Source organism: Choloepus didactylus, chromosome 5, assembly GCF_015220235.1.
Source record: "Choloepus didactylus isolate mChoDid1 chromosome 5, mChoDid1.pri, whole genome shotgun sequence".
In the NCBI taxonomy this organism is placed as follows: Eukaryota; Metazoa; Chordata; class Mammalia; order Pilosa; family Megalonychidae; genus Choloepus; species Choloepus didactylus.
Genome location: NC_051311.1, coordinates 39,009,175 through 39,081,263, shown reverse-complemented (window position 1 = coordinate 39,081,263; position 72,089 = coordinate 39,009,175). Strand labels below are relative to the sequence as shown.

Genomic DNA, 72,089 nt, shown 5'->3' with positions numbered 1-72,089 from the left:
TCATAACAGTTTTTGGCTTAAAGTCTATTTTATCTGCTATTAATTTAGCTACCCAGTTCTCTTTTGGTTCCTATTTACATGGTATGTTTTCTCCCATCCTTTCACATTCAACTTCCTTGTATCTTTGAATTTTAGGTGAGTCTCTTGTTAACAGCATATAGTTGGATCATGCTTTTTTATCCATTCTGCCAGTGTTTGCATTTGACTGCAGAGTTTATTCCATTTACATTTAAAGTAACTACTGATAATACAGGATTTTCTTCTGCCATTTTGCTATTTTGTCTTTGTAAGTCTTGTACCTTTTAGTCCTTCAATTCTTCTGTTAATGACCACTGTCATATTTATTTGGTTTTATGTAGTGTACCATTTTGAGTCCCTTATCATGTGTTTCTATATATATTTTTCATATATTTTTTATGGTTACCATGGGACTTAAATTTAACATCCTAAAACTTTAACAATCACGTTTGATTTAATATCAACTTAGCTTCAATAGAACACCCACATGCTCCTCCTATACCCCTCAGTTACTCTACCTTTTTGTTGTACTTGGTACAACTTGTATCTTTATACAATGTATGTCCAAAACCATAGATTTAGCATTACTATAATTTTATGCATTTGCATTTTAGAAACTGTGATAAGTAAAAAGTGGAATTATATAAAAAAAAATACATTACAATAGTACTGACACGTATAATTACCCATATTGTTACTTTTACTGGAAATATTTCTTTATGACACTTTGATCTATTGTCTAGTGTCCTTTCTTTCAGTTTGAAGAACTCCCTTTAACACTGCTTGTAGGGCATTATAGTGGTGATGAACTCCCTGAGCTTTTGCTTTTCTGGGAATATCTTAATGTCTCCCTCATTTCTGAAAGAAAGTCTTGCTAGATATAAAATTCTTGATTGGTGATTGTTTTCTTACAGCACTTTAAATATTTCAAGGGCAGTGAAGGCAGTTGTATTAGTGGATTTTAGAGGTTCAAACTGTTGAAAAATACTCTGGTTAATTGAAGAAAAGAAGAACTTATTAGAAATATGTCAGAGTTGCTAGGAGGCAAAAGAACAAGACTTGGATATCTCAAAGATTCTGAAGCACGCACCAAAACAGTAATCTCACAACAAAGCCAGAGTTGATCAAGGCATTGCATTCTCATGGTGCATGTGCTGGTTTGGAGCTGTTATGTACCCCAGAAAAGGCCATGCGTTTTTAATCCATCCATGTGGGTGCAAACCTATTGTGGGTGGGACCCTTTGGTTAGGTTATTTCAATTGAGATGTGACCAACCCCATTCAAGGTGGGTCTTAATCCATTTATTGGAGTCCTTTATGAGAGGATAAAGGACAGAAAAAGCCAAGAGGACACAGAGAGAAACACCTAGAGAAGTTTGGAGAGAGTTTAGAGAAAAAGCCCCTGGAGGAGCTGAGCGAGAAAAGCCCTGGAGATGTTAAGAGAGTACCCACAGAAGCTCAGAGAGGTGGCCACTGGAACCAGAAGCAGAAAGAAACACAACCTGGGGGCAAAGGACCAGCAAATGCCAGCCATGTGCCTTCCCATGTGTCAGAGGTGTCCCAGATGCCAGCACCCTTTCTTCAGACCCTAGGTATCATCCTGATGATGCCTTAATTTCAACATTTTCATGGCCTAAAAACTGTAATTTGTAAGTTAATAAATTCCCATTGTAAAAGCCAACCCATTTCTAGTATATTGCATTCTGGCAGCTTTAGCAAACCAAAACAGTGCAGAACCAGCCATTCTGGAGCTTTGTCCCTTTTCTAAGGCTCAAACTCCAGGAATAGAACATCTGCATGATCGAGCTTGTGTCAGGGCCTGCACACACCAGACTGTATTCAAGGAAAATGGTAGTTTTTCAAGGAAGCACTGGGATGCTATTAGGAAGAGGAAATGGATATTGGGCAGTCAACAAACAAACAAAAAAACAAAAAAGCAAAAAAATCCCATATGGTTTACTGCATCAACTATTATTGAGACATTTGCATTACGAAATTAATAGTAATGGTTACTATATTTGTAATATAAAAATAGTCATTGCAAATAGACATAGGAGAGAATGGGGATTTAAGAGTATGATATTTTCCTGTTTTATTATCTTCCACTGAGGCATCCGCCAAATATCTCTTTGAACTAAGTACTGAGGTTGTTTCTCTTATAACAAAGCTCAACTTATTTTGGGATAGAAACAAAAGGTATGGGCCACCACAAGCATTCAAAATAAGAGATGTCAAAGTTGTATGTATGCATGCTTGTGTGTGTGTGCACGTGTGTGTGCATGCATGCACATGCATGAGAGGTAAATATCAGAAAAAGGCATTGGAGATTACTACAAATATAAAACCATATATACACATGTAGGTAGAATTTGGCAACTAGTAACCATCCCCTACAGCTCTACCGCACATAGCAAAGAGATCCTTTGAATCTAAATATTTTATCATCCCTGCCACTATTCCTTGGGTATTGGGGGAAAAACTCTCAATAGGCTAAAATGAGGGCAAGAGGTAGCAACTTGTCTTTCAAATTTGAGGTGTGGCATCACTTTGATGGCATTTCATACAAGAGATGGGGAAATTGTGAACCTAACCAGAACGTTAATTTGATAATTAAGCCGTCTCAATCATTCAGCAGCCAGAGATGAGTCTCTTAGAGCAGTCATAGGGAAGTCTGCAATTTCCATCTGTGTCTGGAGAAGAGAAAATAGACATTTGAGCTTTCTGTTGTATGTCTTTAAGCTGTCCAGGGATGTTAGATTCAGCTACTCCACTAAGCTTAGTCCTTCATGCTGCTCGATGACAACTAGTCCCTAGAAGTTTTGACCTTTAATGGGAACCTTATTCCAGGAAGAAGTGATACTCAAAATATTTAACCACTCTTACAGTAGACACTGACCAATCAGAATGGATGCCAACCATAAACAATAAACAACCATTAAATGCCTACCAGATGAATAATCAGCCTGAATCCAATGACCACAAGTGATCAATTAGTCAGTTTGCCACTGAAACCTTCGGGCTGCCAGATTATCAGACTTGAATAACCAACTAGATTTCCACTCTCTTCAATCCCCCTACACCAGTCCCATTTTCTTTAGGATCTTTTGCCTGCAACCCACTTCTAATTGGTGTACAGTCAAGGTACATTGTTACAGAAACAGCAATTGGATCTGTCTAACACATAAGACAATCGTTGTCCTAGTGTCAGGAAACTCCCAGCACTGAAGGAAAAGGTTTAAGATGCAGGCTCATAAAATAGGCAGGAACCAAGGGAACCCAGACAGCCAGAATGTCAGGCAAGGAGAGAGGGCACTGCTGCTGTCCTCACTGGACAATGCTAGTGCTCTACCACCCCTGGAATGAATTATAAACTGTTCCTGCTTCTGCATGTCACTCAGTATATATGCACAGATTGATAGTTTGAGTCAGGGGAATCTGGTTGACCAAAAAATCCCAGGGGACAGCAGGGAAATGACCTTTGATTTTGGCTTCTGAGACTGTGAGCAGAGCCATATCTTCCAAGTCTCATAAAATTGGGGATCCTGAAAACATGGAAAGAGGGTTCAAAGGCTGGGAGTGGGGAGGGAGGTAAAAGAAAAAGGAAAGGGAACTAAACACACACACACACACAAAAGCAATGTCCACCAAAGAAAAGTGAGATGTGAGTAGGACTGAATCAGAATGGGAAAGCTGGTCTGGGGAGGTCCTGTAGGGCTGCAGGAGACTAGGGAAGAGTTCTAGAGAAAACCTGACCCATTCATCCTCTCTTCTCTCCTTGCAGAATGGTTCAGCATTATGGAACCCAGGAAGGGAAAGGAAACTATCATTCCAACACCGTGTTCAATGAGCAAAAATATGTATAGACCGGAAGAACCTGAATTTGAACCAGAAACCTCCTGATACTCTATCAAATGCTATACCCCCAAACATTGAGCACTGTCTAATAAGAATGTCTCAGTTCTGAACTTTTAATACAGTGGGTTGAGTAATTACATATGGCCTGCCACGACACACAGCAAGACTGCACCACTGCAAGCTGTCAGCCCACTACCATGCCCACACCTTCATTCCCTACCTTCTCCCACCTTCCCCACATTCTCCCATCTTTACATCCAGCATCCTACATTCCCTCAGTCTTGGACTGAAGGCACTAGCTTGAAAATCATTTATGTTTACCACCAGAATGTTGTTGAGAATTATCCAGTGATGTCAGAACCAAAATAATTTCCCTGCCACTTAGAATCATTGGCTATTAGGACAAGGAAATTGTATTCCCCCAAAATAAAAATTCCCAGACCCGTCCTCAGTCCTACTAATTCAAATGTCTAGGGTAATCTGTACTTTTAGCAAGGTCCCTAAGTAATTCTGATGCAAAGTCAGGCTGAATAACAACTGATTTTAATGTGTCCTTCCATAATAAGAACCTTAAAGGGCAATTATGGGAACTTCTGAAATACACACACAACCCTTTAATGACAAGACAATGACCTGTGCCTGGTCAAAGAAACCACCTGAGAAAAGGGCATGTAAGGAGGAAGGGTGACTATTAGTGTGCCAAGCCAGATAACTATAGTGCACAGAGTGCTTGGTCAGGAAAGCCACTCTACATTTGGAAGTAAAATAAGATATTAGCAGGATACACACAGATTTGAACCAAGGACCTCCTGATCTGCAGTCAAATGCTCTTCTCCCAAACTATACCTTCTTGCCTGGTGATAGTTCCTCCTTAGCATATTTCACCTGTGTTGCCACATCCACACATTCTATATGTAATGTACGTTCTGTTTATTCCTGTTCAGCCTATGAAAACTGGCAGAACAAGAAACTGACATACTCACCACAAACTGACACTCTTCTGGCCATGTTCACCCATTCATTCCTCAGAGACCCCTCACTTGTCTAATAAGCACTTTTCTATTCTGTAGCCACAATATGAATTCCTTCAATAAACTGAAGTCTCCTCTCCACTCACTTGGTAGCTGGTGAGAGATTAGAGAGCATGGTAGATGTAAGAATCATGGTTATATTGGTCAGATATTTCCACACTAATGCTTCATAACAAAACATCCCAAAATTCAGTTGCTAGAAGGAAATACCTGAAACTGTTGAACCGCAACCCAGTAGCCTTGATTCTTGAAGACAATTGTATAACTATGTAGCTTACATGGTGTGACTGTGTGACTGTGAAAACCTTGTGGATCACACTCCTTTATTCAGTGTATGGATGGATAGGTAGGAAAATGGGGACAAAATTAAATGAATAATGGGGGGATGGGATGTTTCTGATGTTCCTTTTTACTTTTACTTTTTTTTTCTGGAGCAATGAAAATGTTCAAAAACTGATTGTGGTGATGAATGCACAACTATATGATGGTACTGCGAACAACTGATTGTACACTGTGGATGTTTGTATGGTATGTGACTATATCTGAAATTTTTAAAACAAAGCAGCCTGTAACAAATAGCTCATGCATTTAACATTTTGCCTTGAAATATCCTTCCCCAACTCTAAAACCTCAAGTATATTTTCTTCCTTCCAGATTATCATGGGCCACTGTTTTTCCTCACCATCTTCTCAGCTGACAATAACAGATTCTTTCCCACCCACCACTTTATCACGAAGCCACTGCCATGTATCTTCAGGCTTTTGTTTCAGCATGAGCCCCCTTCTAGGTATCCATTTTTGTATTTGCTAGGTTTTCTCACAATAATGTTGCATATCAAACCACTCCAAAAATCAGTGCACACAACAATAAGCATTTATTCTCATGCCCATGGGTCTGCAAATTGAATGAGAATCAGCTACTCTATGCTGGGCTTGGTTATGTGGCTCTGCTTCAAGATGCAGGTCTAGCTGGTTTTGGCAACTCATGCAAGTTGGGCCCACAGTTGGACCATGTGTGTTCATTCTGAGGCCCAGGCTGAAAGGGCAGCCTCTTACAGGGAGAGGGCTTCTCATGGTAATGACGGAAGTGCCAGAGGACAAGTACAATCTTGCAGGCCTCTGTTTGCATCACATCTAACATCCCATTAGCCAAAGCAAGTCACATAATTTGCCAGTTATCAGTTTACGAACTCTCAGCTCCAAATACACCCTTCTGTACTTGTACTGTGAAAATGGACTGAATTCCTTAAGGATTTCTCCTTTACAGTGAGCACACTATTAATGTATTAACTTTTTTCAGTAGATAGAGCTGGAGAGATACTGCAGGAGGAAGGGGGCTTCTCTTCCTAATGCCCACTGCGTATTTCTGCTTTTTCACCTGGCTCCTGTTGCATTGTTGGCCAGTGCTATGGGTGTGTGTGTCCCAGGCACGAACCCAGAAAACTGAAGACCCTCGGCAATCTCAAAGCCCTGGCCAGGCTGATGACCACTTTTCTGTCCCCATCCCCATCCCCACCCCCAGTTTGGACCCTGTGCTCCAAACCTCGCACCTATAGCAGTGCCCCAACTCCTGTTATGTGCTGCCTACCAGCGCTGGCTTGCCTCTGGCCCATAAGTTTTTTTTTTTTCCCCATGTCCCAGTCCCCACATGAGGGCACTGCATGCTCCAGGCATCACACTTACAAGGGTTCATCTCCACCTCAGAAGGTTGCTTCTGCTTCCTTGGTGACTGTGACCAGCTCTGGCCGGGGCTACTCAGGGAGTGGGCTGCAATCACATCTTCTACAACGAGATCTGAACCCTAACTTTGGGGAGGGGTCCCTTGTCCAAATTTGTCTTTGCTTGGGTACTCTCCCTCACTAGGATATCCTTTAGAATTTTCTTTACATCTTTATAGTTACTCTCCTTTTATAACTTGATAATTCTTTATATTAAACTTCTCCTGTTTAAATTGCCATGTGGTATTTGTTTCCTGATTGGTCCAGACTGATAGATATGGCCAAGCCCAGAGTAAACTGGTGGAGAGTACACACATCTCTGGAGGAGAAACTGAAAAGACACATAGCAAAAGGTGTGGACACAGTGTAGGGTGAAGAATTGAGGCCAATAATTCAATCCACCATATATCAATGTGCTAGGAGAGAGAATTCAGTTGAAAAAATCAACACAATCTGAGGAAGAGAGTTAAGGTGATTGAGGTGAATTCTAGTATGTGAAATACTAGGTCAAGATAAAAGCTTGACAGGGGGCACCCGGATTTGAACCGGGGACCTCTTGATCTGCAGTCAAATGCTCTACCCCTGAGCTACACCCCCACCATGCAATAAGGTTCCTTCTTAGCCTGTTTTACCTTTCTGGCCACACCCAAGTCTTCTAGCGTATGCAGTAAATTCTATTCATTGTTACACAGCCTACAGAAGTTGGCAGACCCAGAAACAGGCAAACCCACCATAAACTGTCAGTCTTTTGATCTTGAGTTCATTCTTCCATTCCCCAGAGAACCCTCACCTGTCTAATAGGCACTTTCCCATTATGTAGCTGTCAAACATGAACATCCGTACCTGGGGGCAGGGAAGCACCAGGTTTGAGAATAATGGCTTACAGCCAGACCCCTTCCTGCAAACTTTCTTCCTTCTCTCCTCCTTTAGCACCATCTCCTCTGACCCATAATCAGCACTCTCACACCTCCCCACTCACCACCTGGCTTCCTCTCACATCTTACACTCTTTGCTCCTCTTCCCTCTTTCCCTGGTCTAATCTGTGGCTTAGGCAGTCTCTTAGGGGTTTGCCTGAACCAGGGGAGACAGAGCACTGGAGAAGCTGCAGCCCCTAATCCCTTCAGGCAGCAGAACTGAGGACACTAAGGCTAGGCATACAGCAGGCTTGTTTGGGGGCCCACAGCCAAAGAACCAAATGGCCCATGATGGATGGTTAGAGATCTCTCCTTCCCTCTGCCCCACAGCAGGAAATGGACTCTCCTGGATTTGCCCATTTTCCTTGGCAGGCATCTATTCACATAGTGAGGACATACACCAGTCCTTCCTAAAAGCCAACAGGCCCTAAGGTGCCAAGGATTTAGAGAAAGGACCATAACCTAAAGGTATGCTACCTGGCATCAAAGACGGGCGAGAGTCTCATTAGGGAGACGGCAGAATGCATTGTGCTACGCAATGGAAGATAAGGGCATTCCTATGCAGTTTACTTATATAACTACTTTTTTACAAGGTAATATATTCCACTTTAAAAGTATATTCCAAATTCAAAAATAAGTATTCCAGTGAGAACAAATCATTGCCTCCTTCATGTTTCCAACATCATCAACCTGCTACTTGATTTGATGGTTGATGGTTGCTTTCTCCAGGATATAAAACACCATCTTTTTATTAGGTGATGCAATTGGAAGGTTGGGCACCCTTCACTGGTGGTAGCCAAGTTTGCTTTGGTACTACTAACTTAATTTGGTGGAGCCCATTCTTAATCTTTATGCCTGCCCTTATAGCTCCTTGTTCCTAAGTCCATTCAATCAGCACTGGGTGGTTGTGAAGAGTGTTAATTGGCTTCCACAGTGTAGATAATCTCAGACATCTGCTCCTAAATTACTTTTTAGGGTGGGAACCTCATGCTGAGCACATGCACAAGTATACATTTTTCATCATATGTTGAGAGATCACTCAACATATTTAATCCCCCTTGAAACCAAGCTTCCAGTCTTCTGTCTTCCAAGTCCCTGCAGATAGTGTCAAACCTAGTGTCTATGAGTCTGTATAGACTTTCACCTTAAAGCATCTCTACTTCAAAGCAGAGTTGTCAAGGAGACACTTTAAATTCTGCCCACCAGCAAATCTTGCAGAGCTCTCTATAAACCAGGCTCAAATTATTTCCATCTTAGTCAACTGATTAGAGGAAATTTGTTCTGAGGCTAGAGTTGTGGGTTAAGGGACAAGAGGCAGTTTAGGTAGAGCAGGTATCCTGAGAATGCTTGTAACTACTTACATGACCTATTTGTACCTTAATAACCTGTTTGGTTGGGAAGAGTATGCATCACATCCTCCTGATTATGGTGTGTTATTGGCCATGACTAAATTTCTAGGTATATAATTTAGATCAGTAGTTCTCAAAGTGTGGTCCCCAGACTAGCAGCATCAGCATCACAAGGACTTGTTAGAAATGCAAATTCATGGCCTCTCATTAGACCGTCTGAATCAAAAACTCTTGAGTGGATCCCAGCAATCTGTGTTTAACAAGCCCTCCAAGTGAGCTGATGCCTGCTAAAGTATGAGAACCAGTGGTTCAGATTGACAAATTATAGCCTGCAGGCAAAATCTGGCCACTGCCTGTTTCTATAAAAAAAGTTTTATTGTAACACAGTCATGTATTTTCTCTGGCTGCTTTCACGATACAATAGCAGTATTCTTAGGTGTTCAAGATCTACCTTGCTCAATTTCAAGACAAGAGCTCCTTCTCAAAAGTAGACAGTCACTTGCTGAATAAGACATACCTTGAACCAAGACTGTAATACCACCCTCAGTGGTTATCCTGTCCTGGCTTGTCACAGGCTCCATTCAGCACACATACTTTGAACACCTGGTTTCTATTGGGTCATTAGAGTCAAGTGGCAGAACTGGACCAGCTGCAAAGTCTTCCGTTCTTGGCCCCACTCAATCCTGGCAGCCTTTGGGCTGAAAGAGCACAAACAAATGTAGTATAAGGCTATCCCTTCAAACACAAAGAGGCCTACCAAATGTAATGCCTCTTTCTTAGTGTTAGTGATGGTTACAGAGAGTGGTGGGGCAAGATTTACTAATTCATCATCATGTTACAGGGGTATCCTAATGTTCCCCAAACCACTGGACACCCAATAACTTCACTGAGGAAGCAGGCACCTGTTTTTTCTATCCCTGGCACACTTGTCTTACCAAGGTACCTGGAGTACTTCCTATTTCCTGCTTTCCAGGTCCTAGCAGCCTGCTATCAATATGTAGGCCCACTGTTAGGTCTTGTGGGATGGAAAGATGGTCAAGGTCCCTGTTGGCTACATTGTGACTCTAAGCAGAGTTGATGTAACTCAGAGGCAAGACAATGAAGCTGTCCCTGACAAGTAAAAGTAAATTGTTCTTAATATCTTCATGCTTTTTGGTATTGAGACAAAAACATCCATTAAATCAATATATGTAGAGCTACATACATTTATTTGCCCAAGTAAAGACACAGCTGGAGTAGCATCTGTAACTGGAATCACATGATTATTAACTAAAATCCATTGTCATTCCTTAAGACCCATCTGCCTTTATCACTAAGTCAGTGGAGACTTAAATTAACATGCATTTGGAATACCCACCTTTGCAACTTTTAAGTCTTTAATGATGGCTCTCATTTCTGAGGTTTCTCCAGGAATGTGGTAGTTTTAATTTACTCATTTGATAAGGAGGGAGTATCCATTCTACCCTAAGAGCCCTTACTCTAGCGGACAGGGTGCTAACCTGAAGATTGAGCCATGTTCTAAGTATATCCATTCCTAACAGGCATTCAAAATATGTGAAATAGCTACCAGATGAGTTCTGAGAGGTTCCCCATTGAGCTAATGAAGCAGAAAATACTATCTATCACCTTTTCCACCAGCTCTCTATTCTCAGAAGTGGACCTGTGTTGCATTCTGGGTGACCAGAAATTATTTTAAATTCAGACCCACCCAATATCTAAAATAACTCTAAAAAAACATGAGCATTACCATGTCCACATCAAATAGTTTTCCAGATAAATGGCTTCACATGCTTTGGGGGAAGCTAAAGGGAAATTTCACATCACAAATAAGGCAATTCTTGGCAGGATACCAAGAAGCTCCTAACACGAAAGGGAAACAGAGATCTACACTCAGCAAATGGGCAGGCTGGTGATCAGAATCGTTCACCCCAAAGCAGCACCCTGGTTAGGGAGCTGATAATGGCTGCAGCCACCAGCTCTGCTGCCAGGGCCAGAGCTCTGTCTCCCTGGAATAAATTCCTAACTCCTCCTGCTTCTGTGTACCTCATCCCACACTCCAAGTCCAAATCTTACACATATGAATGACCAAGCTTAAGGCACTGCTAGGGCTTGTGGGAGGAAAAGAATATCATACTTTCAGCTTCTGTTGTGGAGTCAGGTCCTAGTTTCCACCCAGACTCACATGTAGCTATGGATTCTCCAAAAGTAAGAAAGAATTTTAAATTTGGGGTTGTAAGAAAGACGGTTGCAAACACTGACCACAAGCAACATAAGTGAGATAGAATCAGTATCAGAGTAATGAATTGTAGGAATCATCTGGGCAACAGGAGCCTGGGGAGGTTTTCTGGCAAAGGTATGATCTGCTCCTTCTCTATTCCCTCCTTGCAGGAATATTCAATATAGTGGGACTCAAATAGCGAGGGGAAGCTGGAATCTAACACCAAAGTCTATGTGTATAAGTAACTACCTGGATTATGAACCAGAGACCACCTGATCTGTGCTCACATGATCTACCTGTGAGTCACTGTTGTTATCTAAAAAGCACCTTTCCACCTGGGAGCCATACCAAGAATTCTAACAATCATCTCCATGGTTTTCCAGGAAACCTGGAAGGTCTGCCCTCTGCAAGTCTTCCTACCAAGTCCTTCCCACAGTCTCACTCCTCTGCCCATTAGGAGCCGTCTCTGTCCGTAGCCTCGTGTCCTTCCTGCAATCCATCCTTTCCAGGGAGCACCAACTGTGATATGCATAGATGTTTACATGAAATGCCCTTTAGAATCATCTCATATAGTCTTCTCCAAAATATGTCCAGCTGTCAGAATCACCCAGCATGTGGTGGGTTAGAGGAGTAAGAGTAATAGGAGAGAACGATTTGTTTTTAAAATAAAATGTATGCAGCCCCCTCCTCAGACCTATGACATCAGAATCGCTGGGGCTGAGGCAGTACATAGGTGATTCTAATGCTCAATAATGTTTCACAGCCACTGATTTATTCTGCTTCCCCAACTTCTTGCCTATGTTACTTACTTTAAAAAAAAATAGTAAATGAGAGCACTGACCCAATATACACATTAATCATATGGTCATGTCTAAAACCTGCATTTCTAGTGGGGGAATTTTTTCCAAGAAACCCTTGTCTGAGTCAGGAGATGACTGTTCCTCCTTTTTAGCCCCTCTCCTTTCCTCCTCCTCTTCCTCTCCAGTCAGCTGAGCCCCTCCAGACCAAATGCACCATATTAAAAAGCTACTTCATACGCTGGTTGGAGGCTGAGGAGAGCTATGCTGAGTTACATGGAGAGGAAAAGCTAACACATTGTGTAAAGTCACTAAGCAGTAACTCGATAGGAAGAACCTAGATTTGAACCAAGGATTGCTCGACCTGCAGTCAAATATTCTACCCCCCACTCCTGAGCTATATGCCCATAACCAGCACAAGTTTCTAACTAGCATAATTTGATTATGTTGCAATACACAATTAGCCTACAGCAAATTTTGAAATCATCATTCATTCTTGGGGAACCCTGGGAGCCTGCAGAACGGCACCCCTTCAGTCTGGTGTCCTGTGGCCAGCAACCTACGCTTTACTTCCCACAGAACTGTTTGCTTCTTGTTGGGTAGTTCCTCTACAAACTGTTTCAGCTGCTACTGCTGTTTTTGGTCTATTCAAAATTAGTCACTATCTGTCCGCTGACTTTCCATTTTCCAAAATTTAGTTGATATCTCTTGCCTGGTACTGTCTTCTCTCCTAGTCTTCTAGCATATTTAAGTGAATATAGTTCTCTTTGTATATTTAAGTGAAAACATGCACATAAATTTAAAAATAAGATAAATCTAGCAGACAGATCTATATTTTAGTGGGGGAAACATATTTTTTTTCTCAGAACTTAAAATCTCTAACTGTATTTCAAATCTCCAGAGCCTCAAATCTACTATGTGCTCTGTTAAATTTATGATTTTTAAAAAACATAAATACTCATGTATTAAATAAAGGATTACCATAATCAGATTTCAAAATTAAGGACTATTCAAAACATATATTTTCTCATTGTTATTAAATTATGTAATTCCTTCCTTTACTATTTGAGTGCTATATAAAAAAATAAGTTGTAGCTGAGAAGTAGAATCTAAAGTAAACATAAAATCCATAGTAAACATGGTAAACATAACCTTTTACCTGTAATGACCCTTGAATCATGTCATTAAAATTTGTCACCATTAGATAAAATGAGAACTTGAATAAAGTTGCTTACTAATATTTTATACCATTATAAAATAAATATTTTTTAAGTGCTGAAGAAAAATAACTTCTAACCTAGCACTTCAAACCCTGGTATAGTAATATTTAAGAGTGCAAGCAAAATAAAGATAATTTCAGTTGTACAAAACCTAAGAGCATTTATTACAACAGAACCACACTAAACTAACAACCTAAAGGAGAAAAAAGGAAAATGGATACTAGAGAGAAACTAGGATGTGTGAAGTTGATGACTCCCAAATTTTATCTTCAGCCTTACTTATCTCCTGAACTATAGGCTCATATCAAGTGCTTACATGGTATCTTCATTTAGAAATCTAATAGGTGTCTCAGACTGAACATGGAGAGAAGAGAATAATTAATTCTCACCTCAAAACCCATTTTTACCCATTGAAGTAAATGGCACTATTTTCCCTCTGACTAAGGTCAAAAACCTGGAGGTCATTGTTGATTCATCTCATTCTTTTACATTACGTTCTGTTACAAATTTAACCCCAAATCATGTTGGTTCAACTTTAGGATATATCTGACTCTGACCACTTATCATTATTACTGCTTCCACTGCTATAACTAAGGTACTTAACCTGGTAAGTAGAATCTATCATAAACCTACAACAAATACAATACTTAATGAAGAAACGTGAGAAGCAGTTATATTAAATTCAGAAACAAGGATGCCCATTATTACCCTTATGATTCAACATTGTACTGGAGATCCTAGCCTCTAGAATAAGATAAGAAAGAAAAGTAGGGGGCAAAAAAAAAAGAATGAGGATTGAAAAGAGATGCATTGTCCTTGTTTGCAGATATTATGAATACCAACATTGAGACAAATTATTAGAAGTACCATGATAACTCGGCAAGATTACTGAATGAAAAATCAACATACAAAAATTAGTATCATTCCTCATACACCAGCAGTAGCCAGATAGATAATCCTATTCATAGGAAAAATAGAAATTATAAAGTAACTAGAAAAAAAATAATAAATGTGTAAGTTCTTTACGGACAAAATTATAAAATATTATGGAAGTGCAAGATGGCGGACTGGTGAGCTGTATGTGTTAGTTACTCCTCCAGGAAAGTAGGTAGAAAGCCAGGAACTGCGTGGACTGGACACCACAGAACAATCTGATTTTGGGCATACTTCATACAACACTCATGAAAACGTAGAACTGCTGAGATCAGTGGAATCTGTAAGTTTTTGCGGCCAGGGGACCCGCGCCCCTCCCTGCCACGCTCAGTCCCGTGGGAGGAGGGGCTGTCAGCTCCGGGAAAGAGAAGGGAGAACTGCAGTGGCAGCCCTTATCGGAAACTCATTCTACTGATCCAAACTCCAACCATAGATAGACTGAGACCAAACACCAGAGAATCTGAGAGCAGCCAGCCCAGCAGAGAGGAGACAGGCATAGAAAAAAAACAACACGAAAAACTCCAAAATAAAAGCGGAGGATTTTTGGAGTTCTGGTGAACATAGAAAGGGGAAGGGCCCTGAGGCGCATATGCAAATCCCGAAGAAAAGCTGATCTCTCTGCCCTGTGGACCTTTCCTTAATGGCCCTGGTTGCTTTGTCTCTTAGCATTTCAATAACCCATTAGATCTCTGAGGAGGGCCCTTTTTTTTTTTTTTTTAATACTTTTTTCTTTTTCTAAAACAATTACTCTAAGAAGCCCAATGCAGAAAGCTTCAAAGACTTGCAATTTGGGCAGGTCAAGTCAAGAGCAGAACTAACAGAGCTCTGAGGCAAAAGGCAATAATCCAGTGGCTGAGAAAATTCACTAAACACCACAACTTCCCAAGAAAAGGGGGGTGTCCGCTCACAGTCATCATCCTGGTGGACAGGAAACACTCCGGCCCATCGCCAGCCCCATAGCCCAGAGCTGCCCCAGACAACCCAGTGTGACGGAAGTGCTTCAAATAACAGGCACACACCACAAAACTGGGCGAGGACATTAGCCTTCCCTGCAACCTCAGCTGATTGTCCCAGAGTTGGGAAGGTGGAGCAGTGTGAACTAACAAAGCCCCATTCAGCCATCATTTCAGCAGACTGGGAGCCTCCCTACACAGCCCAGCAGCCCAGAACTGCCCTGGGGGGACGGTACTCACCTGTGACATAGCACAGTCATCCCTCAACAGAGGACCCGGGGTACACAGCCTGGAAGAGGGGCCCACTTGCAAGTCTCAGGAGCCATACGCCAATACCAAGGACTTGTGGGTCAGTGGCAGAGACAAACTGTGGCAGGACTGAACTGAAGGATTAGACTATTGCAGCAGCTTTAAAACTCTAGGATCACCAGGGAGATTTGATTGTTAGGGCCACCCCCCCTCCCTGACTCCCCAGAAACACGCCCCATATACAGGGCAGGCAACACCAACTACACACGCAAGCTTGGTACACCAATTGGACCCCAAAAGACTCACTCCCCTACTCACCAAAAAGGCTAAGCAGGGGAGAACTGGCTTGTGGAGAACAGGTGGCTCGTGGATCCCACCTGCTGGTTAGTTAGAGAAAGTGTACTCCACGAAGCTGTAGATCTGATAAATTAGAGATAAGGACTTCAATTGGTCTACAAATCCTAAAAGAACCCTATCAAGTTCAGCAAATGCCACGAGGCCAAAAACAACAGAAAATTATAAAGCATATGAAAAAACCAGACGATATGGATAACCCAAGCCCAAGCACCCAAATCAAAAGACCAGAAGAGACACAGCACCTAGAGCAGCTACTCAAAGAACTAAAGATGAACAATGAGACCATAGTACGGGATACAAAGGAAATCAAGAAGACCCTAGAAGAGCATAAAGAAGACATTGCAAGACTAAATAAAAAAATGGATGATCTTATGGAAATTAAAGAAACTGTTGACCAAATTAAAAAGATTCTGGACACTCATACTACAAGACTAGAGGAAGTTGAACAACGAATCAGTGACCTGGAAGATGACAGAATGGAAAATGAAAGCATAAAAGAAAGAATGGGGAAAAAATTGAAAAACTCGAAATGGACCTCAGGGATATGATAGATAATATGAAACGTCCGAATATAAGACTCATTGGTGTCCCAGAAGGGGAAGAAAAGGGTAAAGTTCTAGGAAGAGTATTCAAAGAAATTGTTGGGGAAAACTTCCCAAATCTTCTAAACAACGTAAATACACAAATCATAAATGCTCAGCAAACTCCAAATAGAATAAATCCAAATAAACCCACTCCGAGACATATTCTGATCACACTGTCAAACACAGAAGAGAAGGAGCAAGTTCTGAAAGCAGAAAGAGAAAAGCAATTCACCACATACAAAGGAAACAGCATAAGACTAAGTAGTGACTACTCAGCAGCCACCATGGAGGCAAGAAGGCAGTGGCACGATATATTTAAAATTCTGAGTGAGAAAAATTTCCAGCCAAGAATACTTTATCCAGCAAAGCTCTCCTTCAAATTTGAGGGAGAGCTTAAATTTTTCACAGACAAACAAATGCTGAGAGAATTTGCTAACAAGAGACCTGCCCTACTGGAGATACTAAAGGGAGCCCTACAGACAGAGAAACAAAGACAGGACAGAGAGACTTGGAGAAAGGTTCAGTACTAAAGAGATTCGGTATGGGTACAATAAAGGATATTAATAGACAGAGGGGGAAAATATGACAAACATAAACCAAAGGATAAGATGGCTGATTCAAGAAATGCCTTCACGGTTATAACGTTGAATGTAAATGGATTAAACTCCCCAATTAAAAGATATAGATTCGCAGAATGGATCCAAAAAAATGAACCATCAATATGTTGCATACAAGAGACTCATCTTAGACACAGGGACACAAAGAAACTGAAAGTGAAAGGATGGAAAAAAATATTTCATGCAAGCTACAGCCAAAAGAAAGCAGGTGTAGCAATATTAATCTCAGATAAAATAGACTTCAAATGCAGGGATGTTTTCAGAGACAAAGAAGGCCACTACATACTAATAAAAGGGGCAATTCAACAAGAAGAAATAACAATCGTAAATGTCTATGCACCCAATCAAGGTGCCACAAAATACATGAGAGACACACTGGCAAAACTAAAGGAAAGCAATTGATTTTTCCACAATAATTGTGGGAGACTTCAACACATCACTCTCTCCTATAGATAGATCAACCGGACAGAAGACCAATAAGGAAATTGAAAACCTAAACAATCTGATAAATGAATTAGATTTAACAGACATATACAGGACATTACATCCCAAATCACCAGGATACACATACTTTTCTAGTGCTCACGGAACTTTCTCCAGAATAGATCATATGCTGGGACATAAAACAAGCCTCAATAAATTTAAAAAGATTGAAATTATTCAAAGCACATTCTCTGACCACAATGGAATACAATTAGAAGTCAATAACCATCAGAGACTTAGAAAATTCACAAATACCTGGAGGTTAAACAACACACTCCTAAACAATCAGTGGGTTAAAGAAGAAATAGCAAGAGAAATTGCTAAATATATAGAGGCGAATGAAAATGAGAACACAACATACCAAAACCTATGGGATGCAGCAAAAGCAGTGCTGAGGGGGAAATTTATAGCACTAAACGCATATATTAAAAAGGAAGAAAGAGCCAAAATCAAAGAACTAGTGGATCAACTGAAGAAGCTAGAAAATGAACAGCAAACCAATCCTAAACCAAGTAGAAGAAAAGAAATAACAAGGATTAAAGCAGAAATAAATGACATAGAGAACAAAAAAACAATAGAGAGGATAAATATCACCAAAAGTTGGTTCTTTGAGAAGATCAACAAGATTGACAAGCCCCTAGCTAGACTGACAAAATCAAAAAGAGAGAAGGCCCATATAAACAAAATAATGAATGAAAAAGGTGACATAACTACAGATCCTGAAGAAATTAAAAAAATTATACGAGGATATTATGAACAACTGTATGGCAACAAACTGGATAATGTAGACGAAATGGACAATTTCCTGGAAACATATGAACAACCTAGACTGACCAGAGAAGAAATAGAAGACCTCAACCAACCCATCACAAGCAAAGAGATCCAATCAGTCATCAAAAATCTTCCCACAAATAAATGCCCAGGGCCAGATGGCTTCACAGGGGAATTCTACCAAACTTTCCAGAAAGAACTGACACCAATCTTACTCAAACTCTTTCAAAACATTGAAGAAAATGGAACACTACCTAACTCATTTTATGAAGCTAACATCAATCTAATACCAAAACCAGGCAAAGATGCTACAAAAAAGGAAAACTACCGGCCAATCTCCCTAATGAATATAGATGCAAAAATCCTCAACAAAATACTTGCAAATCGAATCCAAAGACACATTAAAAAAATCATACACCATGACCAAGTGGGGTTCATTCCAGGCATGCAAGGATGGTTCAACATAAGAAAATCAATCAATGTATTACAATACATTAAAAACTCGAAAGGGAAAAATCAATTGATCATCGCAATAGATGCTGAAAAAGCATTTGACAAAATCCAACATCCCTTTTTGATAAAAACACTTCAAAAGGTAGGAATTGAAGGAAACTTCCTCAACATGATAAAGAGCATATACGAAAAACCCACAGCCAGCATAGTACTCAATGGTGAGAGACTGAAAGCCTTCCCTCTAAGATCAGGAACAAGATAAGGATGCCCGCTGTCACCACTGTTATTCAATATTGTGCTGGAAGTGCTAGCCAGGGCAATCCGGCAAGACAAAGAAATAAAAGGCATCCAAATTGGAAAAGAAGAAGTAAAACTGTCATTGTTTGCAGATGATATGATCTTATATCTAGAAAACCCTGAGAAATCGACGATACAGCTACTAGAGCTAATAAACAAATTTAGCAAAGTAGTGGGATACAAGATTAATGCACATAAGTCAGTAATGTTTCTATATGCTAGAAATGAACAAACTGAAGAGACACTCAAGAAAAAGATACCATTTTCAATAGCAACTAAAAAAATCAAGTACCTAGGAATCAACTTAACCAAAGATGTAAAAGACCTATACAAAGAAAACTACATAACTCTACTAAAAGAAATAGAAGGGGACCTTAAAAGATGGAAAAATATTCCATGTTCATGGATAGGAAGGCTAAATGTCATTAAGATGTCAATTCTACCCAAACTCATCTACACATTCAATGCAATCCCAACCAAAATTGCAACAACCTACTTTGCAGACTTGGAAAAGCTAGTTATCAAATTTATTTGGAAAGGGAAGATGCCTCGAATTGCTAAAGACACTCTAAAAAAGAAAAACGAAGTGGGAGGACTTACACTCCCTGACTTTGAAGCTTATTATAAAGCCACAGTTGCCAAAACAGCATGGTACTGGCACAAAGATAGACATATAGATCAATGGAATCGAATTGAGAATTCAGAGATAGACCCTCAGATCTACGGCCGACTGATCTTTGATAAGGCCCCCAAAGTCAGTGAACTGAGTCATGATGGTCTTTTCAACAAATGGGGCTGGGAGAGTTGGATATCCATATTCAAAAGAATGAAAGAGGACCCCTACCTCACCCCCTACACAAAAATTAACTCAAAATGGACCAAAGATCTCAATATAAAAGAAAGTACCATAAAACTCCTAGAAGATAATGTAGGAAAACATCTTCAAGACCTTGTATTAGGCGGCCACTTCCTAGACTTTACACCCAAAGCACAAGCAACAAATGAGAAAATAGATAAATGGGAACTCCTCAAGCTTAGAAGTTTCTGCACCTCAAAGGAATTTCTCAAAAAGGTAAAGAGGCAGCCAACTCAATGGGAAAAAATTTTTGGAAACCATGTATCTGACAAAAGACTGATATCTTGCATATATAAAGAAATCCTGCAACTCAATGACAATAGTACAGACAGCCCAATTATAAAATGGGCAAAAGATATGAAAAGACAGTTCTCTGAAGAGAAAATACAAATGGCCAAGAAACACATGAAAAAATGTTCAGCTTCACTAGCTATTAGAGAGATGCAAATTAAGACCACAATGAGATACCATCTAACACCGGTTAGAATGGCTGCCATTAAACAAACAGGAAACTACAAATGCTGGAGGGGATGTGGAGAAATTGGGACTCTTATTCATTGTTGGTGGGACTGTATAATGGTTCAGCCACTCTGGAAGTCAGTCTGGCAGTTCCTTAGAAAACTAGATATAGAGTTACCATTCGATCCAGCGATTGCACTTCTCGGTATATACCCGGAAGGTCGGAAAGCTGTGACACGAACAGATATCTGCACGCCAATGTTCATAGCAGCATTATTCACAATTGCCAAGAGATGGAAACAACCCAAATGTCCTTCAACAGATGAGTGGATAAATAAAATGTGGTATATACACACGATGGAATACTATGCGGCAGTAAGAAGGAACGATCTCGTGAAACATATGACAACATGGATGAACCTTGAAGACATAATGCTGAGCGAAATAAGCCAGGCACAAAAAGAGAAATATTATATGCTACCACTAATGTGAACTTTGAAAAATGTAAAACAAATGGCTTATAATGTAGAATGTAGGGGAACTAGCAATAGAGAGCAATTAAGGAAGGGGGAACAATAATCCAAGAAGAACAGATAAGCTATTTAACATTCTGGGGATGCTCAGGAATGACTATGGTCTGCTAATTTCTGATGGATATAGTAGGAACAAGTTCACAGAAATGTTGCTATATTAGGTAACTTTCTTGGGGTAAAGTAGGAACAGGTTGGAAGTTAAGCAGTTATCTTAGGTTAGTTGTCTTTTTCTTATTCCCTTGTTATGGTCTCTTTGAAATGTTCTTTTATTGTATGTTTGTTTTCTTTTTAACTTTTTTTTCATACAGTTGATTTAAAAAAGAAGGGAAAGTTAAAAAAAAAAAAATTAAAAACAAGGAAAAAAAAAGATGTAGTGCCCCCTTGAGGAGCCTGTGGAGAATGCAGGGGTATTGGCCTACCCCACCTCCATGGTTGCTAACATGACCACAGACATAGGGGACTGGTGGTTTGATGGGTTGAGCCCTCTACCATAAGTTTTACCCTTGGGAAGACGGTTGCTGCAAAGGAGAGGCTAGGCCTCCCTATGGTTGTGCCTAAGAGCCTCCTCCCGAATGCCTCTTTGTTGCTCAGATGTGGCCCTCTCTCTCTGGCTAAGCCAACTTGAAAGGTGAAATCACTGCCCTCCCCCCTACGTGGGATCAGACACCCAGGGGAGTGAATCTCCCTGGTAACGTGGAATATGACTCCCGGGGAGGAATGTAGACCCGGCATCGTGGGACGGAGAACATCTTCTTGACCAAAAGGGGGATGTGAAAGGAAATGAAATAAGCTTCAGTGGCAGAGAGATTCCAAAAGGAGCCGAGAGGTCACTCTGGTGGGTACTCTTACGCACAATTTAGACAACCCTTTTTAGGTTCCAAAGAATTGGGGTAGCTGGTGGTGGATACCTGAAACTATCAAACTACAACCCAGAACCCATGAATCTCGAAGACAATTGTATAAAAATGTAGCTTATGAGGGGTGACAATGGGATTGGGAAAGCCATAAGGACCACACTCCACTTTGTCTAGTTTATGGATGGATGAGTAGAAAAATAGGGGAAGGAAACAAACAGACAAAGGTACCCAGTGTTCTTTTTTACTTCAATTGCTCTTTTTCACTCTAATTATTATTCTTGTTATTTTTTTTGTGTGCTAATGAAGGTGTCAGGGATTGATTTAGGTGATGAATGTACAACTATGTAATGGTACTGTAAACAATCGAAAGTACGATTTGTTTTGTATGACTGCGTGGTATGTGAATATATCTCAATAAAATGAAGATAAAAAAAAAAAAGTGGGGGATTTCAAACTTGGTACAAAAAGACAATCGCATAACCATTAAGCTCTGTAAGAGAGAGACCAGAATACTTAATACCCAGGATGCCAGCAGCAGAAGAACAGAGAGCTGTGGGTTCATGACGACTGTGTAGTGCAGGGGGTGACAGATGGCCACGAAGCAGTCATAGGCCATTGCAGCCAGGAGGAAGTTGTCCAATCCTCCAAAAAGAATAGAAAAGTACATCTGGGTGAGGCAGTTTCCATACGTTATGATTTTGCTCTCTGTCTGGATAGTTAGCAGCATCTTTGGGACAGTGGTGGAGGTGAAACAGATATCCGTAAAAGACAGGTTAGAGAGGAAGAAGTTCATGGGTGTGGGCAGGTGTGAGTCAGAGATGATGGTCAGCATGATGAGGAGGTTCCCCATGAAGGTGACCAGGTACATTGTCAGGAACATCCCAAAGAGGAGGGTCTGCACTTCAGCATCTTCTGAGAGTCCCAGGAGGATAAATTCTGAAACACAGGTTTGGTTTTCTGATTCCATGCAGCTGGTGAAACTGCTGGAAAAGAGCCCGAACAATGCAAAGTTAACCACAGGCAGTGGTCAGCAAATTGACATAAACTCTCTGGCTATGTGTTAAGCTCATTAAATTAATTATTTGTATTTATTATATATAGATCCGAAGACCTTTAAATAAAAACACCAGGAAAACCAAAAAAAAAAAAAAAAAAAAAAAAAAAATTATGGAAGAGAGGTAGCTTCTTAGACCTTACACCCAAAGCACAAGCGAGGAAAGAAAACATAGAAAAATAGGAACTCCTCAAAATCAAAAGCTTCCATGCCTCAAAAAAATTTGTCAAAAATGTAAAGAGGCAGCCAACTCAATGGGAGAAAATATTTGGAAACATATATCTGATAGGAGACTGATATCCTGCATATATAAAGAAATACAACAACTCAACAATAATACAAACAGACCAATTATAAAATGGGCAAAAGATATGAAAGGTATTTTTCCAAAGAGAAAGTACAAATGGTTAAAAAAACACATGAAAATTGTTCACCTTCACTAGCTATTAGGGAAATGCAAATCAAAAACAATGAGATACCATCTCATACCAATAAGAATGGCTGCCATTAAACAAACAGGAAACAACAAGTGCTGGAGAGGATGTGGAGAAATTGGAACTCTTATTCATTGCTGCTGGGAATGTATAATGGTACAGCTGCTGTGGAAGACAGTTTGACGGCTTCTCAGAAAACTAGATACTGAATTACCCTATGATCTGGCAATTCCACTTCTCAGCATATACCCAGAAGATTTGAAAGCAGTGACACAAACAGACATTTGTACACCAATGTTCATAGTGGCATTGTTCACAATTGCCAAGAGATGGAAACAATCTAAGTTTCCTTCAACAGACAAGTGGATAAACAAAATGTGGTAGATACATACGATGGAATACTATGCAGCAGTAAAAACGAACAAGGTCCTGAAACATATGGTTACATGGATGAACCTTGAAGATATCATGCTGAGTGAAATAAGCCAGACACAAAAGGAGAGATATTGTATGTTACTACTTCCATGAACTCCCTGAACAATGTAAAATCAATGTCTTATAATGTAGAATATTGGGGACCTAGTGATAGACAGAAGCTATGGAGGGGGAATGATAATCTAGTATGTTCAGATATGTCAATGATTGTGAATTCAAAAGTATGGGAATGTATAGGGGTGATCATTGTTTGTTAATGGGATTATAAGTATCAGAGCTCTATTGAAGGTGAATAGGATTGAAAGGGCTTGTTTAAAGGCATGTTTCCCACAGATCAGCACTACAAATATACATAGGTGTTTGCATGATCTACTTCTAAGGTATGATGCTGGTACAGAGAGTTGACAACAGAATGGTAAAAGGAAAAAATCTACCTAAGCATATTAGAGACCATAATTAATAGGAATATCTTACTAGTACCACACAAATACTAGGGACAAATAATTAAGGGCCGAAAAGAGCTATGAGGTGTTTGGGGTCATGAGAATTGTTTAAAATGGAGAGTGATGAGGATTGTACAACTAAGTGATGATAATGCGAGATATGGATGGATTATTGTGGACATAACATATGCTATGTGAACTTAGGAACCCCTACTTTAAAAGTCAAGCCCTTGATCATGAGGCTTGCTCTGGTGAAACTTATGGTTCTAAAGGGGAGGCTAAGCCCACCTATAACTATGCCTAGGAGTCACTTCCAGAGAACCTCTATTGTTGCTCAAATGTGGACTTTCTCTCTCTAAGCCTAACTCTGCAAATGAATTCATCACCCTCCCCATAACATGGGACAGGACCCCCCAGGTGAGTGAGTCTCCCTGACGACGTGGAACCTGGATTCTGGGAGTAAGCCTGGCCCTGGCCTCAGGGGATTGGGAGTGCCTTTTTACCAAAAAGGGGAAAAGAAAGTCAACAAAATAAGGTTTTAGTAGCCAAGAGAATTCAAATAGAGTCAAGAGGCTGTCCTGGAGGTTACTCCTATGCAAGCTTCAGCTAGACATGCCAAATCTCCACAGTATGATAAGCCCAAGTCAACAGTAGTCCCCCAAACCCTAAAAAATACCCAGATCCCTATTTGAGACTCTATTCAAGTTTCACTCACTAAATTTATTCCTCAGAAATTTAAATCCTCAAGCGAACTCCTAAGTCCCAATACCCAGAGGCAAAAGCCTCTTCAAGAACATCAACCAGACGTGTTCCCTTTCTGCATAAAGTCGATAACCCTTTTCAACAAGAACAAGTTAGGGTGGTCACTGCTTAGACATCCCCAAGTTTGGGAAAGTGATTAAACTAGAGGAAGGGGTAGCAACAGACAAGATGGTATTTAACAAAGGATTATGAATACTGAATCTCTACATAATTTTCTTTTTCTTAGTTGCTAGAGTATTAGAATAGCTAGAAGAAAAGAATTGAAAAGGTGGAACTGTAACCCATGGCATCCTTTGAAATTTGTTCTACAGCTGCGTGTTAAATTGTAATTTGAAAGTTATCACCTTTTTGTATATGTTATATTTCACAGTAAGGAAATAACTGAAACTATGTTACTGTAACTCATAACACTTGTGGAAATTTCCTATATAACTACTTTTTAAATCATACTTTGAAAGATTTTATCTTTTTATATTTATGTTATATTTCACAATAAGGTAATAACTGAAACTGTGGAACTGTAACCCATAACATTCTTTTGAAATTTGCTCTTTGTTAAATTGCTCTTGGAAAGTTATCACTTCTATGTATATATGTTATATTCTACAATAAAAAATATGATTTAAAAAAGTTCACAGGAAAAATATTATGGAAGGACATAAAGGAAATCTGAATTAATGGAAATACATCAAATTCATGGATGAGAAACTTAATATTATAAAGATGTCAGTCCTCTCCAATTCAACATTTGGTTCAATGCAATGTCAGTAAAGGTTAAAAAGGATTTTAGCAGAACTTTGAAAAAACAACAAAATCAAGAACAGCAGGAGTATAAGAATAGCCATGACAATTTCAAATAAGAAACAAGAAGGCAGGACTCATTCTACCAGTTGGCAAAACATGTAAATTGTGAAGATAATTAAATCAGTGAAGCATTAGCATAGAAATAGGTACATAAATGAGTGGAAGAGGAAATATGATGCATTTACATCCAATGGATATGTGTAAACTTGGTATACCAAAGGACTGACTATATGACTAAATGTCCTGATTTGCTTGGGACAGTCTCAGTTTATGCTTGTAATCCTGGCAAAATATGAATAACAGCCATTTTCACTCTCAGAAGTGTCCTGGATGATAAGTTATATGGTCCCTATTCCGGTTTGCTAATGCTGCCATTATGCAAAATACTGGAAATGGTATTTTATAAAGGGGGTTTATTTGGTTACAAAGTGATAGTCTTAAGGCCACTAAGTGCCCAAGGTAAGGCATCAACAATCTGGTACCTTCACTGGGGAAAGGCCATTGGCATCCAGAAAACCTCTGTTAGCTGGGAAGACATGTGGGGGTAGGGGAGTAGACATACTAGTGTTGATTAGGTTGGAACCTTGTGATTGAGTGTTTCCATGGAGACGTGACTCAATCAACTGTGGGCAAGACCTTTGATTGGATAATTTCTATGGAAATTATTAAATCACTGGAGCCATATGAAGAGTAAATTATATGGAATAGGGACCATATAATTTATCATCCAGGACACTTCTGAGAGTGAAAAGGCTAATAGAGATTTTCTGGATGCCAATGGCCTTTCTCCAGTGAAGACACCCGATTGTTGATGCCTTACCTTGGCATCTGCTTGCTCCCAGGTTGCGTTTCAAAATGGCATTCTCCAAAATGTCAGTGTCGGCTTTCAACCACTGTCATCAAAATGTCTGTCTCAGCTGCAGTTTCCCAGTTCCTTCTATTTGTCAGCTCTTAATCTGGCCCCAGTGATTTAATTGAGACCCGCCCTGAATGTGTGGGGTAACACCTCCATGGAAATTATCTAAGCAAAGGTCTTGCCCACAGTTGATTGAGACACATCTCCATGGAAACACTCAATCACAAGGTTCCAACCTAATCAACACTAATAAGTCTACCCCCCACAAGACTTCATTAAAGAACATGGTGTTTTGGGGGACACAATATATCCAAACTGGTTTGAATGTATTATGTCCCCCAGAAAGAGCCGTATTCTTTGATGCAATCTTGTGGGGCAGACATATTAGTGGGGATTAAGTTGGAACATTTGGATTAGGTTGTTTGCATGGAAATGCACCCCACCCAACTGTAGGTGATAACTCTGATGAGATATTTCCATGGAGGCATGGCCCCACCCATTCAGGGTGGGCCTTGATGAGTGGAGCCATATAAATGAGCTGATGGGCAGAGGGACTCAGTGCAGCTGTGAGTGACATTTTGAAGAAGAGCTACAGCCAAGAAGGATGTTTGGAAGAAAGCACAGGAACCGCAGACGAGAGTGAGTTTGAAGACGGCCATTGAAAGCAGACTCTTGCTCCAGAGAAGCTGAGAGAGGACAAGTACCCCAAGTGCAACTAAGAGTGACATTTTTGAGGAACTGCAGCCTAGAGAGGAATGTCCTGGGAAACAGCCATTTTGAAACCAGAACTTTGGGAGCAGATGCCAGCCACGTGCCTTCCCAGCTAACAGAGGTTTTCCGGATGCCATTGGCCATCCTCCAGTGAAGGTACTCGATTATTGATGAGTTACCTTGGACACTTTATGGCCTTAAGACTGTAACTGTGTAGCCAAATAAACCCCCTTTTATAAAAGCCAATCCATCTCTGGTGTTTTGCATTCTGGCAGCACTAGCAAACTAGAATAGTCCCCCTCAATGTGATGAAAGTAGAATTATAAACTAGTGGGAAAACTACCAAATTATTCAATAAATGGTATTGAAATAACTGGTTTTCCATACAAAAACAAAAACAAAACAAAACAAAACAACAACTTATAATTCTTACCATACAGAAACGTAGATTCAGGATGAATTAAAGACCTAGGTGTGTGTGGGGGGGGGGCTTTAAAATTATTTAAATTAAAAATAGGAGACCTTCATACTCTCAGAGAAAGGAAGAATTTCTTAAACATCACAAAAGACAAACTTCTTCAAAAAAAGAGATCTATTTATCATCAAAATAGAAAATAAAATGTGATATTTCAAAATAAGTTAGAAGTAGGCTGCGACCGCCAAGGCGGAGCAGGTGAGGTGGAAGGTTGCATCCGTCTTGGGGCGGCTCTGACTCCCTGGGCGCTTCGAGACCCCCAGTTGGCCCCTCGGCAGTGTCGCGCCTCCCAGGCCAGTAGCCCCATCCCCGGCTGGAGCCCCCTCCCACTCCGCGGCCCGGCCTCACAGGGGTGCCCGAGCGAGCCCCAGGCGCCCCTTAGGACCCAGCCGGTGCCGGGATCAGCGGTTCTGGCGGGTCTCGGGACAGGTGAGCACAGTCCTGATACGGCAGCCCGGGCGGGTACAGGAGATCACGGCGCCCTCCGCAGGGGCGGAGAAGACCGCTTACAGGTGATTTCTGATTTTGATATGACCTTGAGCAGGTTTGCATATAATGGAAAGCGATGTCCTTCTCCTTACAATATTCTGGATAACAGCAGGATCATCAGTGAGGAGCCCCGCGAGGACTTCCGTGGGGAAAACTTGACGTGGACTAACGGCTCTTCTCTTCATGTGGACGTCCCAGCTAACGGTACTCCTTCACCACTGTTGCCCAACTGAAATCGACCCAAACCGGACCGTCAAAGAGAAGTTACCTTATAAGACGGAATGGTGGACTAAAGCACACACTCTCCTGTGCCAACAGAAAATTCAGAAGTTTCAGATAGCCCAGGTGGTTAGTGAGTCCAATGCAGTGCTTAGGAAGGGATACAAGACATTCTTCAACACACTGTACCATAACAACATTCCTCTTTTCATCTTTTCTGCCAGCATTGGTGATGTTCTAGAAGAAATTATCCAACAGATGAAAGTTTCCCATCCCAACATCCATATTGTGTCCAACTATATGGGTTTTGATGAGGATGGTTTCCTATGGGGATTCAAAGGCCAGCTCATACACACAAACGATAAGAATAGCTCCGTGTGTCAGAACTCCAGTTACTTCCAGAAGCTTCAGGGCAAAACAAGTTCATCCTGCTTGGAGATTCCATGGGGATCTCACTATGGCTGATGGGGTTCCCAGTGTGGAGAACATTCTCAAAATTGGCTTCCACTACATGGATTCCTGTGACATTGTGCTGGAGAAGGATGAGATGCTGGGCATAGTCAACGGGCTGCTGCAGCACATCCTGCCCCGGGAGGACCAGATGGAGATGCAGGGCTCCTGATTCCAATTCCTGCAGGCTCGGCCAGGCCTTGCAGGCTGTGAGGATGAGGGGAGCCTCACCCAGAGGCTGCTCTGCTGTGAGCACTGCTCTTCCTGGAGCACAGAGAAAAATCCAGAGGGGCCAGGAGCTGCTGGGCCCACGCCCCTCCTTCCTCCTTTCCCCCAGGGCTTTTCATTATGTCCACCAGAGACAGATGAAGCCCGGCCGGGTGGGAGGGCAGCTTTGTTCCAAATGAACTGGGAACCTGCCAGATCTTAGCACTCTTGGGATCATCTGGTCCAAAGGTTTTTTTTTGCATCAAAATTTTTAAACATCGGAACCTGTTCTTCAAACAAATCTAACATGTAAAGCAGACCAAAATAAAAGTGGGTCAAAATAAAAAATTTAAAAAACAGCTGAAAAATGAGTTAACTAGCTGGTTTTCAATGACGAGAAGTGTGATAACATTTACAGCCTTTCACCAAATCACCTTTATCTGGCTTAATGCCAGCTATCTTGAACCATAGGTCAGATTTCCAAATCTGGTGATTTCATTTCACATTCTTTATTTCTGCTAACTTTAATAATCATAAAGGTCATAAGGAATGGTAGCAAGTGTTTGCTGATCCTGACAGATAGTTCTGGGTATCCGTGTTAAATGAACCCAGAAATTAGATTTCTCACTAAAGATTTCTTTCAGCACTCACTCAGACACTAAACTAAGAAGCATATTATCCTTAAATCTGGGAGTTAAATGTTCCAACATGGGAGGCAGCAGTAAATGGATTCCTAGTTCACTCTGGCTCTGGGAGACATTTCTTTAGATTCTTTTACACCATTTGGATCTGGTTTTTAAATATCCCCAGTAACACACCATTGATTCTTTTATCTACTACAAGTGAAGAAAATCATCAGGTATGGAGAGTAAGGTAAACACTCTACTATTGAATTTGTGTGCCACAGACAAGTCTTCTAAACCAATAAAAAATCATGTTGATGGCCTGAGATGAGCCACTTGAATCATGGCTCTTGAACTCAGATCCTTAAAAGGATCCTGAAGAATATTTTTATTCTTCATTTCAAAAATTATTTTCATTTCAAAAATTCATGTAGGAAGCAAGAAGCTGGAGCCAACGAAACCTGGAAGAGAAAGGAGTGACTAGCAGTGCTTCCATGTGCCTTGCTATGTGACAAAAGACTCAAGGATCTCTGGCACTCAGTTTTCTGGAAGAAAGTATCAACTTGATGATACCTTTATTTGGACATTTTTTTTCAGCTTCAAAACTGTAAGTTAGTCAGTCTCCATTGTTAAAAGCCAACCCATTTTATTGTATCTTCTTTCAGCAAACTAAAACAGATCTTGGTACCATAAGAGTAGTGTGCTGAGATTGCAAATACCAAAAAAATGCTAGAACAGCTATATAAATGGATAAGGGGAAGATTCTGGAAGAATTGTGAGGTGCTTGATAGAAAAGGCCTAGATTGCTTTAAAGAGACTGTTGGTAGAAATAAGAATGCTAAAGGTACTTCCAATGAGACCTTAGATAGAAATGATGAATGTGTCATCACAAACTGGAAGGCAGGCAAGCCTTGTTTTAAAATGGCAGAGAACTGAGGCCTGATGTTGGATGGAAGGCAGAATTTGAAAGTGTTGAGCTTGGATATTTAGCTGAGGAGCTTTCCAAATGAAATGAGGCTTCTCTTTGCAGCTTATATTAAAATGGAAGAAAAGGATAAGCTGAGATCTGAACTCCTGGGTACAAGAAAACCAGAAATGGATGGTTTGGAAAATTCTGAGTGTCCGAAAAGTGAGTCCCAGAGACTAGTGTTCCATGTGAGAATTTAAGTGAACATGGAACCAGTCAGCCATTTCAGTACAAGTCAGGATTGGAAATGCAGTTATACAGAAAGGATTTGGGGGAAGTCCTATTGTCTGACTGTTGGGACCCCTGTGTATTGCATGTGAAAATGACAAGTTTTTTGTGAGATCCATATGAAAAGAACCACTGCCAGTCTGGACTACAAGGGATGGAAAAGGAACAAATTGAAGGAAAAATGACTTCAAAGGTAGAACAATGGAAGCTGAGGTCTGACGCAAACTGAGAGAGAAACCCACCCCACCGCACCCCAAGTATATGGAATGGGTGGGTACGCCCTGGAGCCTGCAGAGGGTGGGCCCTTAGTCCCGTTTTTCAGGAAGTGTTACTTCCCTAGGGTTCTCAGTTGCCTGAAGGATTGTGGAGAACCTGACCGTCCCATTGTTCAGCACAGTGCTGTCACCCTAGTCTTCAGAGAGTGGAGAAGATTCCCCCAGCATTGGGGACAGTCTGGCCACCACCCCACTGATGTGAGGGGGTTGAGCCTGTGCCCCAGAGACTGGGAAGAGTGCAGCTGCCAACCCTTAAAGAGGGTGGGGCCTACCCGACTCCCAGGGGTGTAACTCTCCCTGGCAACGCAGAGTATGACTCCCGGGGATGAATGTGGACCTAGCATCGTGGGACTGAGAGTATCTTCTTGACCAAAAGGGGGATGCAAAATGAGACAAAATAGTTTCAGTGGCTGAGAGATTCCAAATGGAGTCAAGAGGTCACTCTGGTGGACATTCTTATGCACTATATAGATAACACCTCTTAGGCTTTAATGTATTAGAATAGCTAGAAGTAAATACCTGAAACTACCAAACTCCAACCCAGCAGTCTGGACTCCTGAAGACAATTATATAATAATGTAGATTACAAGGGGTGACAGTGTGATTGTGAAGACCTTGTGGATCACACCCCCTTTATCTAGTGTATGGATGAGTGGAGGAATGGGGATAAAAACTAAAGGACAAATGGGATGGGATGGGGGGATGATTTGGGTGTTCTTTTTTCACGTTTATTTTTTATTCTTGTTCTGGTTCTTTCTGATGTAAGGAAAATGTTCAGAGATAGATTGTGGTGATGAATGCATAACTATGTTATCATACTGTGGACAGTGGATTGTACATCATGGATGATTGTATGGTGTGTGAATGTATTTCAATAAAACTGAATTTAATAAAAAAAATGCAAAAAAAAAAAAAAAGAGGGCGGGGCCTAGAGGCCGGCTGCCACCCTGATGTTTGAATGGATGGAACCAAAAGCCTGCCATCACCCCAATGCTTGGAGATGTTGGAAGATTCACCCCAGTGTTTGGGGACAACATGGCCAATGCGCAACCAGCAGAAAGGGTGGGCTGCTGCCCCATTGAGCCAGGACAAAACATCATTTTATAGATGACCCCAGACCTCAAAGTCTAATGGAGTATGACCTGCAGGTTTTTGGATTCATTCGGGACCCATGATTCTGTTTTCCTTCCAATTTCTTTCTATGGCCGTGTGAATGTTCACTCTGTGATTGTCCCTCCTTTGTATATTGGCAGCAGATAACTTGTTCTAAGTTTCACAGGTCCACAGCCATAGGGGAATTTTGCTCCAGGACAGACAACATCTGTAACTGATTCTGGTGAAACTTTGTACTTAATTTTGTGACTGAATGTTTAAAGGCTTTTGAGATACTGTGATGGAATCACTGTATTTTGCATATGGAAAGAACATGTCTTTATGGGATCCAGAGGGTGGAGTGTGATGCTTCGAAGCTGTATGTATGCTTGGGAAGATCACATTCTTAAAGCTAATCCATTTTTGCGGGTATACACCTATTGCGGGTGGGATATTTGATTAGGTTATTTCAGATGAGGCATGGTCCAGGTGGGTCTTAATCCTCTTATTGGAGTCCTTTATGAGTGGATGAAACAGAAAGAACAGAAGCTAAGAGAGACAGAAGACAGAGAAAAAAAACCTGAGAAAGAAAGCCACAGACAGAGAAGCCAGATGCTGAAAACAAAACACGGGAGACAAGAGAGAGCAGCAGACCTCTCACGGGCCTTACCATGTGACAGAGAAGCTGAGGATTGTCAGCAGCCTGTCTTTGAGTCCATGTATCCTCTTGATGATTCCTTGATTAGGACATTTTCGTGGACTCAGAACTCTAAACTTGTATGTTAATAAATCCTCATTGTGAAGCCAACCCATTGCATCTCTGCAACTTGAACAAACTACACAGTGTAGTTTGTTAAAGGGGCATCTAAAGGGACAGGCCTCCTGTAAGGATCTTCATGTTGGTGAGTAAGCCTGTGATCCCTGGAGCAGTGGAAGCCATTTTGAGACCATTAGGTGAGCTAGAAAGATGGAAAATACCTGGATTTTTCATGACATATTGGGGCTCCTGAAAGAAAGACCAAAGTGGTTTTATTTCTGGACTTTATGCAATAGGAGATAACAAATTCTTTCATATTGAGCCATTATGAGTAAGGTTTTACATTGCTTGCAGACAGAGCTGCTCTCGATGCATATACTGTCTATGACTACATTAACTTTATGCTTTTCTCACCAAAAAAAAAAAAAAAAATCATGTAAGCATGCTTAATATCTGTGGTGGTTTGGAGCTGTATGTAACTCAGAAGATATGTTCTTAAATTTAATCCATTCCTGTGGATGTGAACCCATTGTAAGTAGAACCTTTTGATGAGGTTACTTCAGTTAAGGTGTGGCCCACTTCAATGAGGATAGGTCTGAATCCTATTACTGGAATCCTTTAAAAGCAGAATGAATTTCAGACATAGAGAAAGCCACAGAGAGAACAGCCAGATTGTGAACACCAATGTAACCTGGAAGAGAGGGTAGAGACCAGGAAACATAGCTAAGTGTCAATAACAGGGGGGTTTAAGGGTTATGAGATTTTTCTTTTTAGAGCAATGAGAACGTTCACAATTGATCATGGTGATGAATGCACAACTCTGTGATTATACCAAGAGCCATTGTTTGCACACTTTGGATGGACTGTATGTTGTGTAAATAAAACTGTGTTAAAAAAAACTCCTCCCTCTAGCCTGTGTTCCTTTTTCTCCTTCCTTTCATAGGTATGTTTCATGAATTTGTGCTCTATATTAGAGGTCAGCAAATGATGGCCCATGGGCCAAATCCAGCCAGCCTCCTATTTTTGCAAGTAAAGTTATATTGGAACATAGCCACACACATTCATTTGTTTACTGTCTGTGGCTGCTTTTTAAAAAACAACTGTTGAGTAGATGTGACAAAGACTTTACGGCCCTCAGAGCCAAAAGTATTTACTCTCTGGCCCTTTACAGAAAATAATTACTATCCCTGTTCTATATTCACGACTCCACTTTGTGGAGTTCCATTCCTTTCTCAATTCACTGCAGTCTGTCTTCCACCTCCAAACCTATCAATCAAACTGCCCACCAGTGACAGTTATCAGTTTCCAACAAGCTTATATGAACACTTAGACTAATGCCTGGCATGAGTGTACACTGCATAAATGTTATTTTTATTTTTTAAATTATTATTATTGTCTGCCTCCCCCTACCCCTTCTTCCCGAAACTCTCTTCTCTTCTCTTTGCTTTCAGGACACTGCTCCTTCCCAATCCCCTTCCTGCTGGCTCACCACTCTTCCCTCTGCCACGTGAAACTCTCTTCTCATTCAAGGGATTGGTCTCACTGTGTGGGCTAATCCACACTCACAGCTTCAGTTGATAACTCTATGCTTGCGACAGCCAACTTATATATCTAGCCAGGAACTGTTTCACAGGCATCTCACACTCAGGAAGTCCAGAGCCAAACTCTTTCTCCTCCTTGTACCCACCCCCAACCATACTTCATCCCCTGTGCTCTCTGTGTTAGTGAGTGGCTCTGTCAATTCCCCAGATCCCCAGGCCAGACACAAAAGAGCAACCCCAGCCCACCCTCTCCCAGTGTGCCAGGGCTCAAGATGGATGCATTGTTGCCTCCTAAGTGCCTGGCCAAGCCCTGCTCTCCTCCACCCCTGTTTTCTACACCAGACCCATCCCTCCTCTGGAATGCTCCTTTCTCCCATCAGGCCCCCTCTTCAAGCCTCAGCTCACTGGCCTTTCCTCAGTGCTGCCCCAGGCAGCATTAGTCTCTTTCCTTCCTGCTCCCATAGCTGATGTCTAGCAGGACCTCCACTGCCTCAGACTGTTGTTTCCTGGTTTTTTCACCCACTAGGTTGTAACATGCTCAAAGGCAGGGCTGACATTATTCATTCTTGTGTCCCCACAATCCAGCCCAGTGCCTGGCTCATGGTTAAGTGCTCAAAAACATTTGTTTCATGAATGTAAAGCTACTTAATCTCCCCAAACATCACTGAAGTCTTAGCTTCTGCTGTGTGCTCACAGGGTCCAGCATATAGTAGGACCTTAAGAAATGGAAGTTGAATAGAAGCTTGAAGAGACCTCCAAAGACAAAGATGTTCAGATGGATCTCTGGAGGACAGCTTCATGTTTCCACGTGGCAATCTTAACTCTTCTTCGAGAGGCCAAAAATTCCCTCTCATCTTCTGTTTTCTCACTTCTAATTTAGAAATAACAATATGAACCCATTCTGAGCTGGGTTTTACAGAGACAAACTGGGCTCTTCAACCCGTATTAGGCTGCTCCACATGGAACAGGTGGATTTAGTCCTTGGCTTGCTTTAATAAGATTACCCCCTCCCTTGAGTAGAATTCCAAATTGGGGCCACGAGGCAGGAGGCTTACCAATAGCAAAGAGAACTACCCAGTGGTTCCAGGCAGACACTGGGAAGAAAAGGAGAGAAATCCCAGGAATCCAGTTTTAAGTGGAGCTGAGGTACCAGCTCCTGATGAACATGCAGAAGAGGTAACCAGTTAACAGGAGCCTTGGGTGTGGCTGCAAGTGTGAAAAGGTCCTGGTCACAGATGCTTGGAGAGCCAGAGCAGTGGTTCTCAAGGTATGGTCCTAGACCAGCAGCATCAGCATTCCATAGAACTTGGTAAATAGATGTTTGTTTGGGTTTGGTTTGGTTTGGTTTTGGAGGGCAGCCATCTTTGTTTTTAACAAGCTCTCCAGGTGACTCTGGTGCACCCTAAAATTGAGAACCCCTAGATCCAGAGCAGAATTCAGAAGACAAGCATTTTGACAGTTGTCCTTGGTTTAAATCCTGGAGTTCCCCACCAGTGCTGTCTTTTACTGGGACTGGTGCTAGACTTACAAACCCAGCTCTTCTTGGATATCTCAGTACCTGAGTCTTCCTGCAGGTGGCACACAAGGAAGCAGGTTTAAATCTGTGGGAGGCGTCTCTCAAAGTAGAGTCTGCAGGGTCTCCATAGGGACCTTGTTCATAACTTTGGATTGTATCTGCATGTTTAACAAGCTCCCAAGAGGATTCCTGAGTACAAGAAATCAAGGACTGGTCCAAGGGGTGTCCTAGTGTCCCCCACTAACATTTCCTTGTGTTCCTGGAGCTGTGTGGCACATTCATGTGCTGCCAAGTCCACACTCCAGCCCCTTGATTGTCTTGGGTTTGTCTAAATCTATCCAGATACCCAGCCTTTACACTTTTTAGACTGATGGAGAATAGAGACAAGAGGAAGACAAGAGAGTCATTGGTTTAGTAACTTCCAAAGTCAGGAAGTATGGCAGGGGGTGGTGGCTAAAGGGTAGGGAATGTGTTGCTTGTTTTGCCTCAGGGAGATAAAATTACAGTGAGGCAGGTTTAGCAGCTTCCAGGAGGCCCAGTCTGACCAACATCTATGGCAAGTTACAGGAATGGTGGGTGTGGCTGTACAGGTTAAAGGTATTACTTAGGCTTCTACTACCAAGAGGGGGTATAGCTCAGGGGTAGAGCATTTGACTGCAGATCAAGAGGTCCCTGGTTCAAATCCAGGTGCCCCCTATTATTCTACTCTTGCTCACTGGACCTGGTGTTGAATACTATGCTCCCTTCCATAATTCTGCATCTCAAGATACTGATCCTTCCCACATTCAGGTGGGAAGTCAGGAGTGATTCAGGGACCTCATCAAAATTAAATGCTTTTTTGAAGCAAAGGACTTTATCAGGAAAGTAAAAAGACAAATTTGGGGGAAGTCAGGAGTGATTCAGGGACCTCATCAAAATTAAATGCTTTTTTGAAGCAAAGGACTTTATCAGGAAAGTAAAAAGACAAATTTGGGAGAAAATATTTGGAAACCACATGTCAGACAAAGTTTTAATATGCAGAATATATAAAGAAATCCTACAAGTTAATAATAATAAGATGAATAGCACAATTTACAAATGGGCAAAGGACTTGAACAGACATTTCTCCAAAGAAAATATAAAAACGGATAAAAGGCACACAAAAAGTGCTCAACATTATCAGCTATTGGAGAAATGCAAGTCAAAACCACAATGAGATATTTCACACCCTCTAGAATGACTATTATTAAAAAAACAGAGATGGAGACAGCAAGGTGGCAGCATAGAGGGAAGTGGAATTTAGTTAGTACCCTAAATCAACTAATGAACAACCAGGAACAACTAGTAAATAATTTGGAATAACTGCCAGGGGACAACCATGACTGTCCACACATTGTACACCAATCTGGATTGGGTGGAATGCCTGAGATCACACCATAAAATCTGTAAGTAAAAACCGTGGAACTGTGTGGCAGGCTTAGCTGCAAAACCTCGCTGTGGTAGAGAGCAGCACTCTCCCAGCAAGGGAATATAGCTCAACCGAGCTCCAATTGGGGTTTTAATTAACAAATGGGGACTGCTGAATACAAGCTACAAACCACCAACAAGCAGAGCTTTTAGTGACAACTGACCTTAAAGAACCAGAAGACTCATCAGTCCTGGGAGGGGGAGTCCAGAAGACCAGGTGTTACCTCTGGCCAACGAGTAAAATTAGGGGGCTGTGTACTGGCTCTAAAAGGGGCCTTTCTGTCCCTTTTTCTCTCTCTCAACCTGAGGGGCTCAGAGGAGAGAGCCTCAGCAATTTTCAGTTCTCAGCACTCTGACCCAGACAGGGGTGGAGATAACAGAGTCAAAGAGACAATTCAAATGCAAATGATATCTCCTCAGGGGGTGTATCTTCCCTAAGAGTAAGGAGGTAGGACCCAGCTTTTCCTTCAGAACCAGGCCCCAGAGCCTGGGGGAAAACAGCCAAAACAGAAACTGAAGCCAAAAACATCTCCTTACACCAGTTGGGAGCCTCAGGCTGACAGGTACCACCTGCTGGGCAGGTTAGGAAAAGCAAAGCGAATGGGGACCTCACGGGAAAGTCTGTCATGCTTCTAAGATACACCCTGAATATAATCCCATTCTGAGACCTGAACCCATTCTGGTCTCAGAAAATCTGATTAGGGTAGCCAAGGAAACCAGATGCCTAGACAACAAAAAACTACAATCTATACTAGGAAAAACAAAGATATGGCCCAAAGGAACAAACTTAAACCTCAATCAAGATACAGTTGAGACATTTTTTCATATTAAGGAAACAATCTATTAAAGATTTTCAAAGAAACATGCTAAATCAAACCAAAAACCAAATCAATGAGTTCAGGGAAGATATAACAAAAGAGACGATGACTATAAAGAAAACACTTGGTGAACATAAGGCAGAAATCGAAAGTTTGTAAAAACAACTGGCAGAATCTATGGAAATGAAAGGCACAACACAAGAGATGAAAAACACAATGGAGACACACAACAGCAGATCTCAAGAGGCAGAAGAAAACATTCAGGAACTAGAGAACAAGACACTTGAAATCCTACAGACAAAAGAAGAGATAGGGAAAAGAATGGAAAAATATGAGCAACGTCTCAGGGAATTGAATTTTAACATGAAACACATGAATGTACAAGTCATGGGTGTCCCAGAAGGAGAAGGGAAAAGGGGCAGAAGCAATAATAGAGGAAATGATCACTGAAAATTTCCCATCTCTTATGGAAGACATAAAATTATAGATCCAAGAAGTGCAGTGTACCCCAAACAGAATAGATATGAATAGACCTATGCCAAGACACTTAATAATCAGATTATCAAACGTCAAAGACAAAGAGAGGATCCTGAAAGCAACAAGAGAAAAGTGATCCATCACATACAAAGGAAGCTTGATAAGACTATGTGTGGATTTCTCAATAGAAACCATGGAGGCAAGAAGAAAGTAGAGCGATATATTTAAGATACTGAAAGAGAAAAAACACCAACCAAGAATCCTATATCTGGCAAAACTATCCTTCAAATATGAGGGAGAGCTTAAAATATTCCCTGACAAACAGACAATGACAGAGTTTGTGAACAAGATACCTGCTCTACAGGAAACACTAAAGGAAGCACTGCAGACAGAAAGGAAAAGACAGGAGTGAGAGGTTTGGAAAACAATTTTGGGTGATGGTAGCACAGCAATGTAAGTACACTGAACAAAGATAACTGTGAGTATGGTTGAAAGAGGAAGGTTAGGGCCATGTGGGACACCAGAATGAAAGAGGAAAGATAGACTGAGACTGTATAACTCAGTGAAACCTAGAGTGCTCAACAATTTTAATAAAAGGTACAAATATGTTTGTACATGAGGAAGAACAAATGAATATCAACATTGCAAGTTGTTAAAAATAGGGTGGGATTGGGAGGAAAATACAATCAGTGCAAACTAGAGACTTTAACTGACAGGAACATTGTATTCTGCTTCCTTTAATATAACAAAGGCAATTTACCAAAGCTAAATGCATATTGCGGGGGGGTGGGTAGGGGAAGGGTATGGGACTCCTGCCATTGGTGATGTCTGACTCTTTATTCTACTTTAGGTTAATGATATCTTTCCTTTTGTTGCTTTACAGCTGTCATGTTTTTTTTTTCTATCTCTCTCTCTCTCTCTCTCTCTTTTTTTTTTTTTTTTTTTTTTTTTTTGTCTCTCTGCCTTCTTTGACTCTTCCTCCTTCTTTATGGAAGAAATGGAGATGCCCTTATATTGATAGTGGTGATGGTGCTGAATACATAAATACATGACTATACAGGGAACCAACAATTGTTTACTTAGGACAGAATGTATGGTGTGTGAACAAAACTGTCTTAAAAAAAATGGGTTGATGAAGAAATCCTGAGGGCCCTCTATTGAGTGAAATAAGACAGACACATAAGAACAAATATTGCAGGGTATCACTGATATGAACTAATTATAATATGTAAACTCCCAGACATGAAATGTAAGTTACCAGGATATAGAATGAGGCTAAAGAATGGGGAGCAGTTGCTTATTATGAGCAGAATGTTCAACTAGGGTGAACTTAAACATTTGGAAGTGGACAGGGGTGATGGTAGCATGTTGTGAGAATAACTAACAGTGCTGAAAGGTGTGTGAAGGTGGTGGAAAGGGTAAGCTCAGAGTCATGAATGTCACCAGAAGGAAAGTTGGAGGTTAAAAGGTGGGAATGTATAAAACAGTGAATCTTATGGTGGACAATGTCTGTGATTAACTGTACAAATATTAGAAATCTCTCTCATGAACTAGAACAAATGTATGACACTATAACTAGAAGTTAATAACAGAGAGACATATAGGAAAAATATATATACCTATTGCAAACTATATACTACAGTTAGTAGTATTTTAACATTCTTTCATCAACAGTAACAAATGTGCTATACCAAAACTATGAATCAATAATGTTAGGGGTATGGGAGGATTTGAGTTTCCTTTTTTTTGTCTTTCTTTCCTGGAGTAATGAAAATGTTCTAAAAATTGAAAAAAAATTAATTGCGGTGATGGATGCACAGCTGTATGGTGGTGCCGTGGGCACTTTTTACACTTTGGATCTTTGGATAGTTGTATGGTATGTGAACAATCTCAATGAAAAATATATTTTAAAAACAGTAGTTAACAGCACTGAATTATATTTGTGAATGTGGTTAAACAGGAAATTTTAGGTTTCATATATATATATATATATATATATATATATATATATATATAATGTTACTAGAATAAAAATTAAAAAAAAAACATAGGACTATAGAATGCAATGAACACTATAATAAGTGAAAGCTATAATTAATAGTACAATTATAAAAATGTTATTTCAAGAATTATAACAAATGCACCTCACTAATGCAAGGTGTTAATAACAGGGTGCTTTATGGGAACTCTGTATTTTATATGTTTTATTCATGATATTGCTGTTTGTTTGTTCTGATATTGATAAATTGATAAATTTGTTTGTTCTGATATTGTCCCTGGAGAAAAAATCAGCATACCACTCATCTGGGGCATGAAAACATGTAGAAAAAGTGAAACTAAGCCAGGCAATATAGAACAAAACCCTTAGTAAGTGAAATAAAAAGAGTTGGTTCAAATGGAAGGTGTCTCAGTAGAAAACAATGAGATTTATTTAGAGCTGACATCAGAAAACTTATCTTGAGCCTTGAAAACTGCCCAGAATGCGAGTTTTGAAAATCAAGCTGACCAATAAACAGTTTCCCTGCCTCACAGTCTCTGTAGAACTGTTATCTGTATCAAGCACTAGTCACATTGTGACATGAAAGCCCCATAAAGGTTATTCCAAGGAAATTGTGTAAGGATTTACAAGAACTTAACAATGCGAGACTCTGATGTTAGTATTTATTTACCAGTGTTGAAGACTATGAAGAGTGTTGTGGAGAAAATGAAAAACATCGGCAATGACTTTATTATTGAAGCAAACATACATGGAGAACTGAACTTGAAAACAGAAACTGAATTAGTGTGTTACAACTCATTTTAAAGATCCTGGAAATCCTCTATTAGCCTCTGAAAATGCCTCTCAAAACAGAAACCCAGAACATATAGCTGAATTGCACACAGATATTAGGAAGTGCCTACAATTTCTTGCTGGACAAGTAAATCCTACAAAAGCCCTCTGCAATACTGTAACAGGATTGTCCATTTTGTTTTGCTTCATGAAGATGTTTCCCTTCAGTATTTCATTCCAGCATTGTCACAGCGCCATCTTACCAGATCCGGAAGTTCAAAGACCCTGGTTGTAGCGGGAAGAGACAATAGGCTCATGTGTTTTAAGATATTTGTCTGTGTCCTCTGAGTAGCACAAATCATATATACTTTACTTATTTCTTCCTTTATAATAGTTTAACTAGAAATTGAATTACTGAAACACAGTTGGATCAACAATATTACTTCTTTTTTCTCAAAAAAAAAAGTTGGAAGTACTTATCAGTGACAGTTTTTGTTTGTTTTTTATTTGTTCTTCTGATATTGATATATTTGTTTGTTCTGATATTTGTTTTGTTCTGACAAGTCCTGATTCATAACGTTTTTCAATTCCCATGGTTCAAATAATCCCATCATAACCAATCTCAAACTAAAAATATGAGATCACTGAACACGGAGTTGGGAAGATATGCTAACAATAAGGTCTCAGGTCCAAGCCAGCTCAAGCATACCACTGTCCCTAATCCATCTTCCCTATAGTGACATGGACTCTGATGCCTGCTCTATCCTCACAATGCTCACTGACATCAGAGCAGTGGCTCACACCCCCTCATTCATTCATGTAATCATTCATTCATTCAAGATATATTTGATTCCTACTCTATCCCAGACACACAAAAGACATAGTGAGCAAGAGTTGTCTATGACAAGCAAAACAGTGAAATAAAGAAATAATGATCAAGAAAATGATAAGGATAGCTGGGCAAAAGAAGAAAGGATACTAATTTTAAGTGAAAACATTTCTGTTATTAGCAGTATGCTACATTAGATAATCTAAAAATCCTTCTCACCTTAAAACACCCAGAAATCATAGATTAAATATCATAAATTTCCATTTATAAGTATAGCTGCACTCTAACGATAGTAAACAATATCATGGGGGGGGAGAGAATTAATTTTTAAAATGGAAAGCCTTTGGTGATGATGGTGAGATGATCTAAATGCTTGAGCTTTAATACCCGTGTGGGTGCAGATTAGACATTGGAATTGAGCTCCCCCTCCTCCCATAAAAATCAGAACTCTTTAAGAACCATTCCTTCAGTAAAAGAGTGGGCTAGGAAAAACTCCATCACCAGCAAAAGAAGACAGAAGATCTTTCTCTTCTCAGGAGGATCTCCCATAAGAAGACATAACCACAGATCTACCCTCATGCTTGTAAAGGTTTTTAATTTATACTACCTGAATGGTTCTGAAATTCCTCAGCAGAAAAGTTAACATAAAAAGTGTGCCTAGCCTGAAACTCAGAGCTAGAACTTGGCAGCTGTGAATGTCTGCATTACTTCATACAGAAACTGTTAAAAAAAAAAAAAAAGCTGAAAAAGAGTTTAGACTTCTTTAGAGATATGAATGAAGCAGATTTGGTTAGGACTAAGGCAAATCAGGCCAAAGGGTAAAGGAAGATATTGACTGTGTTTTAAACTTCTGTGTAAGACCAAGAGAAGAGATGTTTATTTAGTGCAGGATGTATATTTTCTTCAGCACACTAAATAATTTAACTTGTGTGGTCAGTTTATTCAAACACCATAATTACATGGAACTTTGAATAGGAAGCGAGATCTGGTAGCTTTGTACAGATTAGTATGAAATTGCGATACATCCCAAAGTAATTTGGGCAGAGAATAAAAATATATTTCCAGGGTCCCCCTGAGGAACTGGGGGAAAATGTGGAAATGTTGGACTTCCCCACCTGGGTTATTACTGCTATTCTCACAAACTTTGAGGACTAACAATTTAGTAGGCTGAGCCCTCGATCTTGGGGCTTGCCCTTATGAAGTTTGTTACTGCAAAAGAGAGGCTAAGCCTATTAATGCTTGTGCCTAAGAATCTTCCCCAGAGAACCTCTTTGTTGCTCAGATGTAGCCTCTCTCTCTCTCAGCCCACATGGCAGGTGAACTCACTGCCCTCCCTGCTACGTGGGACATGACTCCCAGGGGTGTAAATCTCCCTGGCAACATGGGACGTGACTCCCAGGGATGAGCCTGGACCCGTGGGATTGAGAAAATCTTCTTGACAAAAAGGGAGAAGTGAAATGAAACAAAATAAAGTTTCAATGGCTGAGAGATTTCAAATGGAGTCGAGAAGTCACTCTGGAGGGCATTCTTATGTGCTATATAGGTATCCCTTTTTAGTTTTTAGTGTATGGAATAGCTAGAAGAAAATACCTGAAACTGTCAAACTGCAACCCAGTAGCCTTGATTCTTGGAGACAACTGTATAACTATGTAGCTTACATGGTGTGACTGTGTAATTGTGAAAACCTTGTTTCCACACTCCCTTTATCCAGTGTACGTATGGATGAGTAGAAAAATGGGGACAAAAACTAAATGAAAAATAGGGTGGGATGGGGGGATGATTTCGGTGTTCTTTTTTACTTTTATTTTTTATTCTTATTCTGATTCTTTCTGATATAAGGAAAATGTTCAAAAATATATTGTGGTGATGAATGCACAACTATATGATAGTACTGTGAACAGTCGATTGTGCACCATGGATGACTGTATAATATGTGAATACATCTCAATAAAACTGTACTGTTTTTTTTTTTTAAGTGTGCCCAGGCTAACAATGATTCTGGAATACTCAAGAAACAAACACAAACTCTGAAGTGCACACCCTCAAGCCAATCTGCACAGAATTCCACTGATAAAAGACTGGTTAAGATGGGCTCACAATTCAAAATAGTAAAATATATGAGGACTCAGTCTACCATGAGAGAAAATCAGCAGACAAAATAAAGAAGACCAGACAAAAGAATTATCAGATAGGTACTATAATGTATAGTTAAAAGTATTAAAGACATAAGGAATCAAAAGCATGAGAGCATATGATCTTTTAAAGATGAAGCAGATTTTCAAAGAACTTATAGGATAAAAAATACAATCACTGAAATTTATAATTTAATTGGCAAATTAAATAGCAGATTAGATAAAGCTGAAGAAAGATATACGAGTAAAATAGAGTATAAATCTTTAAAAATTACCAAAAATGAAGGGAAAAAGTCTAAAAGAAATAGAAAATATGAACAAGTTTTTGAGAGATATGAATAGAATAAAAAGGTCCAACATATGACAAATGTGAATTCCACACATGGAAAATATAATGGGGAGAGGCAAAACTAAGAGATATAATGTCTGTAAATTTTCCAGGCTTATACAAAGACATGATATCTCAGATTTAGGAATCATGAGTTCTAAGAAAGATAAATAAAAATATATCCACACTTAGGCACATTGCAGCAAAACTGCATAATACTATATACAAAGGAATGATTTCAAAAGCAGTCAGAAAGGAAAGAGAAATCATGTACAAAGGGATAATAATTAGACTTATAGCAGACTTGTCAATAGCAACAAGGAGTGTTAGAAGAAAATGGAATAAAATATTAAAAATCTGAAAGAAAATAACTGAAACCTAAAATTCTCTACTCAGTTAAAATATAATGCAAGAGTGAGAGCAAAACAATACATTTTCATGTAACCAAAGGCATTTACTTCTAACATATCCTTGCTGAAAGAACTTTTAAACACTGTATTTCAGGAAGAAACAATGAACACAGAAGGAGAAAGAGGCAAAAAAAAAAAAAAAATAGTGAACAATGATACTGAGCATGTTGCCAAATCTAAATAAGAATAGATTGTATAAAATAAAACAATGAATTTAAATGAGGGGATTAAAAACAAGATGTAACTAAATAAAAAAAAAAAAAAAACAGCAACAATTATAAATAAACCAGAAAGTGAATGACTGATTAAACTAGTATTCTAAAGTCCATCTATTATTTGTAAGAAGGGGTGTGGGAACCCTGGGCCCCCAAGTGTCTTGAAGACTACACACAGCACTTTGCTTGACCTAGGACAGTTAATGTTTGACCTATTCTCCTTGTCCATGCTAAATGTAATCTATAAATACACCCTCCCTGAGACTCCCTTCTATACTGTTACCTACTAGATAATCTATAATCCTCCCCTCCTCCCTGTTGATTACAATCAATCCCTCCTTATGTGGCAAGCCTGCCTTATGCTCTCATATCCATTGAAATGTCGAGCCCTTATAATCAGCTTATTCAGCCCCCACAAAGTGTGGACTATTTCCATGTTGAGCTCTGAACATGCCGCCATTCAGAGCAGCTCCTGAATCCATTCAGAGAAGCTCCTGAATTCGGGGCAACGTGACTCAACATCCCACCCTGTCGGTAAGCCCCACAATTAAGGCTCATGTCTCAGAACATGTCCAGTGCTTTCTTTAGTCCTTTGGCTACAAAAGCCCTCTTGGGCTGTGACAAGAGGGAAATAGTAATTAATAGTGTTAAGAGTGTAAAATATTAAAGAGTAACCTCTAAAAGAATAGCAAATGAAGGCTTAACTTTCAAGTTAGGAGAAAGAAAAAATGAATCAAGAAAATTGATCAATCCAAAAGAAGGAAAAAATGGAAAATAAAGCATACAAAATATCAGAATGAATATACAGGACAAAATAAGATGGTAGAGATGAGTGAAAATATATTAATAATCACAAAAAATTCAAATAGACTATTTACCAATTAAGATAGAAATTTTCATATTGGATTAAACAAAAACAAAATCTAGGTACATGCTTTTACAAAAACACATCTGAAACATAAATATATAGAAAGTTTGCAAGTAAAAGGATAGGAAAAGATATATCAAACAAATACTAACCAAAATGAAGTTAGATTAGCTATATAAAATCAGAATGGATTAGAGACAAAAGGTATTATAAGGGGGAGATCAACTTCCAGCATAACAGCATGAGGAGCTCTGTAGACCCACTCCCCAGTGAAACTGGTGAAAATTATGAAAACAAGCACATACCTTTTAAAGCCTCTGAAAATGGTCCTAAGGGCATTCAGGATATGAAGAAGCATCTAACAAAGAAAATCTATGAAGATTCAGTAAGAAAAGTAACAGTATATGGTATTTGAACCAATACTGCTCCCTTCCTCTCCTCTCCCAGGTAAGTGAGGTAGCAATCCCGCTCCAGACTAGTGCAGCCAGGAACACAGGGTTACCTGTCTCCCCAACTCCCAGTTGAAGAGATTTCTTCTCAGAAGGAGCAGGAGGTCAGCATTTCTCAACCTCACCCCAGATACCTGTTGCTGAGGCTAAGTGTAGGTGAGGGGAGTCAAATGGTAGGCAAGCCCTTCATCTCCCCTGCCTCCACTCATAGAACAGAGTCTCTACCTAGGGCTTGGCATTGTGAGAATACTTGGAGCCCAAATTGCCCTTTTTCTGGCTTGTAAGGTAGTGGTTCCAAGCCAGGAGAGGCAAGTCAAGAGGACCTCAGGCTACTGTCCCCATCCTCCACCAACCACTCATTTCCTAAAGTAGGGATGTCACTCAGAGAGAAGTTCACCACTGTCCCCATCCCTAGTTCCCAAGAGCCCTGGCTCAGAGATTTTGTCTGGGGGAGAAACAGGTTGTAAAACAGCTCCTAATCTTACAAAGAAACTGACTTCATTTGCAATGGAACACAGAGAAGTTCAAGCTTCAAGTCACTCTCAAAAACAGTGGAGGTTTCTATGAAAGGCAATTGGGAAGAGATTTGTAGATTCAGTGAAGATGTAGGCTAAACTGTAGGCCAGCTAGTCTGCAGGAGAGAATCAGGAACAGAGAAAGCTGGGAGCAACACTCCTGGGGTCATAACAAATATCAAAACTGACATCAGGAATGATTCCTTCAAAGAAGCCACAATTTTATTGGCTTAGACTGCAGTGCAATTTATGTCCCAGGGCAGTGTTAAAAACAATAGAGCAATCAGGCAGCAATTACTGGAGCTTAACAGCTGTGTGTGGTCAGGTACTGAGAAAAAGAGAGCCCTGCCAAACCACTGTCATCCCGGGATGACGGTGGGCACACCCAAAGCTGCACCTCCCTAAAGAGCAGTATCAGATGCTTAACACTGTGGGGATGTGGAAAATAGTCCTCACTAAAGCAATCCACCCAGTCACACAACAAATAAGCAACCACATAACAATAACAATCTCCAGAGGAGAGGGTACTAGTACTTAGAGTCACTGCAATATATTTTCTAAAATAACCAGTTTCCAACAAAAAATTGCAAGCCATGCAAAGCTACAAGAAAGTATATCCTATACACCAAGAAAAATAAAATAGGCAACAGTCAGATGTTAGATTAACTGAAAAATACTTCAAAGTTGCCATTATAAATATCTTCAAAGAACTAAGGGAAATAATTACAGAAATAAAGGAAGTTATGATGACAATGTTGCATCAAATAGATATTAATAAAGAGAGGGTAATTACAAAAAAAAAAAAAAAAAAAAAGAACCAAGTGGAAATTCTGGAGTTGAAAATTACAAAAACAGAAATTTTAAATTCACTAACGGGGCTCAACAATATATTTGAACTGGCAGGAGAAAGAATTAGCAAACTTGAAGATAGATGGATAGAAATTATGCAATCCAAAAAACAGAGGAGAAAAAAGTGAAGAAATATAAACAAAGCTGCAGAAAAATGTGTACCAACATACTTGTAATGGGAGTACCACTAGGTGAGAAAAGAGGAGCAGAAAAAATATGCAAAGAAATAATGGCTGAATACTTCCCAAATTTATTGAAAATGAATAACCTACACAGCCAGGAAGCTCAATGAACTCCACGTAGAAAAAAATGAAAAGATATATACAAACCAGACAAATCATAGTAAAAAAAAAATGATGAAATCAAAGACAAGGAGTAAATCTTAAAAGCATCAAGAGAAAAGTGACTCATCACTGACAGGGAATTCCAATAAAATCAACAGTTGACTTCTCAGTAGAAACAATGGACACTAGGGGGCAAGGGAATAACATATTCAAAATGATCTGGGGAAAAAAAAAAGAAAGAAAACTATTACCAAGAATCATATCAGCAAGGTTGTCTTGCAAAAATAAAGGTAAAATGCTCTTTCGTCTCAGCCACCAACACGCCTTGAAGACTGAGAAAGACCCGGAAACTCTGGGGCCACGTGAGCCATGGCCACGGCCATATCAGCAAATACTGGACGCATCTGGGAGGCTGGGGTAATGCTGGTGGCATGCATCACCACAGGATCAGCTCTGACAAATATCACCCAGTTACTTTGGGAAGGTTGGTATCAGACATTATCACTTGAAGAGGAACCAGAGCTTCTGTCCAACTGTCAACCTTGATAAATTGTGGACCTTAGTCAGTGAGCAGACATGGGTAAATGCTGCTAAAAGCAAGATTGGGGTTGCTCCCATTATTGATGTGGTGCCATCGGGCTACTACAAAGTTCTGGGGAAGGGAAAGCTCCCAAAGCAGCCTGTCATCATGAAGGCCAAATTCTTCAGCAGAAGAGCTGAGGAGAAGATCAAGGGTGTGGGGGGAGCCTGTGTCCTCGTGGCTTGAAGCCATGTGGAGGGAGGTTCACTAAATGATAACAAATGCTATTCCCTTGTGGTCTGAGTGTAGACTCTGATCTGAGTGTAGACAGCATAGTCATCATCAGGAACCCACATTGACCAGATTCTAAGAAGAAATGTGGAGGCCTTAGCTAATCAGCAAACTTGAACCTTACTTTCATTTATAAAATGAGAGTGATACCTGTTGATAAAATTTTACTTGAACACCTGTTTGCATTGGATGGAAGAATGTACCCTTATCTGTTTGGGGATCATGAGCCAGTTTTCATGGGTCACATTCTACAGAACGGCAGGGTGATGGGTCTGAGGCAGTTCTATAGGGCTAAATTCCTGATCCTAAGGGTTTCCTCCTGAGTCCCTTACCTTAGACTGAACCATTCTAGTTATAACTAGAATCTAGAATTAACAGTATTTCTTACAGTCAAAATGTATCTGATAGAGAAAATTGGGAAATCCTGAAGGCCAGAAACCAAGTCAGGTTTTCTAGGGTTTATATCTTCTCCTGTTGAAGCCAAACTATGATAATGACCACTGCTTCTGTGCAACAAAACCTGTAGAGATGTCAAAAATAAATACATAAATAAAGGTAAAATACATTCACATATAAATAAAAACTGAGAGAATTTCTTGCTAGTAGACTCATCTTCTAGAAATATTACAGGAAATTATTCAACCAAGTAACCCTGGATGGTAATCTGAATCCACACTAATTATAAAAGATGGCATAATGCATATTTATCTCTCTCTTTTTTTTTTTTTTTTTTTTTTTTTGGTACATTGAGATGTGGAAGAGGGAAAGTATCCGACTCAGCAAATTAACCCCTGGGTTGGGTTGATTCTGCCATGCCTGACCCTCATCCACATCCCATTGTGAGTCACTGTCTTTGCATTAAGCCAAGTCTAGGTTCTGACTTTGAGAGGGTTTTTGCTTTTGTTTTTGTTTTTTTCCTTTTCAATTATTATTGGGATTGTTCAGATACCATACAATTATTCAAAGATCCAAAGTGTAAAATCAGTTGCCCCTGGTACCCTCATACAGCTGTGCATCCATCACCACATTTAATTTTTGTTCAATTTTTAGAAGCTTTTCATTACTCCAGACAAGAAATAAAGTGAAAGATGAAAAAAGAAAAAAAGGAAAGGAAACTCGAATCCTCCCATATCCCTAACCAACCCCCCTCAACTGTTGACTCGTAATGTTGGTATAGTACATTTGTTACTGTTTATGAAAAAACGTTGAAATACTACTAACTGTAGTATATAGTTTGCAATAGGTATATATTTCTTCCCTATATGCCCCTCTATTATTAACTTCTAATTGTATTGTCATACATTTATTCTGGTTCATGGAAGAGATTTCTAATATTTGTACAGTTAATCATGGACATTGCCCACCATAGCATTCAGTTTTATACATTCCCATCTTTTGACCTCCAACTTTCCTTCTGATGACATATATGACTCTGAGCTTCCCCTTTCCACATCATTCACGCAGTATTCGGCACTGTTAGTTATTCTCACATCTTGCTACCGACATCTCTGTTCATTTCCAAGCATTGAAGTTCATCCTAGTTGAACATTCTGCTCATACTAAGCAGCTGCTCCCCATTCTTAAGCTTCATCCTATATCTTGGTACCTTATATTTCATGTCTATGAGTTTAAATATTATAATTAGTTCCTATAAGTGAGACCCTGTCCTTATGTGTCTGGCTGATTTCACTCAGTATATTGTCCTCGAGGTTTTGTCATCAGCCCATTTTTTTTTTTAATATGGTTTTGTTCACACACCATACATTCCATCCTAAGTAAATAATCGATGGCTCTCTGTATGATTGTATATATATGTGTTCCCCACCTTCACCACTATCTATATAAGGGCATCTACATTTCTTCCACAAGGCAGGAGGGAGAGTCAAAGAAGGCAGAGAGGCAAAAGAAAGAGGAGAAAAAATGACAGCTAGGAAGCAGCAAAAGGAAAAATAACCTTAAATCAAAGTAGAGTAAAGAGTCAGACAACACCACCAATGTCAAGTGTCTAACATGCCTCCCCTATCCCCTCCTCTTATCTGCATTTACCTTGGTATATCGCCTTTGTTACATCAAAGGAAGCATAATACAATGATTCTGTTAGTTACAGTCTCTAGTTTATGCTGATTGCATCCCTCCCCCAATGCCTCCCCATTTTTAACACCTTGCAAGGTTGACATTTGCTTGTTCTCCCTCGTAAAAGAACATATTTGTACATTTTATCACAATTGTTGAACACTCTAGATTTCACCAAGTTACACAGTCCCAGTCTTTATCTTTCCTCCTTTCTTCTGGTGTCTCACATGCTCCCAACTTTCCTCTCTCAACCGTATTCATAGTTATCTTTGTTCAGTGTACTTACATTGCCATGCTACTATCTCCCAAAATTGTTTTCCAAACCATGCACTTCTGTCTTCCCCTATCACTCTGTTAGTGCTCCCTTTAGTATTTCCTGTAGGGCAGGTATCTTGTTCACAAAGTCTCTCATTGTCTGTTTGTCAGAAAATATTTTGAGCTCTCCCTCATATTTGAAGGACAGCTTTGCTGGATATAGGATTCTTGGTTGGTGGTTTTCCTCTTTCAGTATCTTAAATATATCACACCACTTCCTTCTTGCCTCCATGATTTCTGCTGAGAGATCTGCACATAGTCTTATTAAGCTTCCTTTTTATGTGATGGATTGCTTTTCTCTTGCTGCCTTCAGGATTCTCTCTTTGTCTTTGACATTTGATAATCTGATTATTAAGTGTCTTGGTGTAGGCCTATTCAGATCAATTCTGTTTGGAGTACACTGTGCTTCTTGGAGCTATAATTTTATGTCTTTCGTAAGAGATGAGAAATTTTCATTAATTATTTCCTCTATTATTGCTTCTGCCCCTTTTCCCTTCTCTTCTCCTTCTGGAACACCAATGATACGTACATTCTTGTACTTTGTTTCATCCTGAAGTTCCTGGAGACATTGCTCATATTTTTTCATTCTTTTCTCCATCTGCTCCTTTGCGTGTAGGCTTTCAGGTGTTTTGTTCTCCAGTTCCTGAGTGTTTTCTTCTGCCTCTTGAGATCTGCTATTGTATGTCTCCATTGTGTCTTCCATCTCTTGTGTTGTGCCTTTCATTTCCATAAATTCTGCTGGTTGTTTTTTTGAACTTTTGATTTCTACCTTATGTACGCCCAGTGTTTTCATTATACGCTTCATCTCTTTTGCCATATCTTCCCTAAACTTGTTGGATTGATTTAGCATTAATTGTTTAAATTCCTGTTTCTCAGTTGAAGTGTTAGTTTGTTTCTTTGACTGAGCCATAAGTTCATTTTTCTTAGTGTAGGTTGTAGTTTTCTGTTGTCTAGGCATGGTTTCCTTGGTTACCCCAGTCAGATTTTCCCAGACCAGAACAGGCTCAGGTCCCAAAGGGAAGAAATATTCAGTATCTGGTTTCTCTGAGGGTGTGTCTTAGAAAATTGGTACACCCTGTGAGGCCTCGGGTCACTGTGCTTTTCTGCCCAGCAGGCGGCACCTGTTGGCCTATAATTCTTGACTGGTGTGAGGAGGTATGGCCGTGTTCCCCCAGGCTCTGGGGTCTGGTTCTGAATGGAAAGGGCCCCACCCCTTTCCTCTTAGAGAAGATAGACCCCCTAGGGGGAGGTCATTAGCATTTCAATGGTCTCTCTCTCTCTGTTTGTGCTATCTCCACCCTTCTCTGAGTCACAGCACTGGGAACTGAAAATGGCTGGGGCTTTCTCCACCGAGCGAAAAAGAAACAGATAGTCCCCTTCAGACATAGTCCAAGGTGACCCTCTGGCTCTCCAAGGTCAGTCGTCACCCAAAGCCTCTGTCTGTTTTTTGGGGATTCGTACCTGTACTGAGCAGTTCACACTCACTACTTAAAACCCCAGTTGGAGCTCAGCTGAGCTATATTCGCTTGCTGGGAGAGAGCTTCTCTCTGGCACCACGAGGCTCTGCAGCTCAGGCTATGGGGGAGGGGGCTCCTGGCTTGGATCCACAGGTTCTACTTACAGATGTTATACTGTGATCTTGGGCATTCCTCCCAATTCAGGTTGGTGTATGATGAGTGCATGGTCTCGTTTGTCATCCCGCAGTTATTCTGGATTATTTACTAGTTGTTTCTGGTTTTTTTTAGTTGTTCCAGGGGGACTACTTAGCTTCCACTCCACTCTATGCCACCATCTTCTCTCCATTTTTAACTGATTTAAAAAGCAATTATATAGTGGTAGACCAAGATGGCAGCATAAGATGCTCTGGGGTGCCATTCCCCCACAGAACCTTTGAACAAGTAGGAAAATCTGGCAGAGCCATCTTCCTCAAAACTCTGGAACACAGTTAAGGGGTTGTAGTAACTGGGTGAATGCCAAATCAAGGAAATGAATCTTTAAAAATGGTGGGAGAATCTTGTTGCTCACTTGGTGGTCCCAACTCGACCTGGCAAGGGGTGAAGCCAGCCTGACTTCCCATTGTGGGTTCCTGGCCCTGTTCAGGAGGGAGCAGAGTAATCCTTATGCACATATTGCCATGCCTGTGTGTTGGTGCCACTCTATCGGGGAGCAGCCTGAAACACTGAGCCAGGAAACTCATCTCTAGTTAATGCTCTGAGAACTTGCTCTGCAGGCAGAAGCAGCTCACAGACAACTAAAGCAATGTAAGAAACAATTAAGTCAAAGCAGCCTCAGAGAAAGGATTACTGCTTTAAGGCATCCAATAAAGCACCTGGGAAAGGGAGGAAGTCTATTTCATGGGAAGTAAAGGCGGTATTCAAATTCCAGGAAACAGGGAAATTCCTAAGACCACAAGCAGTCACAAACCCAGGACAAGATGCAAGCTCAAAAAAGACAGAGAAGACCCTGTACTTCACATCTACCTTGGGCTAATGTTCTTGATGGAAGGGATAAACTCTAAAAGAGAGCACCAGCCAATGCAAAGCCAATCTGCAAAGACTGGAGGGTGTTTTATGCATTCATTTCTTGTTTTTGTTTTTGTTTTTAGTCCCTAGCACTCAAGGAAACCTCTGTCCTGCCACTAGCTGGATATGAACTTAAGGAATAGACAGCTCAGGGACTAAAGGCCAGCATTAACAGTTTAACATATTAAAATGTAAGATGTGCAACAAAAGATTATAAGATAAACAAATTAAAAGGAAGTGACAGCCCATCCAAAAGAGCAAGATAAAAAATCCAGAATCCAGCAATGAAGTAGACTAGACTTTGGACATACAAGACAAAGATGTTTTAAAAAATATGATACTCAATATGCTCAAGGAGATAAAGAAAATCAAGGAGAAAGAACCAGAGGATATCAGGAAAACAATGATGAACAATATGGGAGAAACTTAATAAAGAGACAGAAATTTCAAAAAGGAACCAAATTCTGAAGTTGAAAAGCAAAATAACTGAAAAGAAAATTCCCTAAAGGGGTTTCAACAGCAGATAAAATCTGTCATAAGAAAGAATCACTGAATTCAAAAACAAGAATATTAAAACCATACAGGCTGATGAGCTGAAAGAAAAAGAATGACAAAAAGTAAACAGAGCCTCAGAAACACTGTAGGACAACCATCAAGTGTACCAATGTATGCATTTGGGAGGTCCCAGAAGGAAAAGAAAGAGAAGAAGGGACAGAAGGAATATTCAAAGAGATAATGGCAGAAAACATTTTTAAGACATATTTAAGACATATTTAAGATTCTGAAAGAGAAAAATTGCTAGCCAAGAATTCTTTATCCAGCAAAGCTCTCTTTCAAAATTGAGGAAGTGTTTAAAATTTTCACAGACAAACAAATTCTGAGAGAATTTGTTAACAAGAGACCTGCCCTGCAAGGAATACTAAAGGGAGCTCTATCAGCTGAGAAAATAAAAAAAAAAAGAAAGGAGACAGAAGTCTGGAGAAGAACACAGAACTTAAGAGTTATTAGTAAAGGTAACTTAAAGAAAAAAAAAAAAGAGAGAGGGAATAAAACAGATCTAACACCTAAAAACCCAAGGATAAGGTGGCTGGTTCAAGAACTCCCTTCAGAGTAATAACTTTGAATGTTAATGGATTAAACTCTCCAATTAAAAGATATAGACAGGTAGAATGCATTAAAAAATATGACCCAACAATATGCTGTTTACAAGAGACTCATCTTAGACCCTATGGCACAGAGACGAAAAGTGAAAGGATGGAAAAAAATATTCTACACAAACTGCAACCAAAAGAAATCTGGGGTAGCTATACTAATATTAGGCAAAATAGACTTTAAATGTAAAGATGTCATAAGAGGTGGTAGGAAGAAGATGGCAGTATATAGAGGAGTGGAAGCTAGTTAGTCCCCCTGGAACAACTAATAAACAACCAGGAACAACTAGTAAATAATCTGGACTAACTGTGGGGGGGAATGCGACTGTCCACTCATCATACAACAACCTGAATTGGGAGGAATGCCCGAGATCACCACATAAAATCTGTAAGTAAAAACTGCAGATCCAAGCCAAGAGCACCGTCCCCCCCACTGGCAGCCCAAACTGCAAAGCCTTGCTGGGATAGAGAGCAGCACTCTCCAAGCAAGCAAATATAGTTCAGCTCAGCTCCAACTGATGTTTTAATTAACAAACGTGGACTTTTCAATACAAGCTACAAATCCCCAACAAGCAAACAGAGGCTTCTTGTGATGACTGACCTTGGAGAGCCAGAGGACCTCTCTGTGTGGGAGGGGGAGACCAGAGGACCAGGTGCTGTCTCTGGCTGATGGGTGAAACTGAGGGTGGCCTTGGACTGGCCCTGAAGAGAGGTTTTCTATACCTTTTTCGGCTCAGTGGAGAAAGCCTCAGCCATTTTCAGTTCCCAGTTCCCTGACCCAGACAAGGGTGGAGATAGCAGTCATAGAGACTATTTAAATGCAAATGATATCTCCCCAGGGGGTGTATCTTCCCTAAGAGGAAAGAGGTGGGATCCAGCACTACTACCCACCTTCCATTCAGAACCAGACCCCAAAGCCTGGGAGAAAACAGCCACTGGCCACACCTCCTTACACCAGTCCGGAGTTACAGGCTGACAGGTGCCACCTGCTGGTCAGAAAAGCACAGTGACCCGAGGCCTCACAAGGTGTATCAATCTTCTAAGACACCCTCAGGGAAACCAGATACTATTGCCTCCTTCCAAGACCTGAGCCTGTTCTGGTCTAGGAAAGCCTGACTAGGGTAACCAAGGAAACCATGCCTAGACAACAGAAAACTACAACCTACACTAAGAAAAATGAACTTATGGCTCAGTCAAAGAAACAAACTAACACTTCAACTGAGAAACAGGAATTTAAACAACTAATGCTAAATCAATCCAACAAGTTTAGGGAAGATATGGCAAAAGAGATGAAGCATATAATGAAAACACTGGGCGTACATAAGGTAGAAATCAAAAGTTCAAAAAAACAACCAGCAGAATCTATGGAAATGAAAGGCACAACACAAGAGATGGAAGACACAATGGAGACATACAATAGCAGATCTCAAGAGGCAGAAGAAAACACTCAGGAACTGGAGAACAAGAAACCTGAAAGCCTACACACAAAAGAACACATAGAGAAAAGAATGGAAAAATATGAGCAACATCTCTGGGAACTGAATGACAATATGAAACACAGGAATGTACAGGTCATGGGTGTCCCAGAAGGAGAAAAGAAGAGAAAAAGGGAAGAAGCAATAATAAGGAAATAATCAATTAAAATTTCTCTTATGAAAGACATAAAATTACGGATCCAAGAAGCGCAGCATATCCCAAACAGAATAGATTTGAATTGACCTATGCCAAGACACTTAATAATCAGATTACCAAATGTCAAAGACAAAGAGAGAATCCTGAAAGTAGCAAGAGAAAAGTGATCCATCACATACAAAGGAAGCTTGATAAGACTATGTGTGGATTTCTCAATAGAAACCATGGAGGCAAGAAGAAAGTGGGGTGATATATATAAGATACTGAAAGAGAGAAACAATAAAACAAGAATCCTATATCTGGCAAAACTATCCTTCAAATATGAGGGAAAGCTTAAAATATTCCCTGACAAACAGACAATGACAGAGTTTGTGAACAAGATACCTGCTCTACAGGAAACACTAAAGGAAGCACTGAAGACAGAAAGGAAAAGACAGGAGTGTGTGGTTTGGAAAACAATTTTGGGTGACGGTAGCACAGCAATGTAAGTACACTGAACAAAGATGACTGTGAGTATGGTTGAAAGAGGAAGGTTAGGAACATGTGGGACACCAGAACAAAAGAGGAAAGATAAAGACCGGGACTGTATAACTCAGTGAAACCTAGGGTGGTCAACGATAGTGATAAAAGGTACAAATATGTTTTTACATCAGGTAGAACAAATGAATGTCAACATTGCAAGGTGTTAAAAACAGTATGGAATGGGGGGAAATGCAATTAGTGCAAACTAGAGACTATAATTAACAGAAACACTGTATTATGCTTCCTTTAATATAACAAAGGCAATATACCAAAGCTAAATGCCTATGGCGGGGCATAGGGGAAGGGCATGGGACTCTTGGCATTGGTGATGTTGTCTGACTCTTTATTCTACTTTAATTTAATGCTATCTTTCCTTTTGCTGCTTCCTAGCTGTCATGTTTTGTTTTGTTTTGTTTTTCTCTCTTTCTTATTTTCTTTTTCTCTTGTCTCTTTACCTTCTTTGACCCTTCCACCTTCTTTGTGGAAGAAATGGAGATGTCCTTATATAGATATAGGTGATGGTGTTGAAAACATTAATACATGACTATACAGGGAACTATCCATTGTTTACTTAGTATGGAATGTATGGTGTGTGAACAAAACCGTCTTAAAAAAATGGGTTGATGAAGAAAACTTGCAGGCACTATGTTAAGTGAAATAAGACAGACATATAAGCACAAATATTGCAGGGTCTCACTGATATGAACTAATTATAATATGTAAACTCATAGAAATATAAGTTACCAGGATATAGAACAAGGCTATAAAATGGGGAGCTGCTACTTATTATGAGCAGAATGTTCAACTAGGGTGAACTTAAATGTTTGGAAATGGACAGAGCTGATGGTAGCACATTTTGAGAATAACTAACAGTGCTAAATGGTGTGGGAAGGTGGTGGAAAGAGGAAGCTCAGAGTCAGCTATGTCACCAGAAGGAAAGTTGGAGGTTAAAAGATGGGACTGTATAAAACTGAATCTTGTGACAATGTCTGTGATTAACTGTACAAATATTAGAAATCTCTTTCATGAACTAGAACAAATGTATGACACTATAATTAGAAGTTAATAATAAAGGGACATATAGAAAAAAATATACCTATTGCAAACTATATACTACATTTAGTAGTACTTTAACAATCTTTCATCAACAGTAATAAATGTACTATACCAAAACTATGAATCCATAATGGAGTGAGTGTGGTTAGGGGTACGGGAGGATTTGAGTTCCCTTTTTTTGTCTTTCTTTTCTGGAGTAATGAAAATGTTCTAAAAATTTGGAAAAAAATTAATTGTGATGGATGCACAGCTGTCTGATGGTACCATGGGCAACTGATTGTACACTTTGGATCTTTGGATAATTGTATGATATGTGAACAATCTCAATAAAAAAAAAAGATGTCATAGAAGACAAAGGAGGACACTATATATTAATTAAAGGGATAACTCACCAAGAAGAAATAACAGTCATAAATGTTTAGACACCCAAAAAAGGAGCTCCAAAATACATGAGACAAACATTGGCTAAACTGAAGGGAGCAATAGACACATCCACCATAATAGTAGCCGACTTCTCTTCTATAGATAGAACAACTAGACAAGGGACCAATAAGGAAATTGAGAATCCAAACAATATGATAAATGAATTAGACTTAACAGACATATATAGATTGTTACATCTCAAAGTACCAGGATATACATTCTTCTCCAGTGCCCATGTTATGTTTTCCAGAAGAGATCATACGCTGGGGCACAAAACAAGTCTTAATAAATTTAAAAAGATTGAAATTATTCAAAGCACATTCTCTGACCACAATGGAATGTAACTAGGAATCAACAACCACCAAAGAACCAGATTTTTCACAAATGTACAGAGGTTAAACAACACACTCCTAAGCAATCAGTGGGTCAAAGAAGAAAGTGCAAGAGAAATTGGTAAATATCTAGAGATGAATGAAAATGAGAACACAACATATCAAAACCTGTGGGATGCAGCGAAGGCATTGCTAAGAGGGAAATTTATAGCTCAAAATGCATACATCAAAAAGCAAGAAAGAGCTAAAACTAAAGACCTAACTAACAACTGAAGAGGCTAGAAAATGATCAGCAAACTAACTCTAAAGCAAGTAGACAAAAAGAAATAACAAAAATTAAAGCAGAAATAAATAAGCTGGAGAACAAAAAAACAATAGAAAGAATAAATAAAACCAAAAGTTGTTTCTTTGAGAAGATCAACAAGATTGACAGACCCTTGGCTAGACTGACAAAGTCAAAAACAGAAAAGACAGATAAATAAATAAATGAATAAATAAATAAACAAACAAACAGAATCAGAAGAGAAAAGGATAATTACTACAGATCCCCAAGAAATTAAAAAAAAAAAAATCAAAAGAGGATACTACAAACACCTTTATGCCAACAAGCTAGAAAATTTAGAGGAAATGGACAATTTCCTGGAACACATGAAAAACCTAGAATAACCCAAGAAAAAATAGACCTCAACAAACCAATCAAAAGCAAAGAGATCCAATTAGTCATCAAAAATCCACCTACAAATAAAGGCCCAGGGTCAGATGGCTTCACAGGGGAATTTTACCAAAATTTCCAAAAAGAATTGACACCATTCCTGCTCAAACTCTTTCAAAAAACTAAAGAAAAAGGAATACTACCTAACTCATTTTATGAAGCTAGTATCACTCTGATACCAAAACCAGTTAAAGACACCTCAAAAAAGGAAAACTATAGACCAATCTCCCTAATGAATACAGATACAAAAGTCCTAAACAAAATACTTGCAATCAAATCCAAAGACATATTAAAGAATTATATACCATGACCAAGGGGGGTTCATTCTTGGCATGCAATGTGGTTCAACATAAGAAAATTAATTAACATAATTCAACACATTAACAATCAAAAGGGAAAACTCAAAGGATCATCTCAATAGATGCTGAAAAAGCATTTGACAAATTTCAACATCCCTTTCTGATAAACACATTTCAAAATGAAGGAACCTTCCTCAATATGATAAAAGACATATATGAAAACCCACAGCCAGCATAGTACTCAATGCTGAGAGCCTGAAAACCTTCCTCTTAAGATCAGGAATGAGACAAGGATGCCCATTGTCACCTCTATTATTCAACACTGTGCTAGAAGTTCTAGCCAGAGCAAATCACCAAGACAAAGATATAAAAGTATCCAAATTGGAAAGGAAGAAGTAAAACTGTCACTATTTGCAGATTATATGATCTTATACTTGAAAACATCTGAGAATTCGAACACAAAGCTACTTAAGCTAATAAACAAATTCAGCAGAGTGGCAGGACTAAGATTAATACACATGTCAGTAATGTTCCTATACACTAGTAATGAACAAACTGAAGAGGCAATCAAAAAAAAAATTCCATTCACAATACCAACTAAGAAAATCAAGTACCTAGGAATAAACTTAACCCAGGATGTAAAAGACCCCTACACAGAAAATTAAAATTTTACTAAAAGAAATAAAAAAGGACCTAAATAGGTGGAAAAATATTCCATGCTCATGGATAGGAAGACTAAATATTGTTAAGATGTCAGTTCTATCCAAACCGATCTACAGATTCAATGCAATTCTAATCAAAATTCCAACAACCTACTTCGCAAACTTGGAAAAGCTAGTTATCAAATTTATTTGGAAGGGAAAGGGGCCTCAAATTTCCAAAAACATCCTAAAAAAGAACAAAGTGGGAAGACTTAAACTTCCTGACTCTGATGCTACTATAAAGCTACAGTGGTCAAAACAGCATGGTATTGGCATAAAGACAGATACATTGATTAATGGAATAGAATTGAGAGTTTGGAAACAGACCCCCAGATATACAGTTGACAGATTTATGATAAGGCCCCCAAATCCACTGAACTGGGACAGAACAGTCTCTTCAAAAGACGGGGCTGGGAGAACTGCGTAGCCATAACAAAAAGAATGAAAGAGGACACCTACCTCACACCCTATATAAAAATTAACTCAAAGTAGATCAAAGACCTCAATATAAGAGACAGTACCATAAAACTCCTAGAAGATAATGTAGTGAAACATCTTCAAAACCTAGTATTAGGAGGCCACTTCATAGACCATACACCCAAAGTACATGCAATGAAAGAAAAAATATATAAAATGGGAACTCCTCAAAATCAAAAGCTTCTGTACCTCAAAGGAATTTGTCAAAAGGTGAAGAGGCAGCCAATGCAATGGGAGAAAATATTTGGAAACCATGTATCTGATAAGAGACTGATATCTTGCATATATAAAGAAATCCTACAACTCAATGACAAAAGTAAAAAAAAAGCCTAATTATAAAATGGGTAAAAGATATGAAAAGACATTTCTCAGTGAGGAAATACAAATGCTAAGAAACACATGAAAAAAATGTTCATCTTCACCAGCTATTAGGGAGCTGCAAATCAAGACTACAATGAGATCTCAAACCAACAAGAATGGCTACCATCAAACAAACAGGAAACTACAAATGCTGGACAAGATGTAGAGAACTTAGAACTGTTATTCATTGCTGGTGGGTCTGTATAATGGTACAGTCACTCTGGAAGACAGTTTGGTGGTTTCTCAGAAAACTAAATACTGAATTACCCTATGATCCAGCAAGTCCACTTCTCAGGATATACCCAGAAGATTTGAAAGCACTGACATGAACAGACATTTGTAAAATGATGTCCATAGCAGCATTGTTCACAATTGCCAAGAGATGGAAACAATCCAAGTGTCCTTGGATTGAAGACATAATACTGAGTAAAATAACTCAGACACAAAAGGAGAGATATTGTATGTTACACTAATACAAACTCCCTGAACAATGTAAAATCAATGTCTTATAATATAGAATGTTGGGAACTATTCTGGTTTGCTAATGCTGCCATTTTGCAAAACACCAGAAATGGAATGGCTTTTATAAAGGGGGGTTATTTGGTTACAAAGTTACAGTCTTAAGGCCATAAAGTGTTCAAGGTAAGGCATCAACAATAGGGTACCTTCACTGGAGAAAGGCCATTGGCACCTGGAAAACCTCTGGTAGCTGAGAAGCCATGTGGCTGGCATCTGCTTGCTACCAGGTTGCATTTCAAATGGCATTCTCCAAAATGTCAGCATCCGATTTCAATGGCCGTCTTCAAAATGTCTCTCAGCTGCAGCTGCACTGAGTTCCTTCTGTTGGTCTGCTCTTTTATATGGTTCCAGTGATTTAATTAAGACCCACCCTGAATGGATGGGGTAATACTCCCATGGATATTATCCAATCAAAGGTCTTTCCCACAGTTGACTGAGTCACATCTCCATGGAAACATTCAATCAATAGGTTCCAACTTAATTGTGATGGTTACATTCACGTGTCAACTTGGCCAAGTGATGGTACCCAGCTGTCTGGTCAAGCAAACACTGGCCTAACAATTGCTGCGAGGACCTTTGTGGCTGGTTAATAAACCAACAGGCTGGTTTATTAAATCATCAGTCAATTGACTGTAGCTGTGACTGATGACTCACCAAAGGGCGTGTCTTCCACAATGAGAGAATGCAATTGGCTGGATTTAATCCAATTAATCAGTTGAAGACTTATAAGTGAGACAGATAGAGGACCTTCACTTCTTTGGCTGCCCAGTGAAGCGTTTCCTGAGGAACTCATCGAAGTTGCCAGTTCATTTCCTGAGGAGTTCATCGAACACATTCGTGGAAGATCCCAGTTCATTTCCTGAGGAGTTCGTTGAAGTTGCTGGTTCGTTTCCTGAGGAGTTCGTCGGACACCTTCCTTGGAGTTGACAGTTTGCTGACTGCTCTACAAAATTTGGACTCATGCATACCCACAGTTGTGTGAGTCACTTCTATAAATTTTATAGTCATAGACACCTCTCATTGATTCTGTTTCCCTAACTAATACAACTTGGTACCAGGAGTGGTTCTTGAGAAACAGAATCTTAAAATGGGCTTTTACAATTTGTTTTCTACTCTGATTACATTCAAAGGCACTAATGACTCTATTTCCAATAATCAACAGGGCACTGACAGTCCATGGCATGAGCTGGAAAGGAGATATGCAAAATAGCACCGTTTGATTCTCCTAATCATACTCTAGTACGAAGCAAGGCTCTCGGTGACAGAATTGAAAACTGTCACCTTCCCAGAGTTTTGTAGAATTAAGAGGTATAATGATGTTGGCTGGTTGCTCTTAGATACTTTGAATAAAATTGTAAGAGAAAGGGATGAGCTAAAGGCTTCAAATTCAAAACTTACATGCCATATGACAGATGTAAAGGTTTCTATGTGGTGCCCTGAAAGAAAATCTTATTTCCTGTGCCCACAGACTTGAGGTTTCTGAAAACCAGATGCAGACTCTCATTGTACAAGTAGCAGATTTACAATGTAAACTAAAATCTCAACCTCTCAGGGTGTCTGCTGTTAAAGTAAAGGCATTGATTGGAAAACAATGAGATCCGGAAACTTGGGATGGGGACATATGGATTGATAATAATGGCAGTGAGGACATTGGAACCCTGGATTCTGCTGAATCATTATTAGATTTACCTGTAGAGGACTGTCCTGATGAAACAGCTTCCCCACCTCCAGTCTGCCCTAAGAAGCTTGCCATCCAACCCCCACCTAAAGAGATTAACTGCGGTCGCGTCTACTTCGTCGGGGGGGCGGCCGGTTGCTGAACCCTCGGCTCTCGGCGTTGCTCGGAGGGTACCGGCGGCGGGGGCTCTTTCCCGGAGGCGAGGGCGAGGCGGGGGACTTGGCCAGGTCCCCGGCGGTGGCGTGCAAGGTGTGGAGGGCGGCGAGAGGAAACAGGCGGGACGCTTTTTTCAGGAGGATAAAACCAAGAGCCTTTATTAGGGGAGAGTACAAGTTTATATAGGCTGGCATAGAGGGCGGGGGTTGTATGAAAAAGGGGCGGGAGTTGCTCTGGCAACGGTGCATGCGCACTGGCAGTGGCGGGAGTTGCTCTGGCAACGGGGGTGGCGGGCAAGATAAGGGGGGGCGGTTTTCTCTGGCAAGCTTCCTGGCACCCAACATGGGGCAAGATATTTTGGGTGAGGAAATGGGGCCTGCATCCGGCCTCACTTTCTCAGGCCCGGGGGGCTGTGGAGGGTGCTACCGCCCGTGCCCACCACCCTCCCCAGGGGCTGATCAGGTCCCCCGGCCTAGGCCCGCCAAGTTGAAGCACGTAATCAGTATCCCGCATTTCCCCCTTCTTTTCTAATTACAGGAAGAAGCTTACCGGAGAGATCCGCTAAGGGATGAGGGAAAGGGGAGGCCGGGGAGGGGAAAAGGGTTGACGGTTGCTCAGAGAGGCTGGAGCTCGACGTTGGTGTGGCGCCCGGGCGCTCGAGAGGGGCCTCGCTGCTTGCGGGATGGATGAGGGTGGTGACGCTGCGGAGGGTCAGCTTCTTCAGTAGAGGCAAGTCGTTGATACTGGACTTGCACAAATGATGAGAAGACAGCATTGGCTTGGTTTTTAGCAAGTTGGACAATTAACAAACACTGGCGAATTATAGGGACTAGTAGAAGGTTCTATGTGGCTTGCGTCCAATTGTTCTTGGACAAGGGCTTGGAGTGCCACTAATTTGTGCGTGGGAAGGGGCCACTGCTCTACCCATATAGGTTCCTCAGTATCCCACTGCAGAGGAACGGGCGCTGGAGGTGTTAAACGAACAGTGGCGCACATTACTGGGGGGGCTGCGTGGTAAGCACTGCCCCAGAGGCGGCGAGGATATCACGGCCCCATAAAATTTGGTCTATGGTGTGTAGGAACAACAGGCGGAAGGTGCCTGAGTGGCCTTCTTCATCCTCCCACTTAATGGGTCCCATGGCCTGAAGAGAAGTGGAGGTACCAGTGGCTCCCACTACCGAGGGACCATCGAGAACCATGCACATGGTGGCATACTGAGCGGGCATGCAAGAGACTTCTGCCCCTGAATCGAGCGTGCCCGTGTACCATTGCCCCCCTATTTTTAATTTACGGGTAGGCTTTTCCGGAGTGATTGGGACTGTCCAGAGAAGCGTTTTATTGCCGGTGAGGTGATAAGTTTTATTAGAACCGGCCGGCACGCTGCCTCTTAGGGGCGGGGCTGAGGCTTGCCCCGCTTGGAGTTTAAAGCTTGCTCAGCGTCTTGGCGCTGATTGACACCGGGGCAGCGGCAGAGGGTTTTGGGGTTATTTTCGCAATCGCGCGCCCAGTGATAGCCACGCTAGCAGCGTGGGCAAGGAGTGGGAGGGGGGCGCCCATTGTGGAGAGCCGCTTCCCGGGTTGGGGCCTAGTGAACGAGCCGCGACCTGCTCTAGAGTTAGGGCCTGTTGGACGCGCCGAGACCTGCTCTCGAGTTACCCCCGCCCATCGAGTGAGCCAAGATGGCGCCTGCATCCCGTTTCCGCATATGACGCTTAGGGCGGCGGCTGCCTGCTAGCCTATTGTACACGCTTACGTAGTGCCTGCACATTGGTTGTAACTATCGTATATAAGAAAGTGCCCGCGCTAGCCTCGGAGAGACACAGCCCACAGGGAGCCGTGCCTGACGGCCGCATAGAGGTTGTTCTCCCACGGGGTGTAAAGCCTCGTGTGGAATATGTAACAGAGAAAGTTTTCTTCCTGGCTCCAGTAAAAGGCTTGCATTCACTGCCACTGTGTGCCTCAGGTGTCAGTTTGTCCGTGTCTCTCCCTCTTTCCCTCTGTTCTCCTTGCCGGCCGAGGACAGGACGCGTGGGACCGAGCGAGAAGGCGCCGGACAAGTGGTGGCCCGTACGGGGAACTCGAATACTCGACCAAGCTCTGACCAGCTGAGCTGGTGGTAGACAGCGGACTTCCTGCGCCCGGCCAGCGCAAGAAGGTGAGTGCTCCTTTTACGTGAGAGTCAGAGCCCGTGGATTCTCAGGCGGTCCCGGGGACTCGGAAGAGCTCTCCGAGTGGTTGAAAGTACAGTGCCGACTGCAAGCATGGGGCAGTCTGAAAGTTTACCCTTGTTAGCTCCTTTAAAAGCCCTCCTGAAGCAGAGGGGTATTTCAGTTAGGAAAAGCTCCCTACAGAAGTTTCTTAATGATGTTGAAATTTTTGCCCCCTGGTCTCCCTCCTCCGGCAGCCTCGGTCTGCCTTCTTGGCTGAAGTTTGGTCACGATATAGATTGGGCGCGTCGGACTAACATTTGTCTAAATCCACCTTTAGTCCCTATATGGGAGACCGTTCGCACGATCCTTGAACTGGGGGTTGGCCGCGAGCCACCCGGGAGGCAGGATGGCGCTGCGCCATGCCAAGATGGCGAACTTCCTCCTTCTTCTCTCAAGGAAAGGAAATGCTCCGGCGATGACGTCAACCTTAAGCTGAGTCAGAAGCCGCATGCGCTTTACCCCGTCCTTTCGCAGGGCGGAGCTAGTCCGCCACCTTGTGGAGCTAGTCCGTCATCTTGTGTTTTAGACCCCACCCTTTCATAGGGCGGAGATGGTCCGCCATTTTGTATCTTGGCCACACCTACCGCGCCGCCATCTTAAGAACCCTTTTTTTTTTTGTATGCCAGGAATGCCCTGTTCCACTGAAGTTACAGCTCAATTGGGATTGCCGGAGAATTTTAACTTTACACTCAAATAACTTGGGTTAACACCATTATTCACTACCTAATATAGATCTCAGTTAGAATGGCAGTTCAATCACTTTAAAGTCCTGTTAAATGCTAAATTCTGCGTGGTAGAAATAGTTCAATTTCTGTATCATATATAAATATAAAGATACCAACTCTAACAAAAGGCAAAAATCTCTTACAATTTATTTAAAATATGGTAGTATTACTAAACAACAGAGAGTGAATCCATGAAAAGGTTAAATACTCTAAATTTATAGGCTTATTGGGAATGAGGTAGAGAAGAGCAAGATATTTTAGCAGCTGGAAAAACAGCTTGGGATAGAGATGACAGCTTGGTGCTGCATAACATCTAGTACAGTGCCTAAAGTAAAGGTTAGCAAAAATATATCTGGATGGTTATAAATGAATAGAAAAAAAATAACTTGGGAAAGTAAGTGCTGGTGACCGTCAGCCGGTGGCAGGTAATGTTTGGTTTAGATTGTAAAAGATGTTCAGACCAGGATGGGCTGCGGGAAGGGGAGGCGAGAGTGTGTGCAGCAGTCCAAGCACTTAAAGAAAGAGAGAGCCGGCGAGAAAGGGTGGACTGGATGCAGATGGGAGCTCCCACCTGGGCAATGTTTCCTTGACATTGAGAGCACACTGCTGGGGGCAGCCACGTTCTTGGAGTTGTGTTCCGTGTGTTGCTTGGGAAACTCTCCTTTCTTACGGTGGGCATTTCGATGCTGTTGACTGGAATGGATGCATTCATGTTGTGGTGCTGCTTTGAGGAAAGACTGCATGGTTTTGTTCTCGGGGAAACATAGTTCATGGTGGCGGCCATGTAGAAGAGGTGCTGAGTATATAAATTATATAAACAAAAGTTTGATCCGGACAAGGGAGCCACGTCTTTCAGTTTGCTGTTGAATTGTACTATTAAGAAAATTTCCTATGCTAGTAAATAAAACAGTATTTGTCTGCTCATACTTTTGACTCCATGTAAGACTGTCTATTTGCATAAGAGAAGGAAATGTCCTGATAAAGAGTTTAAGGTCTTGCTTTCCAGAGAGATGATTTAGAATTGTCTTTAAAACATAACATAAAACAAAACAAAAACCTCATTTTACTATCACAGTGCAAATCATTTCCATAACATGCACTGGAAAGTTTTTCCCTGGTGGATTGTCTTTAGAGTTTAAAGGAATCTTATCATATAGCTGCATGCACTCTGTACTAAAATGATGAACTCTTTTAATTTACAGATCTTTGTTTGCTGATAATTTTATTTTGCAGCGGCATAAAAATTTAAGATTGTGGATTAAAAGAAACTCTATAAGGTGGAAAAGGAAAAATTTGCTCTGAAATAATATGATTTTGATATAAAGCACATGGTGAGCTTTCTGTTAGAAAGCAACCCTGTGTTGCTCCACCATTACTTAGGTTTTAAAGCTATAATTAAAGGCCTTAGCCATGCCCCAGATTTTACGCTAGCCATCTTGTAATTTCACAAGTATCCAAAATTAAGCTCCCCTTAATAATAACCTTTCCAGGGTAGAAGTCTCTCCCTGAGAAAAATGTTTTTCTTTTCTCTTCCAGCGCATCAATAACTCGTGCTATAACCCATCCGGAGACATCCAGTCCGCACACAACCGGAAGTGGAAAGCAGTCCTGCTTACAGGTTTATTCTATCACTAATCGTATGGAGTACCACTTAAATTACTTTTGGCTTTCCTTAATTGGTCTTCTGGCTTCGCTGTTTGCAGCCGGATTAGCAACAGTTGCCCCAAAAGATTGGAATCTATTAGAAAGATCCCTGCTTGCTATAACATATTTGAGCATTGTAGGGCTTTTCACTTGGCTAGCTTGTCTCCCTTAACAGGGAAAGAACCTATAGCCTCTAGTATGGCCTTGTTGTACCTACTGCCATTTAAAGTTGCCACCTTACATTTTCTCCTGCAAAGTATGCTTAGTGAGCCAAGTATCGCTATCTTTAATCCTAATCCCCACCAACCTTGGAAATGGGCCTTGGCGCAGTGGGAGGATTCCACAGTTGTACAAACCCAAGTTACGGCAGGACGACCCTCCTTTCTTGTCAACGCAACTGATCTGTTTCCCACTCCTTCCGTACGCCCCACTGGTTGGAATCAAGCCCAATACTATATGTGCCCATCCTCACACTCTGGAAGATCTTACTGTAATTCTCCCAACCAATATTACTGTGCATACTGGGGATGTGAAACATTATCCACTCATTGGAAGCCTTCCGTCACTGATCATTACCTAACTCTAAAATGGGCCCCCTTGAACTGCAAACCACCTGAAGAACCCATTACCTGGGGTATCTATGGAGGCCATCACCACATTGCACCTACAGGTACCTGCTCACATTTAAATCTCAGTGTGCAACTTCCTAATGATCCCTCCTGGTTGCTCGGTCGAACCTGGGGCTTTAGGATTTATTGGAAAGGAGTCGACCCAGGTTCCCTTATTCTTGTAAAAAAGGAGGCTGTACTAAAAAACCCCTCTGCCATTGGTCCCAATAAGGTCATTAACCAAAATTCACAGCCAACCACCCGCACCTCAGCTCCAACCACCCGTACCTCAGCTCGAGCCAGCCACGCCTCAGCCGCAAGCAACGCGACGCCAAAACCACCACCCAAACCTTCTCTGCCCCCCTCTCATTATTCCTCTCCCCTTCTCAGCCTTATCCAGGCAGCCTTCACCTCGCTAAATGTCTCCTACCCCAATTTTACTTCCTCCTGTTGGCTCTGCCTCTCCACCACTTCCTCACTGTATGAGCCCATCGCCTCCAACTTCTCCTTTTCAGAAAGTGCAGAAGACAAACCCTCGGAATGCAATTGGAATACCTCAGTTATCCCCCTAACCTTTCATTCAGTCTCCTTTACAGGAAAGTGCATCCGCCCTCGTTCAAGTAACTCTCCCAATCTCACAGCCTGTGCCAGCTATTCGTCTCCCAGTAGCTCTGCCAAGTTTCTCATTCCCCACAACTCCTCCCAATGGCTCTGCTCCTCTACAGGACTTACCCCCTGTCTCAGCACGAATGTCATCAATGAATATAATGAAACTTGCCTCCTGATTATCCTTATCCCTAGGGTCCTATACCACAGTGAGGAAGACTTCTTCCTCCGCCTGGAAACAACTGCAGTTCCTGCCAAGCTGCAAAAGCGAGAACCCATCACCGCCCTCACGGTTGCCACCCTCCTAGGTCTTGCAGGCGCTGGTACCGAGATTGCTGCATTAGCCAGTCACAGTCTCGCCCTAACTCATCTCCGGGCTGCTGTCGACGAAGACATCCGTCACCTACAAGACGCTATTTCCCATCTTAAAAATTCTATTAATTCCCTCTCTGAGGTGGTGCTCCAAAACCGCCGAGGCCTCGATCTTCTGCTCCTCAAAGAGAGAGGCCTCTGTGCCGCCCTAGGGGAAGAGTGTTGTGTGTATGCCAATACCACAGGTCTTGCAGAGAACAGTCTAAAGAAGGTCCGGGAAGGACTGGAAAAACGTAAAAGAGATCGTGAGGCTGCCAGTTATTGGTCCAGTTTCTTCGCTCTCGTCCTCCCATATATCCTTCCCTTTCTTGGCCCCCTAATAATAATTATTCTAGCTCTTGCCTTAGGACCATACATCATTCGCAGAATCGTCCAACTTGTGAGGAAGCAGACCGGTGCTATCTTTTACCAGCAACTCGCCACCTCTGATGACCACTGCTCCGGAGGACCAGCCAATCCTCCGCGACCCCGTCGCCATCGGTCGGCTCGACGGCCACGAGGCTTTTCTCGGTCGCAAAAGCATCGCACCGACGCCGCGCTCCGGCTTCTCTGAACTGTTGGACTTTGAACCTCCCTCCGCCTGTGACTCCTTCACCTAGCCCGCAGCAGCTAAGCCATCGACAATCGACAAGACGCTTTGTCACTGCTGAGCCCCCGACTCGCTGAACTATCGTTGATTCCCTTTACTCCTCCCTCATATTGAACAGCAGGCTCTCGACTGATCGATCCCCTTCGGGGTGGGGCACTCTGGGGCAGGGTTCGCGGCAGAGTCCATAGCCATATCCCGGATTTAGCTGATAGCTCCAGCAGTCTCAAATTTTGTCTCAGGCAAGTCTCGTAGGTGGGAGCCCGGTGACGGCCGCACGGAGCTCTGGCCATTGCACAGAGACGCCTAGTGACACCTTTGACGCTGGATGCCACTCTCCTGTCCCAACTATCACTACCCAGTTACAAGGCAAAGTCCGGTAGGGAGAGTCACGTCGTTTCCAGCTCACGGGCTCTCCGGTCTCTATATGAGGTAAGCATTCTGGTCGGTGCCAGAGGTTCTGCCGTGAAATGGCAGGGGCCTAGTCCAGACTCCCCAAAGCACCAAAACATGTAGTGGGTCACTCGAGCCCACGGGAGTACACTCATCAATGGAGACACTGGGTGAAATATATAAAAAAGGGGGAGATGTGGAGAGCCGCTTCCCGGGTTGGGGCCTAGTGAACGAGCCGCGACCTGCTCTAGAGTTAGGGCCTGTTGGACGCGCCGAGACCTGCTCTCGAGTTACCCCCGCCCATCGAGTGAGCCAAGATGGCGCCTGCATCCCGTTTCCGCATATGACGCTTAGGGCGGCGGCTGCCTGCTAGCCTATTGTACACGCTTACGTAGTGCCTGCACATTGGTTGTAACTATCGTATATAAGAAAGTGCCCGCGCTAGCCTCGGAGAGACACAGCCCACAGGGAGCCGTGCCTGACGGCCGCATAGAGGTTGTTCTCCCACGGGGTGTAAAGCCTCGTGTGGAATATGTAACAGAGAAAGTTTTCTTCCTGGCTCCAGTAAAAGGCTTGCATTCACTGCCACTGTGTGCCTCAGGTGTCAGTTTGTCCGTGTCTCTCCCTCTTTCCCTCTGTTCTCCTTGCCGGCCGAGGACAGGACGCGTGGGACCGAGCGAGAAGGCGCCGGACAGCCCATTGCGCGGCATGAAAGGCGGGCGGTTGACCTCCGCATTGGGGCACTCCCGGGCAAAATGGCCGCTCTGCCCACACTTGAAGCAACCAGCGGTGGCGGCTAAGGCGGCAGTGACAGCGCCAGAGACAGCCTGGGCTAGGGACGCGGCAGCTGGGTCAAAGGCGCTGCAGGCAAGTACCCAATCGTGTATGCTCTTCTCCCGCAAGGGAAGGATAGCCTGCTTGCAAGGGGGATTGGCTCCCTCGAGAATGAGTTCTCGAG

At 41.2% G+C, this 72,089-nt stretch overlaps 2 non-coding genes and 3 pseudogenes across 2 annotated transcripts; 4 read left to right on the top strand and 1 right to left on the bottom strand.

The window, feature by feature from the left end:
- Window positions 1-7,145: 7,145 nt before the first annotated feature.
- Window positions 7,146-7,217, bottom strand: TRNAC-GCA. The gene has a single exon. It is a non-coding gene; the product is annotated as a tRNA-Cys (tRNA).
- Window positions 7,218-22,338: 15,121 nt separating this feature from the next.
- Window positions 22,339-28,824, top strand: LOC119533932 (annotated as a pseudogene).
- Window positions 28,825-36,482: 7,658 nt separating this feature from the next.
- Window positions 36,483-36,554, top strand: TRNAC-GCA. The gene has a single exon. It is a non-coding gene; the product is annotated as a tRNA-Cys (tRNA).
- Window positions 36,555-40,994: 4,440 nt separating this feature from the next.
- Window positions 40,995-41,717, top strand: LOC119535240 (annotated as a pseudogene).
- A 6,860-nt stretch (window positions 41,718-48,577) lies between these two features.
- Window positions 48,578-49,054, top strand: LOC119533933 (annotated as a pseudogene).
- Window positions 49,055-72,089: the final 23,035 nt, after the last annotated feature.